The 72,089-nt window shown below is 31.9% G+C and overlaps 2 protein-coding genes across 3 annotated transcripts in view; both read right to left on the bottom strand.

Annotated features, from left to right (window-relative positions):
• Nucleotides 1–138, bottom strand: part of LOC127706552 (protein HtrL-like) — a 1,880-nt gene extending 1,742 nt beyond the window's left edge. Inside the window, exon 1 of the mRNA XM_052211206.1 lies at nucleotides 1–138. This exon is cut by the window's left edge and continues 1,742 nt beyond it. Within this exon, the coding sequence (XP_052067166.1) occupies nucleotides 1–138 (138 nt within the window).
• A 20,192-nt stretch (nucleotides 139–20,330) lies between these two features.
• On the bottom strand, nucleotides 20,331–67,075 carry LOC127705674 (uncharacterized). 2 transcript variants are annotated; one of them, XM_052210016.1, is made up of 6 exons: nucleotides 67,022–67,075; nucleotides 46,658–46,827; nucleotides 34,216–34,293; nucleotides 30,094–30,312; nucleotides 24,238–24,672; nucleotides 20,331–22,305 (listed from the first exon to the last, which is right to left on the bottom strand). In XM_052210016.1, exons 2-6 carry the CDS (start codon nucleotides 46,698–46,700, stop codon nucleotides 21,296–21,298), a joined length of 1,785 nt encoding a protein of 594 aa, XP_052065976.1. In that variant the 5' UTR covers nucleotides 46,701–46,827; nucleotides 67,022–67,075; the 3' UTR covers nucleotides 20,331–21,295. The 2 variants fall into 2 exon arrangements, with proteins under 2 accessions (XP_052065976.1, XP_052065975.1); XM_052210015.1 differs by lacking the exon at nucleotides 67,022–67,075 and adding an exon at nucleotides 47,145–47,227.
• Nucleotides 67,076–72,089: the final 5,014 nt, after the last annotated feature.

Genomic DNA, 72,089 nt, shown 5'->3' with positions numbered 1-72,089 from the left:
CAACTTCAAGATATGCGAAAAGTTCTGAATATATGTAACAAAAGATCTTTTCCAATTCAGCCAGTTGCCTCTGCCAATGTCATAAATAGCTGTTACCAATGTTGCAGAATTATCATGATATCCCGCACCTAAAATCATAGGTAAATAGATGAAAAATGTAATACCTAAAAAGAAAGAAGAATGATGAAAAATTGTTGATATATTTTACTATTATTTAATGTATCGTTGTAAAAACGGGATTTTTATTTTGAAAGAAATATTCAATTTTGCTTCGTATTCAACTCACAGATTCGCTAAGATGAGACAGACTAAAAATAATGATTTTCCAAAAGAGAGAAAAATGTCTGTATATACTTAGTTAAATGCATTTTCATTTAAAAAAGAGTTCCAATAAAACGGAATGGAATCACAACTATAACTGTTGCATGACATATACTCAAACTATCAGGTGAATATAGAGATCATTGCATGTAAGTATGTATTTAAACGTGTTAAATGTAGAGTAATTACAAATAGGTATGTAATGAAGGATGCGTAACACATGGTTTAAAATGTATTAACAAAAATAAAAAAATTCCAAGGTAAATTTAAAAAGTGGAAAGTCCATAAATCCAGACAAAAGCAAACGCTTGACTATATTATCAAACAGCGCGACTGGAAAGCAACTGTCGGCATGCGACATCGAGTGTGTGATACATAGCATGCGATGCCAGGTTTGTTTTAAAAATATTCAGCGTAGAATATACGTTATTTACATTAGGATAGTGGTATAATTTCCAAATATTTACAAATTATTAGATAAGGATATAAAAAATTACAGGAGACCGTACGTCCTTCGAAAATCCCAATGCTTTTTATAGAGTATTTTACGATAGGAGTTAATTCATAAAAGATTTTATACAATCACAATTTATAAGCGAAAAAAAAACACGGCCTAAACTATACTAAAACAATACACGATAAACAAATATTGAAGACAGCAACCAAAGTCAATCACTGAATTACAACTACATGTATCTTGATTTAGACAGTCATAAAGAATGTTGTGGTGTTCAACTAAGTATAAACCCTCAACCATTCTCTACTCGATGACAATGGTAAAGCAGCATAAAACAAGAACACATTTGAAAAATCAGTTTGAAAGAACTTGATTCATCAAATTTGTGTAACAGACTCGAAAACAAATTTGAATAAACAATTGTTATGATGGGATCGTATTGCATATTTTTCAAACACAGATGTGAAATGTATTTTTTTCTTTAGTTTTAAGTGTTGTTATTTCTGCATTTTTAATTTTTTAATGTCTGTGTTGTTTATACCGGTAATTAAATATATAAATATAACAGTCTTGTTTATTCTTTGTCATGAAGAACATGTTTCTATTTGGTCAAGTTTCAAGGTTAGAACATTTACTTTACCGATGGTTTATTGATTTGATGATGTCGTAGGGTTAGTTAAGAGTACATTGTACCAATCCGCTATTTGGTAATGCCTCATCTCTTGATAAAACTCATCAACGTTTTTCATATAAGTTACACGGCGGGTGTCGCATTCGGAGAAGGACCTGCATACCCTTCAGGAGCACATGAAATCTCCCCCGGTTTTTGATGGGGTGCGTGTTGCTCAATCTTTAGTTTTCTACGTTGTGTTTTGTGAACTGTTATTTGTCTTTTCGTCGTTTTTCGTTTTTGCGATGGCATTGTCAGTTTGTGTTCGACTTATGACTTTGAATATCCCTTCGATATCTTCCGTCTCACTCTCTGTGCTTTTAAACATTTTAAAGCAAGTCTTTAATAAGTTAATGATTTCTTATAATAAATTGAACAAAGTCCTGACTGTTCTTCTAGTAATGCTTCATAGTTAGCACTTAAGGTATCTTAACACTTCTACAAATAAAATCAATAAGCGTGTTTTTGAGTCATTTTCATTGGTTCGATGTATATACTGGCGGCTATTTGGCACCAAAATTATCACAGCCAAGTAGATTTATACGTTAAAAAGAAATTAAAACAATTTGAAGTGAAAGCGAATCGCTTTTATAAAAGTCTTGCACCATTAAAATGTAAAATAACAAAAATACCGAACTCAAAGGAAAATTAAAAACGAAAAGTTCCTTATCAATTGGAAAAATCAAAAACTCAAACACATTAAACGAATGGAAAACAACTGTCATATTCCTGAACTGGAACAGGCATTTCCTTATGTAACTCATTTTCAACTACATGTATATATATTCCCATTCAGTTGTGTCAACGCACTAACGTTGATTTTAGCCTTTTGAATTTGAAAAAAAATTATTGTCCAAAGAAACACCAGACCAATATCATTATTGAAATCTGCATGTATGGAATCAAAGTGTTAATGACATAACACCAAAGATAAATAATTGGTCGTTGAACACTTCAAACCTTAAGATGATTAATTAAGAACAGCATTCTCATGTTACATACATGTCTTTTTTATAACTTGCCTTTAATAGAAACATCTCCAAAAGTTAATTCTGTACACAAACAAAACAATATCGACTGTATCACTACACCCATATTCTATTTAATCTATATCTAGACACCAACTCTAAGTTGACTACAGATAAAAAGATAAAAGAAATTCTAACACCATTGTCATGCTTTATCTGGTGTAATACTTATTTAGTAGATGTGATCAACGCGACCCTACTGATCTCAGTAGAGAATAAATGAAATACAGAAACAAACATAAGCAAGATTCCTATCAATGCAGATAGTATACTATTTTGAATACATACGTTGTGCATGACATCCAGGGATTTTATAAGTGTACTTCATTTATCACTGATGAGTCTTTCGTAGACGAAACGCGCTTTCGGTGTACATAATCTAAATCCTTGTATCTATAATGAGTTTATTTGCATGGTGTATAATGGAAATACAACACAACAAAACATGCTAATACACTGAACAACTGGATGTCACCTACCAGTGAGTTTAAGTCTGATTTATGTTATGTTTTGTTCTTGTACATGCTATTTACACAATGTTTTTTTTTCATTTAACGTGTCATGTTATATCAATCTATTTCAATATACTCAGACATACCAGCAAGACTGTATGGCCCTTCCGGAACATCTGATGTCACCACCGTTTTTTTGGGGGGGCTTGTTTTGCTCAATCTTTTGTTTCTTCTGTAGTAGTTTGTAAACTGCAAATTTTGTATTGTCTTCTTGGTCTCCTTTTCCATTCTGTAATTATTTATAAACATAAACATAACATTTATAGATTGTCTTTCGTCATTTATTGGGTGCATAACAATCATAAACAGATCTTTTATCATGCATACTTTCAAACAATCCTTACATTAAATAAATATTACAGAAGATACTTGTGATCTGTCATAGGGATGTTTAGCTAGCTATAAAACTAGGTTTAATCCACCATTTTCTTCGAAAAATGCCTGTGCCAAGTCAGGAATATGGCAGTTATTTCCCGTTGATTGATGTCGTTTGATTTTGTCATTTCCATTGACTTCTCATTTTTTTAATTTGCCTTCGAGTTTAGTAATTTTGCTATACTTTTGTATTGATAAGAACAAACAAAAAATGTATGAGCTCCTTTATAAGTAGAAGTAATTTTATGTATTAAACATTTTATTAATTCCATTAAAATTGATAAAATTTTTTTTAATTAAATCAGGTCTTGGTATCGATGTAGAACCCTTTATGAAGATTTCTTTTGAAAAATTAATAATTTGTATAAAATTAAAATAAAAGAGACTATTTTGACTGTTGCTCAGATCAAAAGTAACTGTTTTTGACATGTTTTCGCAGTCTTATATCTTAATGTGTAATATCAATTTTTGTTAAGGCATCTTTCAGTCGCATTTCATGATTTTTTTAAATTTTATTTCACTTGAGTAAAAATTGTAAATGAATTCTGAAAAAAATACATATATGTCGACAAATGCATTTAAATGAAGACGGAAATCAATTTCAATTTTGAGCTACTACGTTTTTTTGAAAAACCATTTTGTTAATTTCCCATGAGTAATGTTTCATGGGTTAATTCATTTTCATTCAAGACGCCATCCGAAGTAATCTTTTCTCCTAAATTGATTTCAATCAGCACAGAAACAAATAAGAACCTTCAGTGACGTGAACAAGATTTTACAGTTAGCTACATACATAGTCATTTTTTAATTTTAACAGGCAAAAAATATTTGTAACAAAAAAAGAAATTAGAGGTCATATAAATATTAGACCCAAACATAACTTTGCCATCTGTTAAATCATTGGATATTGAGTCTTAATTTGTCGAAGGATACATTATCGATCATCGACCTTTATCTTTTTAACTCTCCTTTCTCTCACAGTTATATTCTTTTTTGATTGTGCAATTAGAATTAAGTTATTGAATTTCGAATCTCAAAACATTTCTAACGAATTTATAAAAACAAGTTTAAAAATGGTAAAATGGTAATCTAAAATGATTTTCTTAAACACTTATACTCGTCCGTTGAGATAGATTTAATTTTAGCTTCATATAAAGATATTTCGGTGTTATTTTCACATGATCTCCTGTTTTTCAGTTGTGTGCAGATGCAGTAAAAGTCATTTGTTTGAATTAAGTGTTAAACAACTATTTTACGATCGTAAACATACAATCGAGTCGAGTACACCAAAGTTTACAGGAAGAGGTCACCATGCATCTTTTTTTCTGTAGACAAATGCTACATTGCTACATTGCTACATTCTTTTCATCTTTGATAAATAAATAATGCTTTTTAAGTAGGACTTCAGGTTTTTAAATCTTCTGTTAATAAGCGCCTTTTTAAGTCATTTTCATCGGTTCATTGCCTATGCTGACGGGCGGTGTATCTCTGATATTAGCACAGCCCAGTAGCATAACACTTATTTAGAAAATTCAAAATCTACAAATAGCGAAATTCATTTTGAAGCTCATCGCTGTTATAAAACTCTGATTCATTACCCTTGTTTTCATCAGTTTTATTCCCCTGTAAGATTTGCCAGCTCGACAACTTTTTTTTAAAAGTTATTGGATTTCGAAATAATTTTTGCCCCAAGTAGCACCAGAGCAATATGTTTTTTTTTTTTTTTTTTTTTTAATGTACATGTAGAGACAAATAAAACAATATTTAATGAATCACTAGACCCAAAGTTCAATTTAAACAACTTTCAGACTATAAATCTTAGTTTACTACAGATACAGTCCCTCAAGCAAAGATTACCTTGGACGGATTTGGCTATTTTATTTTAGGTCCTTTTTGCAATTGATCATATAGCCACGATGCCCCCTGAACACCAAAAACATTTTATAGTTCAAAACTTTTGCATACTAAAAAAATACGGCAATTTTGTTTTCTACATGTAATAGACTGAAGAAAACATCAAAAACATTGTGCCATGCATTTTCAAATCATATAGTTCTTGACACCTTTTAATCCGTTGTATACATGTATACGAAGGTTGATGTCATCTTCATATTTTTAGATGGTTTATATCCTTGTGTATGATGTTCTGCAAACATGTAAGCTCATCAAAGTTACAAGGTCGTCAGCTGCACGTTTCGTCTACACAATACTTATCAGCGATGCTCGAATCCAAAAAGTTTAAACACCAAATAAGGTACGAAATTGAAGAGCATTGTGGACACACAATTCAAAGGGTTCTAAATGTTTAAGTTGAAGTTCTTCATGTAACGTTTTACTGCAACAATCACGGGTTGGTTGACATTAATAATATATAAGTGTAACAGAAGACCATGGATGTGTTCCAATTGTCGTCACCCCAATTCATAATTTTGAAAATATCGGCAATCGTCATTACTTGACTTTATTTTATGTTACAGTATTTGTTGGTAATTATATATACAGGGACAAGCAATATCATTTTTCATGTATGTTTTAATTTTTTATGATAAATAAAAGACAAAGTCAACTACGATTTAACAACACAAAGCTATAAAATTGTGTGAATGGCTTGATTGAGTAATTGACCTTAAGACCTAGGACTAAGAATGCATGTGGGTTTTATATGTCTATGCTTCTCATATTGTTCATATTTAACATTTCCAACGAGTTGTCAAGAAGGTACGCTGGACAGATAATTGATTTAAACTATTGTCAATCACTGTACAGACCTTGATGCATTTCTGTAGCTTTTTATATATAAGTTGTATTTATTTTTTGATTCTGCCGTAAATTGACTGTGTTGCATATGATAAAAACAATTTTCCTAAGTTTAAGTTTTTCAAAGTTTGTACAGGGATGATACGAAAAACGAACACAAATAGATAAATAGCTAGATCAAGTTTCAGTTTATGTCAGTAGTCGGTGCTCTGGGACGGACTTATAACATACCTTTTCTAAATAGTTCTTAAAAATAAAGAAATTGTTAAGAAACTGTGATTCAAATTCCTTCAAAGAAAGTTAACCTTAGATGAACTTAGCTTTTCTTTTTTCCGCCCTTTTTAGACGTAAAGCTATTAACGTGTTTACCCTTTTAATGCATTCCTGGCTTTCAAATAAAATTGAGAATGGAAACGGGGAATGCGTCAAAGAGACAACAACCTGACCAAAGAGCAGAAAACAATCAGAGGCCACCAATGGGTCTCCAACACAGCGAAAAAATCCTGCAACCGGAGACGGGCTTAAGCTGGCCCATAAGCAATAATGTATACTAGTTCAGTGAAAATGAACGTCACGCTAAACTCCGAAACCTATAAATGAACCAGACGTTTAAAAAACATACAAGACTAACAAAGGTCAGATGTTCCTGACATGGGACAGGCGAACAATGCGGCGGGGTTAAACATGTTTTGTGATATCTCAACCCTCCCCCAACACCTCTAGCCTATATTGAATAAACAAACGTTAATATTTGATCTTCCCTGTTGAACTTCAATCGAGAAAAGCCCCCTGGACAACGACATTTATAAAGTGTGATTTCAATCTCTGCATCAAGAAAAATAAGCATTAAAAAAAATACATTTTGTCTGTCCAAAATAACATTTTTTCACGGAAAGTAGAAGTAGTTTATAAAATAAAGCAATAGGGAACTCCAATAAGTATTTAGATCAGAAATATGCGAAGAGTTTCATATTGAAATTTTTGGTTATAAAACTCTACTACATTTGATTTCAATCTGATGTTAAGACATACAGCTCATAAGAGATGTCGGGTATATAACGTGGCATTTATCTTTTTGTTGTGTATATAAAATGCAGTAAGAAAATAAAACCTGTATATATTAAGTCTTCAATTAAGCGGACAGTAAACTACAGATGTTCAAATATCGTAAGTCGATAAGGAAAAGACAAATTTTGGTTCAAATCAGAATCCGAGGAAATCGCATGAACTCCAAAAGGTGCTAAACTAGGTGCGTCGACGCGGTAAGTGTCTCCAGTTATGGATGCAGCACCCGCCATGCGAATTCACATTCAGTTAAAATGTCACAATCGGTAAAATTACAGATCATAAGACTATACTGGTATCGTAAGACCATAAACATCTTTTTTAGATTGATGGTCAATTAATGGTTTTACGCTTCTAAATGATTATGTTTATGAATGAAACAATATAATCTGACAGAGGAGTTAATTTCTTCAACGAAAACAAGCAATACTCGGGAGAAACAAAAGATGTAATTTGAAAATTGATATCGTACATTGAACTTGATGACTTAATCACGCATACAAGTTTGACTAGTGACACACATGCACAACATTGAAAAAGATCCTTAATTGGTATAAACAAGTTCAATGTCTTTTATAACATTCACTCCCATTTAAATGAGTTTTTGAAAGAGTTTTCATTCATTTGGGCGATACTTCCCACAATGTAAGGGCCATTTAAATGTTTTATGAAAAGGGTTTTGAAGATCCCGGTACAAGGGTTTCTACAGCGTTTAAAAACGAATATTTGGCAAAGAATAAGCCCGTTAAAAAGAGGAAAATTTTCGTAAAAAGTCGTGTCCCATGCGCAATTTCACTATAAAGGCAGGATCATTTCGAATGTTGGTAGCTCCATGAAATATCATAAGTTACAGTTAACCGTTTATGATGAAAGCCTATTAAATAAGATATAGTGTTTTATAGTGTTTTAACATGAAATTATTTTATTTTATCATACTCATCATTCCGTGTTTTCAATCTCCTTATTTTAGAACCATTTTTCTTAAACATGTCGATCTGTCCTTCGATCTCTATATGTTGAACAATTTTATCTAAACTTGTTTGTTATTTTTTGTCATGACTACCAGATATTGGAACCATTTGTAAGTTATGGAACATTGAGTTTTACAATAAACTATTTAAGAATCAATTCTTTATGTGTTATTTTAAGACACCGAGCACCACTGTCAATGGGCATGTCTAAATAGTAAAATTAATTTCGTCAAGACATAATAAATTTTCAAAAGCAAAATATCCAGCTTTCATCTTTTTGTAAACATCGAAAACAACAGTTCAAAATATTTGACAGGAACATAATAAAATATTAGCCCGATTGAACAATGATTTAGATACCACATTTACGAAAACCCAACGAAGAGAAAATTCTCCCTATAGTGTGATATTATAACTCATCAAAGATACCAGTGTCATTTATGTCCTAAATGCTGTTCTTTCGTCTGCATATGAATTTAGCTTTTTAGTCGCAATTGCTTCTTTTTTTCCTCATGTTATCCTTGTGTTATTTTCAGTATTTTCAGTATTTTGGCATTATCCTTATGTTATTTTCAGTATTTTGACATTATCCTTATGTTATTTTCAGTATTTTGACATTATCCTTATGTTATTTTCAGTATTTTGACATTATCCTTATGTTATTTTCAGTATTTTGACATTATCCTTATGTTATTTTCAGTATTTTGACATTATCCTTATGTTATTTTCAGTATTTTGACATTATCCTTATGTTATTTTCAGTATTTTGACATTAACCTTAATATGTTATTTTCAGTATTGTGACATTTGCCTTTTCCCGAAATTACCGATGATCTTAAATTTGGATTATCAGATTTTTGTAGTTTTGTCATTTAGGTTTAAAAACGCAAGATAATAATTGGTGTCTTATTATTTTGAAAATTTGATTTATATAAATAATAGCGATATGGTCATAAGTCAATGAGACAACTACAAAAAGACAGATGTCAATACATTGTGTCAATCTCTAAATTTAGTTTGGTGGCATCAATGAATTAAAATAACATTCCATCTTTAGAATAATAGTACATGCATTATTCTAAATATAGAAATCGATGTTGCGCAACGATTCACCTCGTAAATGACTTTTGAATCCAGATTTATGTTTTAATGAAATAAAAAGGACGTTATTTCTTGTATCATCTTTTTTCTTCTGATCAATTCGCTTTGATAAATTTTTCAAAGACTAAGCATGCGTTTTCCTCTGTATTAATTGTCTTCTATTTATGGATCCTGTATTAAATTACATCTCGTTCTCTTTGATAGCTTGAACATTTTGTATGATTTATAACCAGAACTGCACTTAAAACAGCATAATAGTATTTTCATGTAAGCAATAATTGCCTGAAGAATAGAGTCATATGATTACATAAGGATACACATGGTTTAAATAAATCCAAGTGATAGTCAACTAGGTGTTTCTAAATCAGTTTTCTACGTTTTCATGAACATTAAGCTATTTGTCTGATTATCAAATAATTTGATCAAAGCAGCCCTGATACGGATAACTTATCATCAACAGTACTGATGACTTCACCATATTGATATCAATACAGATTTTCGGCTCCGGGCAAATACAGAAGCAAATCCGTATTGGCCTTTTTGCTAATCCATGATATGCACTTCTGGTTGCAAATATCTTACGCCTTACAAAAGTTTGGACATATTTTTATCAGTTAAGTATTTCCCACTAACATTTGTTGTATCACAAGTGCGTGATTCATATTACTTTCAGTCATTCCATTTCTTTGAGTCAAGTTTCACGCGAGTCAATATTTATTTTTTTCAAAAATAAAAATACTGAAAAAGACCAAACCGATTCGCATGAATTGTAAACATAGAGTTTCTACTGTCTTGATGTACACGTAAACGTAAGATTAAACTCTGATCGACGACCAAACAATATAGCAGTCTTTTATATTCAAAATTTTAAAATTTTAAATCTATGAGCATGTTTTAGGAGAAAATATAAAAAAAAACGGATAAACTGCGGGTTCATTCAATTTTTCAGAGTACATGCAATCTGTAGGAATGTTGTGTCGTATTTCGCCCTGAGGACATGCTGAACAGCAGTATTCAACAAACAGCTTTTGAAACCTTTCTGTAGTAGGAACAATATGACTATGGTTTCCAAATTATATGCCGTATTTTATTTCCTACTGCAACTTAGTGGTCATCCTGTTGGTTGCCTCATTTTGTACTTGTTTTGTTGTGTGTTTTACCTATACATTCAAGACATAATATGGTTCAGATAGGGAAAATATTTAGTGTGTGCGCGTGCGTCAATCTGGTTTAACCCCATCTTATTTGTTTCTGACTTTAATAAAATTATTAGCACCATCATGTGTTTTTATTTTGTTTGAATAGGTTTTTTTCCTGTCGCTTATTGTTAAATGGTTTGGCTGATGTATTGTACAACACTTTGTTAACCTCTTCATATTGTGTTTTCGTAAATTGATGTCTGTTGAAACCTACAATATTCGAGTTGGTTTAAATTGAATATCCGTGACATTATTTTTCTACATTTAATGATCAATAGATTTTTATGCATCTGCATCTTAAGTATTTAGTATGACAAATGAAGCATCATTTACAACAATTGATTTCCGTTTTAAACAACAAATAAACTTTACTGAAGGAATATTAGCTGTAATTCGATGATAAATATCCCATAAAATTAATACTTTAATTAGGGTTAGACTTTTAAATTGCTAATGGTTAACATGCAGACAGTACAATATGCGTCATTCGTTATAAACATGCAGCATGTTATGTCAATATTTACTTCCCTTTGCATGAGTTTATTAGCTTTGTTTTTCGTGTAGGGTTGTACTCCAGCTAAACAGACGGAATGGAAAATTGTCGTTTCCTCCAACATGTTCAAAAGCTTAAAGGAACAAAGTATTGAATTGATACAGGAAGAAACTGCTTATGATTATACTCTGTGTGAAAGTGGCGCAAGTTTTGTGTTCTAATTTGGGAGATAATTCATCAAACAAATCGATTTATAATGAACAATTTCATTTTATGGCCAAAGTTATTGTTGAAATTCACGGTCGTCGTTTTTCCATCTGTTAACGAAATAAAATCAAAAATTTTTACAGACATTGAAAAATAATGTGAGTTGCATTGTTTATTTCAATAGCAATATGTTACTTGTCTATAAATTGTTCAGTGAAAATAATTACTGTGTACAATTTCACATTGTTTCTTAGGCCTGACGTCAAACGAGGTATAGAGTCTTCATGTTCATGGTACTTTTTGATCAATTAAAAATGATACATGTATTTGTATACTACCAAATTGTATTTATTTCATGTTTTGGAAACCTAAGATCATAGTACAAATTAGCATGTGTTATTGGTGCTCTGTAAGAGTTGTTCGTAGAAAGAACCTTTAAGAAACCCACAAGACATAAAGTAGACATTTTCATGGTAATTTGCTTTGAGGAATTTGCCAATGCATGTAATGCACGAAACAAACACAAAATGTTCACATAAAATTTATGAAATTAATTCGAGTTCACAAAAACAATACTGCAAACGTATTACACGTATTTGTTAATATTTTATTATAGTACATATGAACTCGTCCAATTCATAACAAATGACTTTCTATTTTCTAAGCAACATCAAGTTCAAAAATATATATTTCAAACAAAATAAAAGTGTAAAAATTACTTTTATCGAGAAATCAGGTGGGAATGGACAATGTAAAAGTATACAGACATTAAATCAACAAATAGTTTCAATAAAAAACTTCTGTTGTAAGATTAATATTTGTTTATTTACAAAACAACCAAAAAATATTTCTGTGTTTTGTCTAGATAATATTTTTTGTATAATATTGTTTTATCACTCTAAACTTAAACCATGCAAGTCAATAAAGTAATAAAAATATTCACACATATCTTGAAAGTCGATATATTTTTATAATAGTCGTAATAGTAAGTGCGTTTTCACCTTATTTCACTTAACGTACACGAGGGGCAAGATCAACATCTGTTTTCCATTATAAGTCCCTTTACTCTAAACAGTTATAGAATATTTCAATTGATTCCGTAAAACGTATCTATCACTATTCAAATGCAATTACCATAAAATTCTAGCATGTATCTAGAAACAATGTTATTCGAAAAAAACATCAAGATAAGACCTTGCAGACCTGGACTTTTTATATGCTTTATAGTTTATATTTTAGTGATACACATGACAACATAACAAACTGATATAACGTAGTATTATTGTTCAGGTGATTATGATTTTGGCACGATGTTGGCTGCTGTATCCAAATTCTTGACATTTTTACCTATTATGCCTGTTTGTTTTGCTCGCTCATTGTTGTCAATATAATAGAATTCTATATGACTGTCATACAAGTGAGAGGTTTAGATAGCTATAAAACCAGGAGCAATCCACAATGTTCTTCATGATGAAATGCGTGTACCAAGTCAGGAATATGACAGTTGTTTTCCATTCGTTTGATGTGGTTGAGCTTTTGATTTTGCTATTTGATAAAGGACTTTCCGGTTTGAATTTTCCTTGGAGTTCGGTTGTTTTGTTATTTTACTTTTCATAATATAACAGAACAGAATTCTAAGGTTAAATGTTTAACGTTGTAATTTTCGCAATATCATTATACTGAATTAAGCGAAAATAGGAAAAACATTAGGTTTGATATAAAAGTGCAAATTTATATTTTTTCAAAGAAAATGATCATTATATTTCTTGCCTATTATGCCATAAAAAATCAACTTAACACCTAATATTGTGTTATGTCTTACCGTTTATGGTTTGAATTCTATTTTTTTTTCTGCATATGTATGTAAAAGTTAAGATAATTAATCAGCTAGTTTATTCAAATGATTTTTAGTTTAAAGCAACTATATGCACAGGCTTTTTTTCTGTTTTACACAGTTTTGATTTAGAAGAAAAACCGACATGGTTAGAAAATAAAGTTCAATCTTTATATTCTTTTCATGGTTAGAAAATACATAAAATAACACCATTACAAACTCAATCTCAATTCTATAATTGTGATGAAATAAACGTCACAAAAAATACGTCACGTTTTGTGGCGTTAAGACATTCGTGTGACGCACAGTATATAATTCTATTGTGGTGTCCTGGTGTACTGTCGTAAATTTATGGAAGGTGTCCGTTGTTATTCTGTGGTTTACATGCTGTAATGTACTATTATATTATTTATTTGTGTATTTCTCTGTCCTGGGTGTTCTTGCGTTTATTTGTACTGTATTCCTGTCTCGAAATGTTGTCATTTTAGCGGTATTTTTAACATTGCCATATAAGAGGGAGGTTTGGCTAGCCATTAAACCAGGTTCAACCCACCATTGTTGTTTCTTAAAATGTCCTGTACCAAGTCAGGAATATGGAAGTTGTTATCAATTAGTCCGTTTCTATGTATGTTGGTGTTTGTTTTTGTAGCAGTTCAGTGTGTCTGTTGTTCCGTTGTTTTCCTCTTATAGTTGATGTGTTACCCTCGGTTTTGGTTTGTGACCCGGATTTTTTTTTTCGCTTAATCGATTTATGACTATTGAACAGCGGTATACCACTGTTTCCTTTATTTATGGCATGCACCCTCTTCTTTTTGACATTGCGATCTAGTGAAGCATGGTATGCAAATGAATTTTGTTTACACTGTACATTTTGTCGTAGTTAAATATTAATAATCACACGGTAAAAATCACTTTCTTACCGTTCCACTGCTGTTCATTTACTGTATATAGTAGACGGCACATTACAAGTCACTATCACTTAGAATCTCAAATGCACTTAAAATGACTACTCTCCATTAAAAAGACAAATTATACAAGCTAGATAAATGTATAGTGTTATCATTAATTACAGTAGTAGAACATCCCTAAGTATGCGTTTGCTAACAGGAGTTCAGCAAATATCTCAAACATCAAAATGTTAATACTACACAATTATGTGTATGTAACATTACAGGACAATGACATTGTTTTTACCAGTTGTTGAACAAATGAAGTTATAAGTGGAATGTTTTGGATAGTAACAATACCGGATGAAAACAAGACGCAGACGATACCAAGGGGATATTCCAACCTCATTAGCCGAAGAGACACTGACAAAGCCATTACAAAAAATGCAAATAAGTCCTTAAAAACCTTAGACTGAGCAACATGAACTCCTGACAAATGTATAAAGATAAAGTGTTATATTAAATTCTTAACATTAGACGCAAGATATGAAAGGATGTTTTTATCAAAGATTTTCGATTTAGAGAAACGGGATACGTTAAGGTTGTGGATTTACATATGTACAATTCAGAAAATCGTGATGTCTTTTCAATGTAAACCTTATATGCAAAGTAAATCTAAGATCATATACCATAATGCGTACATTATTTCATCTACCATCAAGATATCAATATCAATAATTGACTGTTCTATTTTACATATGCTTGGAAATGTCTGCAAAAGGAAATTTTCTAGTTGTTGTTTGCAAATATAACAAATAATTGATCTGAGTGGTATACACTCATTTTATTTCTATCTTTGAAAAATAATTCATAGTATAGCCATGTAATGATTACAATCAGAACTCTAATCTCTATCCAGTAATATGTAAGTATTAAAGAAGACGGATACATATAAGATTTATATTGCTTGATTTGTAAATCTGTGTTCAATGTTCTATTATCATTGTAGTTTTCGTTCTGTATTCTTTAATCAAAAATGCGTAGACTAAAAGAAGATTATGTTAGATATTAGTACATACTACACGAATCACAAATACTATGTGTGTACTAAACAAAACAACATCGAAAGGATAAAGAAGATTGGACCTTTAGCTCCATATATGTGATATAATAAATCTATTTGATGAACTTAAACTGGCTAAGACAAGGTTTGAATGAATTGAAGATAAAAAAAAACTGAATAGAAAATAGAAGATAGTAACAGTGAGTTGTTATTTGAAACAGACAAATAAAAACAAAGTGATTTCACTCTTACATATGTGTTTAGTGAAATGTTTTTTTTAATCTGTCAAACGTTTAAAAACGCGCATATTTATCGATAATTTTAGCATGTTATTATACTTTTGTTTTATATTCGAAAAGTCATAAGAATCGTTCAACACTTCTATCAATAATTCAGGACAAAAAATTCGACACAAAATACTGATATTTTACCGAAACCTATCCACTGGAAAAATATTAAATAAAAATATATCATCGCTTGGTAAATTACATTCATCATTGTCGTCTATTCCACATGGTTTACTTTATTCTCAAGTTGTAAATGTGAGCGACTCATTTTGAAGACTGTTTAATGAGTTGGGTATCTAAAAATTGCAATTTTACAAAACTAAACTAACTACAAGAGTCTGTATACACTATTATAAAGTAAACACGAAGTCAAAAACTTAAAAGCGTATCGCTATTTAGTTATTACACTTTGGAATTGCTTCATTACTAAACTATTTTGTCAAATTAAACACGAGACCACATTTAAACATTAAATTTGCTTACTTCAGTTTTGAGAATTTATACAATTTTTTCAAAAACTTTGGTTGGTTTTTTCCTAACTTTTGTGTGACACAACTTTACCATTTGAAGAAATAATAAATGTTGTTACAACAAATATATATACCCTACGTCGATACATCATTTACAACCTTTGATGTCCTATGTGTTAAGAGTGGAGTCTTTGCGCCATCACATTTGATCGTTTAAGACAGCCTTTACAGTATAAAATACAGTGATCGAGTATTTGTAACAAACTTTCAATCACTTCATTTGAACTTTGGTGGATAGTTGTCTCATTGGCGATCATACGAAATCTGCATATTTTTATATAAATACTTATTATGTTACATTTCTCGTTTTTAATATATATATCTTAAAAAATATCTGATTTTACAACGAAATAAAATCGAAATATTTCTTATGTGAAAGTTGTGCTGTGAAAATGAATTCTTCCAATTAAAACCGATTTAATGTACGGGTTGTTTCAGTATATTTGTAATTTTGTATATTTTGAGTATTGGCAGGTTTTCTTAGATTTGTAGTTTGGAATGCTCAAATAGTCTCAATCTGTCTAGATCTATAGCAATATAGTATAACTAAGTTTTGTTTAACCGACTCACCTACTTATTTATTATAATATAAAATAACTGCACCAGGAATGTTTCCCCTGTGTCTGATAACAGTTACCAGATACAAATGCTAGATAGCACTGGGTTTTAACTTTCTAGGGGCAACACTACAGGTGCCATTATTGTTACAGGAACAGAAAACCCTTATGGAGCAACTGATTTCACCAACGGATTTTCTTGGTTGTATGTTGCCCGGCACTTGTAAATCCATTTTCAACTGAATCGGTAATTTTAATCTGAACAGCTCTTAAAAAAGTAAACAATAAATAATTAAGTCATGTAATTAATCAGTCAATTTTCAAACCTACGCACTTTAGTAAATGTAGTACTGTTTGGACAATTTGCTTTCGTTCAATTAAGGCATATTCGAGCTATGTTCAGACTGTTCCGTATTCATTATTTACCTGTATAAAACAACAACGCACTGAAATGTCTGACAAGCCACTATATAATACTGATTTGACTGCAAGGAACATAAATGTTTTTAGTTTAATTCTTTTCGTGTGATTTAAAGATAAAAATTACCGTTTAAGAATAAAATTCATTTACTGGTGCAGTCTTTTGTTTTTTGTTTAATGTTGTATGGGTTGTTGTATGTTTATTTTATTTTTTCCGGCCATGATGTTTTTTTCGACTAAGGATTTTGACTGCCGCTTTAGCATCGTCTGCTATATCCCTCCTGAAAAATAGAGGCCAAAGATACCAAAGTGACATTCAAGCTCATAAGTCGAAAATAAACTGACAATGCCATGGCTAAAAAAAGAAAAAGACAAACAGTCAAACAACAGTACACAAAATACATAGAAAACTAAAGACTGAGCAAAACGAACCCCACATAAAACTGGGTGTGATCTCATGTGCTCCAGAAGGGTAATCAGATCCTTCTTTACGTGTGGCTACTACCTAGTTGCTCATGTAAGTGCAAACCCGGTGATAAGTGTAATTCGGTCGGTAACTTCGGGGGAAAGGGAGGGGATTGTAGTTACGACAATTGGAACATATCCGTCGTCATCTGTGAAACGGATATTCCATAACGGTCAACCAACTTGGAACTCTTGGTTTAATAGATTCCTTGTGATCAGCAACCCTCTATCAAGGACATCATGATAGGAAATACACGCCCTGGAATACCCTATCAGCTTGGAGATATATACTCCGTATGAAGGCGCTGCTGGAATGTTGCTACATAGAAATGGAACGTTCACAATTAGAAAGCTGGAATCATCTCTTTTGTCGTAAAGTTTTGTTTTCAACCGACCCTCATAATCAATTTCTAGATGTAAGTCAAGATATGAGGCAGATTTTACTGTATCTTTTGTTTCCTTTATTTCAAATTCGATGGGATATAAAGGAACAAGTCGGCAAAAAAGAGCACAGTTGGTGCCCATGGAAATGCCAATTGTTTGTTGAAAAACACGTAACCTCAACATAACAAATATGTTGTCAATCAAGAAATCAAGCATCTTGATAATGTCAGTTTCAAAGAATGTTTTGTTTGAATCAGAATGATTTTTTACAAAGTAAGATTTATCCATCCCTAATACAAGATACTTATTATGTTGGCCATTATTTTTTATGAAACTAAACAAGACCAACGCTTTCAATCTGTCTTATAATTTTGAATAGGTAATACTTGTTGTTTGGGGCTTTATCTGCGGGATCAACAACATATTTGTCTTGGGGGTAGAGCAGTTGTTTTGAAACATTTGGGTCTTTAAAGAATGATATAGCATGAGTATTTATAGACCCATTCAGTTTTTTTTTTAATTCTGATCTGTATCAACAACCTCACAGTCATAATCCATTGGAAAATAGTATCTACGTGTTTTTCTTGCGTTAAACCCATTGCCTGACATAACCCTAGACTGATTCTATCAGTATTTTGAAGTTGTGTTTCCAATTGATGGAGATAGACTCACGATATTTCTGGCATTTGCATAACACATTTCGCGGAGAAGTAGTATTGACAATGTTTAGGTCACCAGTAATAACGTGGCCAGCCGGATTATATGAGAAGGGGGAATTAGCACAGGTACAGTCAGGAGGTTTTGACTTGAAGTCAAGATTCTTTAGATCCTGAAAAAACGTATTTTTAATTGAAAATGTAAGTTGAAATTGGTTTGGGGTAGGTATAAGAAATGGTACAGACTGGTCTTTTAAATAGGGAGATATTTTTTGGAGTGAACTGATTTATGTTAAAGGATGTTGCCGAAGTTGATGGCATCGATATCATTGATGGCAAAGGAAAGTTTTAGAAAGAATATTTTCTCCTTTTTATCATTTTCAATGCGAACTAGTTTGAACAGTTTGTGACTAGCAATATCTGAGATGATAGCTGAAAATTTGTATTGGTTTGAATTGGGGTTTGTAACAATGGTTTTCAAACATAAGTTGTAGAAATAATGAAGTATTGATAGGGATAACGCATAAAGTTTCGTCCAAATGAAATGAATACCCAACAACTGAAGCTAAAACTGACAATAAATTGAAAAATACTCTAACGTCAATGTCCCGTAAATGTCTCAATATTAGTTTGTCTTTCGGCAACAATATCCCTGTATATTCTACCTAAAAATATCGTGCATATAGTGACTGACTGTTTTATAGTACTTTAGTCATCTACATTTTCTAGAATACACTAAACCTCTCGTGTTTTGAAACAATTTATCAATACACAACTTTCCCATTAAACCTACGTACTTCAGATGACAGTATAGATCTAATGAAGACAAATGAAATTTTGCAAAAACCATTTATATAGCTATATCTTGCTGAAAAAACCTTATTGATGTAAAACTTGAATAAGAGTGCCTTAGGGGAAACCATGATGAATCGACACAACACACAATTCAACATTTGTTCAAAACAATTATCGAATTCAAAACAGATTTTCTGATGTTCAATATTTTGAAATATGAAAGGTTATAAGAAGATTGTCATATATGTTATGAAATACTATCCTTACAAGGAGACACGGGACAAATGGATAAATAGGACCTTCAAATTGTTCAGCAAAATACAAGTTTATCAACGCAATATGTTATACTATCACTACTTTTTACATATTCTACAAATGCAGATCAGGAACGGAACATCGAAAGTCCAAAAACATGAAAACACAGGATATAATTTCATGCGTTCGAAGTGATTTTCTGGATTTACTTCCATTAAGAACGCTCAAAGCCGAATGTTTGAAGGCCAAGGGTGTATAAGAAACAGCTGAAGAGCTATATGACCAAATAGCAAATATTCGTCTAAGGTCAACTTTGCCTGAGGGAGTTGAAACCTTAGTTTCTTTATAAATTTAAAATCAAATAGGTGAATATAGTAAAGTGTTTACATTTGTATATGTATAATCTATCGATAAAAAGGATTTAACAAATAAATTTTAGGGTACAAACTTTTGGAAAAATAATGATAAAGCCTTTGTTTTTTTTCTTTAAGAACTAGGTCTGTTTTTTTCTTATGGCACACAATCTTTTCCGTTAACCCTTCAGAGACCTTGGGTTTTTAGCATGACAACAATCGCACTGCAGGTATCAATATATTTAATGTATTGTATAGTAGTAAGGTCTTTTTGAAGAAATGTATAAATGTGATCAGTCGGCAAACTCATTCAAACATTGAATAGAATTCCAAGTATGTTATGATTAGTTTATGATTGAGTTAACACATGAATTGATTTCGTAAAAACAAGCTGTATTTTTCATTAATCCAATATAATTGTCTTAAGAATTTATCTCAAATGAATATAAATGAATAGCTACAAAATTATTTTGGATTCCTAAATATTAACTCTCGCAACGTCACTAAAAGGAATCAAATGATGAGTATTTTCTTTTAATTTTAATGGCGATCACCAATAGAAATCAGGCTAACATCTACTTATTTCATTTATTATATGGTGATATACATCTTCGTTTATATCTATCTACATATGAAGAAATAACTTGGGCCTTTCATCACTTGGTCTGTAACGAGTTTGATACGTAAATTATCATGACGTCTTTATTCATACTATCTATATGCTATAAATTTGTCATTTACATATCAAAGGTTATTGCGTTACCTCGGCTTCCTTTGTTTTACTGAAAAAATAAAACTGACTCCTCTTGAAAACCCTAATCCGTAGGCAAAACGGTACCTTTTTTCAAATGAGTCATCACTGAAACAGTTGCCAATGTCTTTTCAATTTCGTAAGGCATGTTTATTCTGAATATTTATTATTGCAATCGAAAAGCAACATTTCTCAATCCAAGATACTAAGTAACTCGTATGAACGATACTGAATAAAACAGAAATACCAATTCGAGTGTAGAGATATTTCTTATTTACATCACCGTTCAAAAATAAAAACAATTCTACAGGTTTACACGGCAGATTCTTACTTAAACCTCTAAAATGTTTGAGGTTCCCTTCTAAACAACGATTTGTCATTCATTGTCGTAGTTTTATTTTGATTTCAATTGAAATGCTTTAATTCATCTGCACCGAACATTTAAATGTTTTTGCGATATATTGTTTCTCTGCACCTTTTATTTTCACAATGACAAACAACTGTAATAAATCATGTATTTATAGCAAAAAAGTAATTTCAGATTATTTAGAAAATAGGTATGTCTACATAATAATTAGGGATAACACGGATATAAAAACACTAGAAAAAATGATGGTGCAAACATAAAAAAAGTAAACTAACAAAAATACCGAACTCCAAGAAAAATTCAAAACTAAATGTTCCTTATCAAATGGCAAAATCAAAAGCTCAAACACATCAAACGAATGGGAAAAACTGTCATGTAAGAAAGGAATTTTGTTATTGTTGACAAAACCAAAAAGTCGAACAAATAATTTAATAGTACTGAAACATAAAGTTCTTCTTTCATGCTAAATGTCACGTTATCTGGTTGGCGAGCTTATGGAAGAAGTATTTTGTGTCAATTTACTGCAATAATAGTTTTATGATACAAACGGTCTTATTTTAGTGTTGCGTATCTGCCGTCGCCTACGTAAGATTTCTAGCAACAAAAACGTTGATATAACAGCAATGACTGCAAATATGGCTGTGCATAAGGATACTATCACAGCTATTAAATATGTGTTTAGAACACTATCATCGTCCGGTATCTCCTCGTACATAAACGGGAATATCAAACGGTTGTTAATTTGTTGAACTGCAGTAGTCTCGTTTTGAGTTGAAGTGTTTGACGTTAAATAGGACAATGATCCAAGTTTTGGCACAGATTGAGCAGATTGGTTTATCAGTGTGTTATTTTGTGACTGTATAATCGTGGAATAAGAAACGGTTACGTTTTCAATATAAGCACCAGAAACGTTGTTTATAGAATGTGTTGAAGATAAATTGTCATTTGGCACAGAAGTTTTCTCAACTAAGGTGTTTGTCGAAACGCTAGTTTCCTCGTTAAAATTAGGTGTTTGCGAAAAAACGAATATGTCGCAATTTGTCTTGTCTAAACTTGTTGACTGGTAATATCTACCATGGCTCAAATTCACATAGTAAAAAATAATGTGTACAGAACTATTTTCTGATAGTAAGAAATAGATGCCATCCGAAATAACACTGATTTCAAAACTGGCAGTCGTTTTATTTTGATCTACATCTGATGTATTGAATGTTTGAACGGTTTTCCCTTCCATATTATATAGACTGATACTGTGGATGCCATTTTCGGTTACAAGGTAACCACAAACGTTGTTGGTGCAATTGAAAATCGTCACATATAGACAATTATTAAATTGTTCTGCTGGGAAAACACTTAAGATATTCGTTGCTGTACGATTCGTGTCTGTTGTTAGGTTCAAAGTGCTGAAAACTGACACATGTGTCGAAGAAGTCATGTGAACGTCACGTGCATGAGAAACATTTATCATTTTACGTTCAAAAGCTTTTAAGTTAATTGTCTTCAGTCCATCCGGCAAATGCAGCTTTAATAGGCCATCTTCATACCCTATAAGTAGAAAACAGAGTTTGTTACCTTTCGAAGTGTCATATTCAAATGCATTAACGTTTGCCATTTACTAAATTATCCAACTGCATATAGATTTCTATTTTGATGCCATATTTTTGTCTTTCAATTGCTTTTAAATTATACCGTGACAGAAAAACATTTTAATTTCATGGAAATGTAGCTATCGAGTTTTTAATGCATGTGTACCAAACAATGTTTTTGTATGTAGTAAGAAGTATTAAAGAGTTATTTCAGTTGCAATCTTAAATTGTTTGGATGTCATTGTATTACTTTCTAGCGAGATTTGACATAATTGGAAGTTTCTGATTCTATTGAAAATAGAGTTTTAAATTAAGTGACATCGACATTATATGAGGCTCGTTGTATCCTTCCTTTTGACGGGTAGTTACTTTCTATCGTTTTATTTAAATGCTACTGGTGAAATTAAAAAGGGTCTTTTGCGTATTGTTTGTTTAAAAAAGGAAAGACAATTTCACAAAATTTACTGGAATACTTTGAATGTAGTGTCCATAGGAAATACTTCTATTAAATCTCGATTATTGCCTTGAGAAAAATATTTGTATTGGCAACACACATTTTGGTCCGTCATTTGCAAATATATGAATTGAATATTAACCCCGTTTTTATCGAATCGCCATTTAGGAGTTTTTTAATGGTCAACAACATGAAAAAGGTGGTAGTGCATTGTTTAATGATAGACTTACATCTGCAAACAAAATAACAGAAAACAGCAGAAGAAATACTTCATTCAAATCCTATATATCGTGGAAAACAAACTATGACCAACTCAAACATAACGAATAGACAAAACCACATAACACTACACAGAAAAACTCAAAATTGAGTAACACAAACTCAATCAAAAACCGGGGATGAACGCAGGTTCTCTAATAGGGTAAGCATTCTCTGCTAGACTTGTGCCATCCGTCGTGTTGGTCATTATAAATAAAAAATCAAGTGATATGTCGCATTCGTTGATGTACGAATCTACAAAAAGAGGATTAAATTTGGCTACGACAATTTGACAATATTTGTGACATAAATATACAAAATCATGATGGCGTCCACAAAATCTCAGACCAGATGGATTCAACTTCATTATGAAATCTTGGTTTACAAGCTTTATGAAGCAACAAACGTCTAGCAAACACATCAGGATGGAAAACAAGAGCTCAGAATCAATTGGGGGATATATAATCTATATGCAGGTACTTCTGGAATGTAGCTACATAGAAATGGAATGTTAACAATAAGAAATTGTAATCATCTGTTTTGTCGTATTGTTAAGTTCTAAAGCCACCCTCATTGCCAATTTTCAGTTGTAAGTCATATCACAAAGCAGACTTGAAGGTACCTGTTGCATCTTTTTTTTCAAACACATTGTGATAGATACGACCAAACGTTGAATTGTTGGTGAGAGGATACAGTTTATACACCGGAATGCGATTTAAAAGTAACCCATGCTAGCTAATTTTCTTTCTTTTGTAAGAGCCTATGTTTGAAAACCGCCTTCTACGAAAAATAGTGCTAGTTAACAAGAAAAGAACACATTTGGTTTGAATAGGAATTCTGAATATCTGAAATTCAGTATAGCTCATGAACTGGTTGTTTTTTCGGCATACCGAGTTTGATAACTTACATTGGTTAATTTTCCATTGTAGAAACAAGTTTCATCGTAATCTTTAACAAGAAATGAAAGAAAGGTTTGTTTGTTGTGGAAAACATCGGATACTCAGAGTATATTATATCAATAATGGGAAACTTATTTAGTGCAATTGTCCATGGCAAAAACTTAGTTATTCTGAAGACTGAAATTTATTATTTCAACAAATAAGCCCATCGCCACGGTGCAATATGTTGTGTTGTGTTGTATTGTTTATTTTCGGGTCGTGTGGTCTATAAATGACTCACCTAAAACTTCCAAGAAGGCACTTTCTACATTAGGTATATGCATCATAAATTCCTTTCCATTCTTCTCCATAGGAGGAATCATTTCCCAAACAATATCGTCATTTTGATCACAGACAATGTTTCTGGTTATATCTACGTTACTATAAATAATTCCGATTCTGCCCGATGCATTTATCTGATAAACATCGGACGAATTTGGATCAAAAGTTATAGTATTTCCGACATCAAGTCTATGAGCTTCAATCACTGTGTTATTTATGCTACTGATAGTCACGCTAGTATTAGCCTCAGTACCATAAACTGTCACAAAATAATCTTTGTCACTGTAAACTATATAATTCCTTCCTAACGAATTTGAATCAAGTAGATGTAGTACATCACCGTACTCGCACCGAATCTTTGCCGATACTGTGTCATTGACATTCCATGTAAAAACTGAAATAAAAAGTAATGTAAATGTAAAGGAATACAGAAATAATGTGAATGTGAAGAAATTAAATAAATAATGTAAGTGTGAAGGAATAACAGAATTAATGTAAATGTGATGGAATTACAGAATTAATGTAAATATGAAGGAATTACAGAATTAATGTAAATGTGAAGGAATTGCAGAAATAATGTAAATGTGAAGGAATTACAGAAATAATGTAAATGTGAAGGAATTACAGAAATAATGTAAATGTGAAGGAATTGCAGAAATAATGTAAATGTGAAGGAATTACAGAATTAATGTAAATGTGAAGGAATTGCAGAAATAATGTAAATGTGAAGGAATTACAGAAATAATGTAAATGTGAAGGAATTGCAGAAATAATGTAAATGTGAAGGAATTACAGAAATAATGTAAATGAGAAGGAATTACAGAAATATCTTTACGTAAAGCTGTTGATAAGTAGCTTCACTCTGTCTGGTTCAAAGCTTTCAGTAATTACAAGTACAAGTTATACCTTCAAAGGACACAATTCACATTGAGTAACCATCCATACTAGATCAACATACAAGTTTAAAAGGTTTAAACCACCATTTTCTTGGGAAAATGCCTGTACTAAGTCAGGAATATAACAATTGTTTCCCATTCGATCTGTTGATAAACGTTCGATTTTGTCAGTTTTTATGGACTTCCCCTTTTTGAATTTACCTTTGAGTTTAATATTGCTTTTAATACTATTTTAAATACAAAACCATAAGTTCTTTAACTTATAATAACATTAAGAAATAACAAGATAACCCATGAAGGAGTTTCTGACCCGAAACAGACACAACATGCACCTTACAGCGGGGTTTCACCAATATTTTTGGATCTCAAGTTATCGCTTTTACGAAATTGAATGTACAAAAGCAACGAATTGAAATCGCGGTTATTTTGTGATTTGATGAGTTTAATGAAAATATGTGATACCGTTAACTTAAACGTTTTATATCCGATATTATCTTTTAGCCACAGATTGGCAAAAGTCCTTTCAATTCAGCCCACGGAACGGAAAGTGCTATGTTATTTTTTAAAAGCGTTGTTTTATTGTCTCATTAAAAGCTATACCCATCCAATAAACGTTCACAAAAAGATGACGATTTGGGGAATTTGGTATACTCTGAGTATTAACTCATTTTTAATGTCTATAGATATAAGTAGATGTGGTATGAGTGCCGATAAGACAACTCTCCATCCAAGTCAACATTTATAAAAGTAAACCAATATAGGTCAAAGTACGGTCTTCAACCCGGAGCCTTCGCTCACACCGAACAGCAAGCTATAAAGGGCCCCAACTTATTACTAATGTTAAACCATTCAAACGGGAAAACCAACGGTCTAATCTATATAAAAAACGAGAAACGAGAAACACTTATGAACCACATCAACAAACGACAACTACTGAACATCAGATTCCTGACTTAGGACAGGTGCAAACAATTGCAGCGGGTTTAAACGTTTTAATGGTACCAAACCTTCACCCTTCTCTGAAACAATAGTGTTACATCACAACATAGAAAGACACACTATAAAATATCAATTGAAATGGCTTAACTCAATCAAAAGACATATTAACACCAGTGAACATACACTGAACAAATAAATTTGATCTATGATACAATGTAAATACAAAATAAATAAACTAAGGGAAGAATAATTAAAGTAACATGTTATACCGCTGTGAAATGTTAAACAATTTAAGAAAAACAATATGCTTGAACCAAAATATCAGCCATTTGCAATTACTTTAAACACAGGTAAATGAAAATAATTTTGTTGTTAGGTATACGTGTACAGTTCAAATGGAGAAAGGAAATATTTTTACAAGATAAATAATTTTGATGTTCATAGTACGAAGAAGTGAAATTTTTTACAACTGCTCCTACCAGAAAATAGAGTACTACCTTTCGAATTGTTCTAGCTATTTTTCAAGTGATTTCAGAAGCAGAAAACGCAGTTTAATGAAATCAGTGCATGTGTCCGCTGTAATTGAACTTTTTTTTATTCAAAGGACGATGTGTTTTGTTTTGAATGAAAACAACGTCCATTGATTATAAATAAATGTCAATTTACCGGAATAAAAAAGTCATTTATCTGAATCTCTGTGGGAATTAGTTTGTATCCTTTCTGGTTTTGGCTTTCGACTGCAAATACGTGTCTTCTAGATCGTATAATTATGTTGAAGACAATACCGTATAATTTTCCAACCTTCACGTATTCAAACATGATTTAATTATAATTGATACAGCAGTCTAACCAGTCATTTTAATGGATAATTTATACCCCACAAAAAAAGATTTTCATTTAATTGGGTTCTGATAGATTAATTGATGTTGGTCTTTCGACCACTGACTATTAAGGTTCATTTGGGAAACGATCTAATTATTTCGTAGTAACAGGCTATTAAATATCTAATGAATTATTAGCATGATTAGAGAAAAAGCTTGTTCGTGCAAAGAAATAACTTATTCGTTAATTTATTGTTATCTATTTGTTTTTTTGTTTTCTTCTTTTTTTGGCCTTTGGAGTATACGGGACATGATTAAAAATTAAGGAAGTTGAACACAAATTTCATTTTCATGTGCATTGATAAGTATAGATTATTATATGGCATTTTCCATATCAGATCCTTTATCGGACCTAGGTCATGATATCAGCCCAAGAGCCAACAGGCTCGAGGGATGATATCATGAACGAGGGCCGATGAAGATTTTGATATGAAAAATGATATGTAATGATCTTTTTATCATATACCTCGGCAGAAGAAATACATACAAGAACTAATTTTTAAACTTTGAAAAAATGCATGTTATTTTATCGTTTGTTTTGCATTACTCAAAATATATTTTCCTGTTTCCTAATATTTGTTTTTTTTTTTTCTATCCTAATTTGTTAAGTTTTTTCACTCAAAACGTACCATTGAGGTGTATTTTCCGGAATTTTTCGAGTGACGTCGAATTGCCATCGAAATTTAATGCTATAATCATACTAAAAAAATTATAAGGTATTTGCTCTAAGTATATGATAATGAAATTGAGAATGGAAATGGGAAATATATCAAAGAGACAACAACCCGACCATAGAGCAGACAACAGCCGAATGCCACCAATGGGTCTTCAATGCAGCGAGAAACTCTCGCACCCGGAGGCGTCCTTCAGCTAGTATAGATTATTACATGTCATTTTTCATATCAGACCCTTTATCGGCCTTAGGTCATGATATCAGCCCAAGAGCAGTAACCTCAATTTATAAATACATAGCATATAACAATGTTTATCACATATTTGTTACGATAAAATTGGGTTTTGCATATGTAATAACCGCAAAATTGTCCTACTCATTGCTGCCCGAAGCAAAAAAGTGGTTATTGGTTATTGTGCCCCGATTCCAAATGACGTGACGTCATTGCGTCCTTAACGACAATGGCAAACAATTACGGTGTTTGTATTGAAAATAATTATAATTCTGCTACCATGTCCACTTGTAACAATGTCCAACCAACTATTATCTATTTAGCCCCAGTTATGCCAAATTCTCGCTTTTGTGTACAACCATAATCAAAAATAAGGGGAAATGTTACGAAAAATGTGTTTGCAGTAAATGATAAAAATTAATATAAAATGTTATAAATCTTTTTTAGATTTTACCTGTTATTGTTAATTAAATAGTTTTTTCTCTTATCTGCAGAACTTACATATGTGATAAATAGATTATAACATGTCTTTTCCATATTGGCCCTGGTATCATCCCTCGACCCATATCGACACTCGGCTAAAGCCTCGGGCTGATATGGGAGTCTCGGGATGATACCAGGGCCAATATGGAAAAGGGCATGTTATAATCTATAAATATTAGAATAATACCTCTTAGCTTACTAATACTAAGATATTTTGAGCTTTTTTATTGGATAGACCGAGCGACGGCTTAACCGCAGGGCTTTAATTATACCTACAGTTTAGCACAACATTATGATAATTTCATGGTTGCACAAAAAGTTTAAATTGCTCCCCTCAAGGAATTTACAATCAAGCTGTATATACAAAGTGTATGTTTGAGGCATCATAAATCCTAAACTCAAGCAAAATCAATAAACACTATGTTCTAAAGATGGAGAAAGATTTAAGAGAAAAATTACCTTTCACTTTTTTACATTAGCATTCATGTGCCGGGGAAACGCGACATTTCCCGTTAGAAAATTCATAAATGACTGATTGTTACTGAATTTTTTTATTCAGGAAAAATGAACAACATCCGGTTAATAATAGCTAGGATAATTCATAATACATTGTTGGTTAACCATTGCCCCGTGAAATCAGCATTATATGGCATAATGTCAATTCTTTCATCTATCGCTTCTCTATTGAATAATCATGTAGAAATGATTTAAATGAGACATTAAAAGTTCTAAATTTAATCACTCGAAGACGTTGATGTAGATGTGTCTGTAAATGGTAATTTCTGTGCAAAACAAATGTTAAATATTAAAAATAAAGCATTTGTAATCGATTTTGTTTTTTCTTTATTTCAATCTAATGGGTCAGCTTTAAACTTAAAATGTTGGATCTCAAATGCCAAGTAGAATATGGTAAAGAAAAGTGAAACAAGCACACTATGCTACTTAGTTCACAAAAAAAGTACGAGGTGCTGAATTTAATCTTAAATTCATTAAGGGGTATAATTAAACATAACCTAGTATATGTTTCGAAAAAAAAAACATAGACTTAAAACAACTGAAGGTTTGGTAAATTTGTCTGTAAAAAGACAAAACGCCATCGAGATTTTTTGATACAACTTGATTTTGAATATACGAATATTTTATCTTATCAATTTCCTCCTGGAAATTACATAGGGACAAAACACGATTTTAGCAATTATAAGGGGAGCCGAGACTCCCTTTACCCCTCTACAATGTGCTATTGCATGATGACAATACATTAGGTTTGGAGTTTTTTTTCAAGCGTATAATGGCGTGAGGAGCAGGTATTGAATCATGGTTCGTTCAAAGCACCGGAATTCACCCGGGTTTAAGGGATGGGTTTTCTTTCTAAATCGTATGTTTTTTGTTTAGTGTGTTATTAACTATTGTTGTTCGCCTTTTTTCTTTTGATCATAATATACTCCCTTTTTTGAAAGACTATCTTTTTCTTAAGTTTCTTGATATGCAAACTAAGGACATTTTATTTTTATTGGTTCGTTTTTTTAAACATCTCAGTGAACATACAAAAAAGAATCAGTTTTCTAAAATTTCCCTTTATCTCTAATGACAGAGCATGTGCAATACAATTTACAAAGCTTCATAGCAACTGTTGCGTAAATAAAATCTTTAAACGTACGACTTTCTACTTTTAAGATGATTAAAGATCATAGCTAACATTATTTCTACAAACCTTTTGAAGCATTGAAACCTAGATACTGTTTCAAAGGCATAACAAATGGTGTTTTGTCTAAGATATTATCGTAGGATTCGTTGTAATTAGTTGTCATGGTAGCGTATAAAGCTGTTCTCGAGAAAGACATCATGTTGAATTCAATTACCATATCACAATCTTCACTGCCATCTGAGTACATAGGAAATATAAACTTGTCATTCAAATTGTTGCTCTGGCCTGTTAATAGAAAAATGAAAATATGTCAGATTCCAATGGAGGGCTTTTCCAATCTGAGTTAGAATTTGATAACATTTGTGTAAAATCTTTCTGACATTTTATTGTTTTAAACATTTTTATTTTTCTATTCATAATTGAATGATTAAGACATTGACAACAGTCACTGTTATTTTCTAAAAAAAGTGACAATGGCTGGTGTAACCACGCCAATAGAAATACAATTCAAAAAGATAACTTTTTAGACTTCGTAAGAGTCATCGGCACATCAACTAAAGGAGAGGAAAATTAACTATAATGAAAGAATAGAGTGTAACTTTCAAATTTTAAATATCTGGGGTGTATAAATATCGTGATACAATTTTTTTAACATGGTGTTGAGGTAAAATTGATATATCTCGGGTATTATTACAACTTTAAATCAAGGGATGTTTTATTGTGCTCAATGAAATTTAGTCATATCACTTAAATACAAGTCCTCTATAACAGGGAGTTCCTATGTCCTTCATGAAACATCGTTGATTTGAAAAAAAAACTTTATTAAATTCGTTTATTTCTTTTAAAGTTCAATCAATTTTTCCATTTTTCTTTCAGAAACGAAACCGTACATACATGTAGCTCAAAAGATAAATTGCCACCGAACATACATCACACGACAATTTCATTAAATGCGAAAATTATGTTTAATTCGATTATGTGCATAATTATACCACTATATATACTTCTATCAATGGTAACACATTTATCAGCAAAGGAGCAAAGCTTATCCGAGGCTTCGAGTACCAAAGACATTTGAATACTACAAAATTAACTATTCCAAGTAAATGCTTTTATCATAAGCCATATTTTTATGACTGATACTAAAAGAAGAAGTCATTTGAAGACATTCGCATATTGACTGTCTAATTGTATAGATCTAGATTTATAAGTCTTTTGTGTAATTGAAGAAGCTGGTGCTAAGCTAGAATACAATTGGTGTTTAGTTGCAGCTATAAAGAAATCTTTATTGAGCATATACATCGTTAATGTTTTCCAGCAAGATAAAAAACGCAAAATCCAATTATCGCGTCTTAAATATGCAGTTTAGTACTTATGTCCTTGTCGATTCTTGCAAACAAAAAATGCAATCTCAAAGTATTTGTTTCACTTTTTTAACTGAATAACTTTTTTTGGGAAGATTTTTTTTCTTAAGTTATATTCATATTAATATGATAATCGTTATTGTTATTTTAGTTAGCGTAATTTATTCGTTTGCTGAAAAAAAGCATTCGAAGATTTTTATTTACTTTCTATGGTGTGTTTTACGAGAGTGCAAGAGAGTGCACGAGAAGCTGCACGCTGTACGTACGATACAAGTTCTATTTTATTTTTATAAAAATCATAATATTGTATAATATATTATGATAATATTGACAAATACAAAAATAAGAAGATGCGGTAAGATTGCCAATGAGACAACTCTCCACAAGAGACCAAATGACACAGAAATTAACAACTATAGGTCACCGTACGGCCTTCAACAATGGTTAAAACCCATACCGCATAGTCCGTTATAAAAGGCCCCGAAATGACAAATGTAAAACGATTCAAACGAGAAAACTAACGGCCTGATTTATGTACAAAATAATGAACGAAAAACAACTGTAATATACAGCAACAAACGACAACCACTGAATTGCAGGCTCCTGACTTGGGACAGGCACATGAAGAATGAATAAATTTAAAGACTATAATGTAGTATGTGGTTTCAACATTATTACATCAATGACCAAAATATAACAGTATACATTGTTTTAAGTGAATTCCAGAAGTGAAATTTAATATATACGAATGTCCCATTCATTATGTCGTTGTTAATCCAATTTAATATCTTGTAACATGATGATCCGTACTTCTGCTCAATTATAAATAAATCAAATTACTTGATTTCTAGTTCTCTTGTTACATCGTCAATAAGGTATTTATAAATTAATCAAAATGTGTTCTTCAACTATCAATCAAAACTATACATTCTTTCTCTATCTTATAATTTAAAAGTCAAATATGGTTCTATTGATTGGTTACCACGGAAACGTGTGTTGATTATTGTAAATATATATAGAAATGGTTAACTTAATGAAGCAATCAATAAAACCAAAATATATTTACATGCCAAGTGACTTTTTTCTCAAATAAAATTACGGCTTAAAATGATCAAAGCTGACTTCTCGGCTAACAATCTCGTTATAGAAGTGGTATTACAGATAATCCGCCTTATTAGTCCATGAACAGGAAATTAAAGTACTGTAGCATACAATTTGACTAATAACAGCACAGATACATGTATTTAACTGCTGCTCATTGCCCTTACATCATTCATTGCGTAAGTGTAAATAGTGATGTATTACGATGTGTTTACTGCAAAATAAATTGATTATGTTTTTCTCCATCACTACTCTATGTTGTATTTGGTCTCTTATGGTAATTACGTTGTTACTGATTAGATCCTAGTGTTTCATTACTGTATTGTTCGTGGGAGGAGGTACGTCTCCATCTCACATTACCCTATGGATGTTTAACCTTTTGCACTGGTCTTTCGGGGGTTTCTCGATATTGTATTTTATAATAGATGTGTGACATTTTGTGCTGATCTTTCGGAGTATTACATACTAAAGCATGTTTAACCTTTTGTTCTGGTTTATTCCACACCTTTTATTGTTTAATGGATGTTTAATATTTTGATTTCTTTGTTACGGAAGGCAAGAGACACGGATACCCTTTGTCTGCCGACAAAAGCAATTCGTCATGTAGGATCAAAGTTAATATTTGAAGGGCATACTGCTATTGGGCACTCAAGATCCGTCTAAAAATTAAGTCACTGATTTAGATGGAGTAGAAAATATAAGTGTTATTAAATGAACGAATTGAGAAGAGAATCAACAATAGACGGACGGACGGACGGACACAATGAGCATTAGACCCCCGCTGCGCGTTAAGAGAGTTTAATTACACCAATCGTCGGTTGCTAAGATTAATCCTACTTAATTGATCGTCTTTCAATAATTTTGAAATGAATTTCACGTGGTTGCTTGTTATAACTAATAAGTATACTTCAAACTAAACACGTAATTACACATGAATTTAGAAACTCCTTAAGACAAAAACAGAAAAAGAAGTAATGTTTTCATTGATAAATCAATACTTTAGTACTGGTTTAAATGATAGCGTACTTAATAGTACCATGTTTATGTTTAATTCATACTTCACTAATGAAATCAACTCAATAATATTCTCGGTTCTAAAATGTGTCATGCTACTCATTTGAATCGGTAGATCTAGTACACGTAGGTGATCATAGTTTTGGTTCGACCTCATACAAAACCTAAACAGATGATATTCTTTGTTCTGTCAGACTTTTTTTGTTGCTGAAAAGTTTTTGTTTACAAGAAAACTGCTGAACTATGCGCACTTATATGATATTTATATTTAAGTCATGTCTTCGAAAGATATACGAATATTCATGGCTTATTTGACCGTGACAAAATATGGTGACCAAAGTTATCAGTATGTGAGATGTATCAGGGCAACCTTCTTGTTCGCCCATATGCAAATCCACCAAGTACTACAATGACATGAGTTTTATTTTGCACGACACAAATGGCAGACAACACCAGTAAAAATGGATTATTGGTGATTCTACCGGGGCAGCTGAGTTAGAAATTCAAACTCCATGTTTTATTGAGATTTGTGTTTCTCAATCATTAGTTTTCTAACTATTGTTTTTTATTTTTGTCAGCTGATTTTTTTTTAGATTTTAATCGGCATATTGTATTAAAGACAGGGTTTGCGCTAGTCAAATTGATTATATAGTGCATGTGCTTACAATCGTGTTAGGTTCTTTACAAATAGAATAAAATGTACACATACCTTTTGTGAAATTTGCAAGCAAGACCAGTGCAATAAAGCTTAGTCCCATAGACAGTACCAAACGCTCATTCGAATTTACTGAAATAAATATAAATAATTAGTAATCATACTATAAAAGTCTTAATTAGATGTCTTTCTGCTTTGTACCGATCTGATGAGTTAAGCCCTTTTCAAATGTTTTTTTTATAGTTTTTTCTTATGTTATACTGTTACACCACTGTCCCAGGTTAGGGGCGGGTTATCGCCTTCAAACTAGTTTAACCCCGCCACATTCTGTATGAGCCTGCACAAAGTCAGGAGTCTGTAATTCAGTGCTTGTCGTTTGAAAAAAACTGAAATTGGGTATGGCATAATCAAAATATATTAGCAAGATTGATTCCGTTTGAATTGTTTTGCTATATTCCGGATATACACCATTTAGGCGAAGCAAAATACAAAAAACAAAAACAGAAGCAGAAGCATAAAAAAAACGTCTAGCGTTCAACAGTTTAACAAGTTTCTATACAATATATCAAGCACTAAATCACCCTGAGCCATGTGGAGGGGTTGAACTAATTTTTGAGATATCAACCCTTCATTGAATTCCTATCATTTGAATTAAAACCTTTCCTTTAACTAAATGGAATATGTCAATTCTTGGTTTGTTTTATATGATATCTTTTAAACGCAAAAGCACAGTTTGTCTTACTACAAAACATTCTTGTTGTTTTTAGGTTTGTTTGGTCCTCTTCAATCTATTATTCTGACTTTTGATTATGTAAACTGAATATAACAGGAAGTTTCATACATGACAAAAGTATTTTTTTCAATAGTTCGTTGTAGCTTTCCTCGTCCTGTTTTAGAAATTAACAAAACAGGTACGCCTAGTGCAAGTAAAGTGCTTTTATTCATTTAGCAAATATAGATAGAGTAATCGTATTTAAATAATTGTACTTGATCACATTTTAAACAAGATGATACGGTAAACTGGAAATTAATATATACTTATTTTGTGTTATTGCATTTTATTTGCACTATATTTGGATTTGAATCACTCTTGATTTGCGTGTCAGGTGTAATAAAGCGCTAAGAAGTAGGTTAAATAAGTTCGCTTGCAGAGAGATTTAAGCTATTGCTTTGTGATAAAAGCATCACTGGTTCTTAAAGATGACAAATAGTAATAATAGCGTTTTTCCTTTGATTGGGGCTTTCTCAACTAAGTTGAGATTTTGAATCAAAAATCTTTACACCATATTCTTCTATTTCGTAAATGTAATAATGGTCAAAGGCTGAAAATATCAAGTGTATTGCAGACATGTAATAATACATAAAACAAAAACATTTTGTTTCGTCTTGTGTTGTTGACTAACTGCCTGTACATTCATTACCTCTGACAAAAAAAGCTGCATGAAAATTAATGCCCACTTATTCAATGCTATACTGAACAACAAAAAAATTAATGTGCCAAAGTCATAAGATAAAAGATCACAATAAAACATACATGTACAATTGGGGTCAGTTCTTATAAATAATCAGGCGTTGTGGTAAGATTGCCAATGAGACAAATATCCGCCAGAGACATACCTGTCAACTGACCCGGATCCTGCGGGTGTGACCCGAGATTTTAACAATTCTGAGGGGTCACCCGGAACACCCGCCGGGTGACCAAATAACCCGGGAATTCGGAAAATAACCCGTTTTCACCCGGATTCCTTAGCCTTCAGACTGATTAGATATAAAGTGATTTTAATGAAGTACCGGCAAATTCGTAATTCTTCCTGGATAAGAAGTTCATCTAGCTGTGTAAACTCAGCTCAACTGACCAATTTCAGTGCATGGCTTCACTTGACAGCTTTAGTGTCAAACACACTGTTAATTAACACCAATAACCTTAGCTTTAGGTCGTAAATAATTTGTGTATTTCAAAGTTGTTTTAAAAATAACTTGGGTTACTTCCCCTTTTTTGTCAATTCACAATATACTCCTTAAACTTATGTTTTTTTTTTTTGTAAAAAGATTAAATCTAAAATGAATTGAATGCACAAACATATCAGAATAATACTTTTACTTATTGTTCTACCTTAGAACAATTAAAAAATAAAAATTTTGAAAATTACTTTTTTCATCTATACCTCCTTTAATTGTTTAACTTTATTTTATTATTCTCTAATATCAACTTCTAAGTGTTTTGCTGTTTAAAAGCTGCACAAATGTATGTAAAGGAAAGAATACGAACAGGAATTAAGGCAATATAACACAAATCGGCCTCCAGGTGCAATGAAATAATAATATGTACAATTTTAAATTACTTAACCATGTGGACATGTTTTGGAAACTTTTATATAAATTATAAGAAAAATGTCCCCTAAATACTGAAATTCAGCTCGAAAAAGTTCGTACGCGTTATGACCTGAGATTTCATTCTTTTATGCAGGTCATCACCTGCATTTTCATTGTCATAGGTTGACAGGTATGCCAGAGACCGAAGAATGATGACGTAACCTATCTCCAGAACTATCAGAATAAACTGTCATAAAACTATTCTTCACTTTTCTAGAACAAGGTAGTTTATATCCTATAACGGTTCAATGATAGAAATCTCATAATCAGTTCTAAGAGTGTCAGAAGAACCGTTCTATGGTTTCAGAGCTCCTCATAACGTTGACAAATAATGTTTTCATTTTGAAGCTATATTAGAGCCTTGGCCATATTTTTACATGTCATTTTTTATCAGTTCAATTTTAAAACATCCCACAGAATACTGGAAGTAAAAGTTTCAAAAATTTAAAGCATTTTAATTTACGGACTTTTTTGGTTATTGAATTTAGATCATTGGAATTCCTAATTAGATAGTAAACTTCAATTATTTTGAAACTCGAATATCATATACACATATGACAGGTCTAACGGGTCAACGGAAGGACGTTTTGAAACAGAGTCAAAAACATATCGAACATGAATCGATTTATTGTCCTTCGAATAGGGTCTTCTGTTTGCCGGAGTGAAATTTATAAATAAAAAATACGTTCAGTCAAAATAGGGACGTTAGCCGATCTAATGCATCGTGTAGAGATATCCAACATACATGTATCCTTCTTTCTCATGTTTATCCCGGTCAAAGTACTTTGTAGTACCTACCAATTTGGCCTTAAATTCCGAACATTCTTTGGTTTGCCCAAAAAGTAGATTTTTTATACCATTTTAGATAAAGTTTCTACTTCTTTTGAATTTACCCTTTTAAAGTTATTTTACAATGAAATGACAATTAATGTAGGAAAAGAAGAAATATTTAATGAAATCTTTAACTCATGATAAGAATAGAAAAAAAAAGAAATTAATTTACGATTTTGACAAATATTGCCTGAAAATTAAAATAACAGTTCGCAAAAATGGATGCGCTTTTTAATTTAAATTCATCAGGAATTCTCAAAACCAAACACTTGAAAGTCAAGAATGTATACATGTTTGACAAAAAAAAATAGTATGTCGTATTTCATTCACATTGAAGATAATCTATCACAATGTAAACATTGTTGAAGAAATATCCCTGCCTGTTTTTCCGATTTTCATGTTTGCCGTCTTAGAGATGAGGACTTGGAATATGAAACAGCGGAAGTTTTAAATTCTATACGCATTAGACATTTTCTTATGAAACTTAAACGCGATGCTAATCTTGGTGTAAGAAAGCTTTCTTCACATTTTGGTTATAGCATTGTATTAATTGTTTGGAATTATGAGAGGGTGTTCTTTGAAAAAAATCGCTAATTTTTATATAATATATTTCAGAATTTAGAATATCAAGGCTCCCAACTTCGTACTTTATTTGACCTTTTAACTTTTTTGATTCGAGCGTCACTGATGCGTTTGTGGAGCAGCAGGGTCTGCTTACCCTTCCGGAGAACCTGAAATCAATCCGGTTTTCGGCGGGGTTCGTGGTGCTCAGGTTTTAGTTTTCTATGTTGTGTTTTGTATACTGCTGTTTGTCTAAATATATATGGTCATTTTTCTTTTGCCATGGCAATTGTCAGTTTGTTTTCGACTCATGAGTTTGAGTATCCCTTTGGTATCTTTCATCTTTTTTATAAGACTTCAGTGGTTTTTTCTTTGTCAATTGATTGTACATTTAGGTTGATTTATTCTTAAGGTTTCAGATGGATAGTCTAAGTTATTCATCGTAAAAACCGTATCTTTTGCACAAATATATTTTTTTAATATTCATCAAAAAGATACGAATTGAATAATATTCCTATATAAAGCAAGCTGATAAACCCCAAAGGGGATAATGGAGACTTACATCTGCGGGAAAATATAATTCCATTGATGTAGGGAATTTAAATCATACAAGATTCAATTTAAAGTAGGATATCTGATGGTCTCTCTTATAAATTGTGAAACTTCATTGTCATCTTATAAATAAAGTAGCAGTAGTAGGAATAAATGATTTCATTCGCGCCAAAGTTAGATCAATATCAATTTGAACAACTTCAAAATCATGATGAAGACTTTCATCAATAATTTACATACTTTTATTCAAATGAGTGGAAGCTATTAACGGCGAGAATTTTATCTCATTTTCCCACGCTCACGCGGTAAGCAACGATGTAGCGCATAATCCATGTATTTTAGTTCTAGAAAAGATCTGGTTTTCTCTTTCGATTTAGTTTTTTTAACAATATACACTGTAAACCAAGGGGATCTGGGATTTTCTCTTCTTTGCATGTTTCTTTGACAGAGGGTAAAATCCTCCAATAGGTCAGAGTTCAATATGACTGTGAAAACTTCTAAGGCAACTTTTTTTCAACTTTTACATCGATTTTTTTACGTTTCTTGTTTTCTTTTGGCAAAATATATTCATTATTATATTTTCATGATCAACGTCAATAAATAATGTGGTAACAACCCAACGACAAAAATACCAGGAGATAATTTGAAGTCAGCATCAAACGACAAGTGTCTACCTATGATAGATATAAGAAGATGTGGTATGAGTGCCTTTGTATGATGCATGTTTTCAGTTCCCACGAGTTTTGAAATTTTCTAAAGGTTATCAAGTATCTGCCATCGATACTAAAACATTCATAAATGACACAAAACACAAAACTAAGACAACTTTTGACACAGGTAAAGCATTGGGACAGACAGTGTTATCCTTGTATCCTCTACTTTCAACCGAACAAACAGCAAAAACTGCAAAAATGAAATATACAGAACAGATAAAAATAAATGTTAATATAAACTGCTCATTGTTGAAGGCCGACTGGTGAACTATAGCTGTTAACTACTATGCCATTTGGTTTCTGGTGGAGAGTTGTCTCACTGGCAATTATACCACATCTTCTTATTTTTAAATTCAAGGAGTATATAAAAAATATATTTCAATGTTGTAGAGATATTGTTTCAAACGAAACCTGTAGTCCTGGTCGTTTTTAATTCCCATTAGTTTGACTTTTTCCCTTAAGCTTTGATAAAGCATTTTGATTTAATTCGGGAAATGATGCTGATAAAACATTTGAAAACTAAGGAAATATAACTCCGAAAAACATTATATAATATGATCAGAAATTAATTAAACGAATAAGAGAACTAGGACTTTACCATATTAATAAAAATCAATGCAGATTAAGAACGTGATGTAGAACAACGCCATGTTTGACAGATTTCCCAGTTTAGAATCCTTTTATTGTAGTTTTAGAATACGTGTGTCTATATGCTGCTGTCAAGTCGGAAGCACTTGAATGGCTTTTATGGGCGTACTTGACTCCAACACTTCATAGACAATAATTCTTTATGACAACTTTTCCTGATGGAATGCCACGTCAATACCGATATTTCTTCTGTCAATTATTAAATGATTACTCATGAATAATAAATATCAATTTAAGAAATGGGCACAATCAGACAGTTTCTTGTGAAACTCCGGGTAATATATCAAACCCCAACTTGCTAAATTCAATTACTGTCGGTAATGTTGATTCCAAATTGATCTAAATTTCATTGCATAGCAATTCTAAAGGGACAGATGATTTCTAAGAGAAAGTTAAAAATAATCAAATATTGAACCTTATGCTTTTAATAAATGTAATTTCATGATTTGCTAATCTCCGTTTTCATTGTTTGTTGGGAAATAAAACAATTAGAAGAGATAATTGAACAATGACGTCATAATCATTCAATTCGAGATCAAAACTAACAGGAGAATTATCTAACTTTATTATATCTATTTTATAGCTGATTTTTGCATTGGAACTAAAATAGAAAAAAAAATTGAATAATCTCAAATACTATATATTTTACTGAAAGATATACTATACTCATTTTACTTGACCGGGCGCGATGAAATCGGCTAAGTAATACGCTGGATTAATAAGACAAAACTCTTTCTCTGAGTTTTTACGTCATTTACGCGTTTAATAGGCAAACATGATGCCTGCATCATGGAACTAACGAGATCATTGTGTTTGCTTTAAATTGTACAAGCATCTCTGTATTCTTAAAAATATTAACATCGGTCCGGGTGGATTTACATGTAACAAAAACTTCTTAACTAGATTTTATTATAATTACTCTAAGATCGGTTCTTTTTGTCTTTCTTGTCTTTTTCCTTTTTTTTGTTTTTTTTTTTGTTTTTTTTTTTTTTTTGTTTTGTATGAAATAAGTATATGACATATGATTGCTAACAATAATACACTAGTCGAATTGACGCGAATTTAATCAATCATACGGCATTCAACAATTAGGGAGCTACCATTTGATTTTAATTGGGGAGGGGGGGGGGAGGGGGGCTAGAATGAAAAAAATTGTCCTGCATTTTTTTTAGTTGCAATCTCTGTCCTGCCTTTTTATTTTCCACTCTATTCAGTCCTGCCTTTCTTTTTTTTTTTATTAGTTTATCCTGACTTTTTTACATAAATTGTCATCCTGCCTTTTTTTTTTTTTTGCCAAGTTGCTCATCCTGCCTTCTTTTTTTTTTTTTTTGCCAAGTTGCTCATCCTGTCTTTTTTTACTCAAAACTCCTGTCCTGCCTTTTTTCAAATTTCATCCTAGCCCCAACCCCCATCATAAAAATCAAATGGTAGCTCCCTTGGCAAAACCATTGCTGTATTGTATGCTATACACGGCCCTTATATGTAAAAAAAAATTAAAAAAACAATTAAAACGATTAAACCAACAGACTGATTTACAACAAACCAAATTTGAAAAAAAAACAAATATTACAGATAGTAACCAATGACAACTACTGAATAACATGCTCCTGGACAGGCAGGCACACACAGAATGTAAAAACATGATTTGAGCGCTCAACTCTCCCCTCGCGTGATAGTGTTGCAACAGCACATCATTTGAAAATTTGTAAAATGCTAGTGCTTAGTATGAATCTGATGAGTCAAGCCCTTTCCGATTGAAAATTGAATTTAGTATTGTGTGTTTATAGATAATGGTGTTACACCACGGTCCTAGGTTAAGGGAAGGGTGTGCACTCACAAACATGGTTACCCGCCACATTATGTATGTGCCAAGCCAGGTCGAGCTTTAATTCATTGGTTATTGTTAGTTGCTGTTTGTCGTAATTATTTTTGGTTATTGTTGTAGTAAAAATCAGACTGTTTTTTTTACTCTTTCAGATTGTTTCATATATTTGTCGTTCCGGGCCTTTTATAAAATATCATGCGGTATGAGTTTTGATCATTATTGAAGGTCGTGCGGCGACCAGTACTTGTTCCCATCTATGTCCCAGTTGGTCTTTGAGATAGTTGTCTCATTTGCAATAATACTACATCTCCTCATTCTTTTAACGAACAAAAATTTAAAATACTTCATGACCATCTTTTTTGTTTTAATTTAACAGTGTGTTATATTTGTTATGTATCCTTCTTTCTATTTTTACATATACTTGTGGTATGATGTTTTATCAAATATTCAATAAAATGGAAAGTCAAAGGGACAAATCAAATTAGCAATTATCTTTTTATCAATGAACAAACCAGTGGTGAGATGTTTCGTTTAAAACGAACATCTTATTAAGATTTGACTAAATAGAACAGATTATACTATTCCATTACAGTTCCACATCAGTGTGAATGTCTGAAAACATACTGCTTAAGAATATATATTTTGTGGCGTACCCGATTTTAAATAAATGGAAAAAATAGATGTTTTGTGGAAATGAACAAACGATTGGTTGATTGTTGTTGGGCTTCATTTCAAACGAAATTCTTTCTAATTTAAATTTGACTAAATAATACTATTCCGTCGTGGTCGAACTGCAGTGCGAATGTCTGAAAATAGGTCAATAAGTCGTTTAATATCTACTTTATAACTTTATCTAGAGTTTAAAAATAAATGGTAAAGATAATGCTTATATTATTATAAAGAATTAGGTTATTTAAAGGTATACCTTGCCATAAACCTTCTCAGTTTGCACTGACACAAAATTGCAGATTTTCACCGAATTATTCTATGCTTTCGGCAAAATATTGATTAAATATTAAACTGTAGCCATATATCTTATTTTCATTAACGTTTAGGAATAATATTTTCCGAATCAGTTTATCTTTGATTCCTCCATGTTGCTATGTATTTGGTACAAAATCGATAGGATATACTTACAAGTCATTAAAGAATTATTCATTTGTCTACTTATCTAATTTTTCTCAGAAAAAATGATAATTGTAATTCCAAAATGTTAACAGTGTCAACCAGGAAGACTAAATATTCTGCCTTGAACGAATTCATAATTAATGTAACTATTAGAGCCAACAAATTATAATTAGACAATGGTTAACTCAACCCTGGATAATTTGACTATTATTTTAAGGTTCCTTTTAGGTCATATATAGCTCTCTACTTGTTTCGGTACTTTTACATCATTGGTTTTCGAATGTTTTGGGTTTAATCGTTCATGATGAAGGTAAATCAAGAGAAGCGATACGGATTTATGAAATTTATAAAGTGTTATTTTTATCTGTTTTTAACCATATAAAAAAAGCCATGAAAAAATACCAAATATCTTTTGTTGACACACATGCCTGTACTTGTTAAAAGTGCCAGCAACAGTCACCTTTGTATGAAGACCGCCTCTTTTGAAAAAGGGTCCGATGAACTTAAAGATTGTTATTCTTTTCCCAATATATAGATAAGAAGATGTGACCTGATTGTCAATGAGACACCTACCCACCAGAGACCAAATGAAGAGGATATAAAAAAAACTGTACGTCATCGAACGGCCTTCAGCAATGAGCAATCCAACACCGCATAGTAAGCTATAAAATGCCCCGTCATGACAAACGAGAAAACAATTCAAAGGAGAAATCCACAGTCTGATTTATGTTAAAACAATATTCAAAAGCAAATATGACAGACATCAACCAATGACAACCATTGAATTACAGGCCCCTAACTTGAGCCAGGCACGTAAAGAATGAGGAGGATTTAAATTTTTGCGAGCGCTCAATGTTAACCTCCTCATGGGACAATGGTGTTGCATCTCATCATAAGAATACACGGTAAAGATTAGTTAGAAAGGGTGTGACCCTTCAGAAAGGTATGCAGTTTAAAACCAACTAACAAAAGAATAAACAACAAAATTACCGACAAAATTAAATTGAGCATGGAAATGGGGAGTATGTCAAAGAGGCAACAACCCGACCAAAGAGCAAACAACAGCCTAAGGCCACCAATGGGTCTTCAACGCAGCGAGATAATTCCGCACCCGGAGGTGGTCCTCAGCTGTAAAAACATCAATCAGTACACAAACCGGATTTAATGTAAAGAGGTCTAAACAATCCTAGAAAAGAATGGCATTGTGCAATGGCAAAATAAATATCGACATGATATAGAACCATTAGCGTTCAACTGTATATCAATGCAAATTCAATCACGAATGGTATTTACTCATGGTTTGCGTTTCTAAATCAAGTTAAGTAATTGGATAATGCATTTAGCCACGCATTACATACACATACACTCGTAAAAGGTGTGCTATATATATATATCTTAACAGAACTGGGTTTAGCGGTTCTTGTTCCACTAGTGGCACCCGTTGTGTTGGTCATGGCAAATACAAATTAGGTAATAAGTCGCTGGCTCCCGCCCCATATGGAATTTACTAACCCTATATATATCGTTTTAAGCCACTAGCACACTATGTAACTAATTCTTTCCCATGGGAAGCAAGTCTAACAAATAAATTATACTGACGTGTCCTGATTTCAACATCAATTACTTATTCTGATTTTCGTTATTGTTCACAGTTACTAATCAAATTGTATGATGAGCCGGGAAATTTTACTCCAGTATAATATACATTCATATAACGTTACAAGAACATTTTAAACACCAAAAGGAAAATAACTACAATAATATTAAGAGTGTTCAACCTTTCCCCATGAAATGGTTAAATTAACGGCAATACCATATCTCCTTATTTTATAATGTGCACACTTTGTTTTCCTTATTACTGTGCAATTTAAAAGTAAAGAGCTTAACAGGGCAGTTTTGGAGAGAAAAAAATATTTTAATGTTAAAACGTCATTTAAAAGTAAAACTCTACATCTATACTATTTTTAAGGAAAATAAATCTACCTTTTCCAAATGTATCATAGTTTCGTCAAAATCGTTCATTATATTAATATCAAGAGTCCCCTTTTCCAACGTCTCTAGTATGGATACATACTCCTCGAAGATACCATAGTCAAATCTAGTACGCCAGACGCGCGCGTTTCCTCTATACAAGATAAGCCAGTCAACACTGAGGTTGTGAGTTCGAACCCCGCTCGTTCGGGTGCACTCGACTCCAATCTTAATTGACTAGGATTGTCAGTTTTCCTATCGAAGGTCGGTGGTTTTCTCCAGGTACTCCGGCTTCCTCCACCAATAAAAACTGGCCGCCACGAAATAGCCCAAAAGCGGTGCTTAAAAGTGGCGTTAAAACACCAAAAATCAAATCAAATCTATACAAGATAAATTACGAACTAAATAAAAGCATTTAAATCTAAAAATCAAAATAGTTGTTTCTTGCTTTCTTTATAAAATAATGTGAAAAGCTCTAACGGAGTAAATTGTAAAATATATGGTTGTTATGGCGTTTGATGCACTTACAATTCAGGAAATGGCCAAAACCGTAACTATTTAAAAAAATGTACAAATATGGTTTGTGCTACAAATATTTTAGTTTTAAACTTCTTACAGTACACTAAAACACAGAAGCCATAAAAAATGATAGACAGAAGAAAAAAATTGTTTTTAAAATATTTAAAGGATATCAGTTGAAACATGAAATACTAAGATTTGGTCTGAATTTACGGTGTGAGTTTTTCTTTTAACCTAATATGCATTTGATTCTAAACAGCAATCGCTCTAAAGGCATGTAACTTACAGTTTTAGGATAAAGGAAAGTGAAAGTTTCTGAATCAAAGAAACTTGAACCAGTAAGAATAATGACCCCTGTTATATAACAAAAAAAGTGTTCCCTTTCAGTAAAGATGTTCGCCGAAAAAAAACTTTTAAAAGTAAGCAACAATATCTCAATCATATTATTATAAACTTTTGGTGTATTTGATGGATAATATGGGATAATAGAGCACATTGACATCCAAAGTGAGCCACATATGATAGTCAAGAACGTTCATTAGTCATGAGCATATCAAAGTAAGCGGGATGCATTATATAAAAAAAACATCTTAAAATCGACTTTTATTAATTTAAGTGTTAGCAATGAATTCTAAGACTGAATTTTCCAATTACTCACTTATATCGTCAAATAAAAACCAATAAGTAGAAATAATACGTCTCTCATGTCTAAGGTAACGGAGAGGTTTGAAATATATTTGATTCCGAAACATATAAAGCGGGCTACCAAAAAACGACAGTATTGATCTGAAATTTAATTTGGTAAAAGCTATGTCATTTGTCGGCATAGGTTTTTAAGACAATACATAAAATAAAACTTTATAAATTACATGCGTCCGAAGCGCATTTTTGGATGTAACTTCACCAGGAATGTTCAAACCTAAATATATGAAAGCCAGGGATGTCAAAAGAACATAGGAATCTGATGTTCAGTAGTTGTCGTTTGTTGATGTGGTTGAGCTATAATGAAATTTTGACTTGGATGGAGAGTTGTCTCATTGGCACTCATACCAAATCTTTTTATATCTATATAGCCACGTTAAATCGATTAATGGGCTGTAGTTATTTCAGATATTGAAATTTGAATTTCGAATGTAAAAAAGATAAGCTTTTAAACTTTGAATCGGACCTTGAATGATCTTTTTCTTGATCAAATCAGTCTAAATATAATTTGGTTATCGTTTTTACCATTCGTAATCATCATCATCATCATCATCATCATCGTGTGCTATTATGATCAAAATATGCAGCCGTCCACTAATGTTTCCAGATGATATTTTGCCTGAACAAGGAATAAATATATCAAAGTTTAATAAGTATGTTACATGCAACTTACCAGTTTTGATGTAATGTATTGACAAAGTAATCCAAATCGACATCTTAAGCCATCTGGTCCTATGAAATTTACATTTCACATTTCACTTAGTAATGATGGTGTAATTCCTTATTTTCGTCTCCATTTAAATCTGTGTAATTGTATTCCAATTTAAATTATTCATTTCACATCTGAAAATAAGTAATAAAAGAATAACTATAAGTCAGGACACTTTTACGGAATAATAAATAAAAAATGAATAAAACGACACTTATTATTCTTCTAATGATGATTAAGTTTAAAGCGATTATTATAAGATTGTCAATGATAAGTAATTAATTTACAGTTATATTAACTTGATGATTTTGACAAGTTGACTGATCAATTACTATTTTTACTCGACAGCGTATTCTATCCTCAACGAAAAATTCCAACAGTTTTTTTATTAACCTTTGACAAACGGAAACAATTAATAAATTCACTATTAAAAGAGAAATTATATCTATACAAAAGAAGTTCCTTTAGTCACTGTTTTTCCTACTGATTGCAGTTCGTTCTTAAACGATGAACTATATTGGATTTTTATGTCGATGTCAGCCAACGTAGTATCGGTATCTAATGTCAACAAAATATATACCAACTATATATACTGAACCAATACGGGCATAGGTTTCCATTATTGTATACCTGAAGTATAGAATACCATTATTGATACAATCAAGACGCTGAGAATTTAATATGCAAGATCCTATTAAGGTTTAGATTTCTATACGGGTATTTTAATAATACGTATCCGAGATCAATACGAGTTCTCCTCAGAGAATAATGGTAAAAGCGTGCAGCCTTTTTTAAACCGTTATTGGATTTGTTAAGAAATCCTGTAACCATGGATTTTATGTTATGAAATATAAAACATTCGGATGTTATTGAGATTATTAATTTCTTGTAATATACAACTTATTAAATGAGGGTATGGGATTTTCATCTAAGAGGATTTCTGACGCAGATGGTGATTAATTTTTGTTTTCGATTACAAGTATTAATTTATTAATATTCTTGTATTAAGATTAAACATACAATTTGGTGGAATGTAAAATTTACTTATGCGAGGCTTAGAAAAAGAAAGAAACGCAAAACTCGCTAAGCTCGCTAAGCATTTTATCCTGTTCCGGGCTGTGTAAAAATATTAACACAAGTAGATTTTCTTCCTTCATGCAACGCTTAAATTTATTCAGAAGCAACTATATCGAAATTGAGAGTTCTCGACACTATATTGATGTGAACGGTCGTGAATAAAATATTTTTAATTTCAACAACAAGGCTCTACATTAAGAAAAATTATCAAAAATCCATATTTAATATAATAGAAATTTGTAAAGCGGAGTTTTATAACACAATCTATTTATTTCCAAATTTTAGAAAATATATAAAAAGAAGGCAGAAGATTTCGAGAGGACATGCAAAACTCATAAGGTAAAGAGAAACTAATAAAACATGTAAATAACATGACGAAAAGACAAACAAGTCCACAAAAATAACATGACGACAAGACAAACAAGTCCACAAAAATAACATGACGACAAGACAAACAAGTCCACAAAAATAACATGACGACAAGACAAACAAGTCCACAAAAATAACATGACGACAAGACAAACAAGTCCACAAAAATAACATGACGACAAGACAAACAAGTCCACAAAAATAACATGACGACAAGACAAACAAGTCCACAAAAACAACATGACGACAAGACAAACAAGTCCACAAAAACAACAAAATTGAAGACTAAGCAAAACGAACTCCACCAAAAACCAGGGGTGGTCTCATCTGCTCCAAGATGGTTAGAAGATCCTAGCTGCTCCACATGTGACACCCTTCGTGTAACTGTTGAATAGTTATATCCGATGATCACGCAATAGCGATTTGTAATTGACTCTTATTTAACACTAATGCATCACCAAGTTCGTAAACCACCGGTCATGTTTTTCTAACCTTAAAAAATCTTGACCGAATGTAAAATTAGAAATTGAAACACGTTTTTTTTTTTTTTCAAAACAAAGATTAGACAAGACAATCATTATAAAGCTATGTTTTGTTATGAACAAATGGCATTGCTTATACAACGTCAATTGGGTCTCTGGTCTCTTTATACAGCAATCACATCTCTTTATGTTTATATGAGTTGCGTTTTTATGGTGCGTAGAATATATTTATTTAGCATAAGTGTATGCTACTACGGCAATCACCATCAAAAGTAAATATATATATATATATATATATGATTTATTATTTAAAGATTCGTTAAATGATATTTAAATAAAGTGAAAGCATTTGATAACGATATAAGCTGAATGAGTACATTTGTACCAAGAACAATTTAAGTATAATGCTTGTGTTTATATCAGTATTCATGTTTGTTTACTTCGACTGTATTTATTTGTTAAAAACAAATCGTTATTACTTTTTTTTGAAAATTGTGAGGGATCTGTTCACAGAAACGGCTTGTGAAAAAAACCCTTAATCGAATCTTAATGTTTAATGGAAAAGTATAAACATTTCTGCCAGTAAGTAACATAATAATAATACTCTCAGATACTACTAAAAAGTCATTTTCTTGCTAGACAATTCCATTAGAACTTAACTATTTCCCACCTAGAACATCAAGCTTATATGTCAATTATTTCAGTTCCTGTGTGCATTAAACAATCATGATGCGATGTTTTAGCTTGATGTTAGAAAAATTCATTAGAAAAAAAAGTCCATCGATTTGAAGCGAATTTGAATATCTTCCAGGCTGAGCTTAGTCATATTCCATTGAGACAATGAAAGTAAGATTTTTGAAATCCTTATTCTTCCTTTGAAGTAAATTATATTTTAGGAAATGGTATTGTAATTTATTTTTGATTGACATATTTGAATTCATACATGTCATAAGGATCGTAAATGTAGGATATTATGACAAAAATATAAATAAATAAGACAAACAGCAACCAACGACAAGTTCTTTTTTAAAATTTCGTTTGAACATATAGGTAATCGAATTTACAGAAATATTCCATTGAATTACATGCTCCTGACTTAGGACAGGATTAAGTAGTATATATTTAACACATACGAATAAAAACAATTGCGTTGAAAATGTAAGTGAACCAGCGATACAACAACCGATCCGATCTCTAGAGGACAATATCGAAAACAAAATTATTAATGTTATAGAAAAATATCATAGGATGACGGGTTGAACACTGAAAGACAAGTGTTCATAGCTGGAATTCAAAATTCAAAGATTTCAACTATTTTAGGCTTTTTTTAGCCTATGCATAGTATTGTTAGTTTTGAATTGACTTTGTCTATAATTACGTAATCTACATTTCTGATAATCTGTCTTTTTTATGTGCTTTGATATCACTCTAGGGTAGAATTTTCAGTATATTAACTTAAGTACCTATAAAGATTACTAATTGCATGTATTTCTTTCTTTCTTTCTCTCTCTCTCTCTCTCTCTCTCTCTCTCTCTCTCTCTCTCTCTCTCAGTGTTGTGCCTCAAGATCACTGGCAATTCCCAAACATCTACTTTACTTAATATACATGTGCGCTTAAAGGTCATGCATACTTTATTTCCCGATCAAACCGGAAGTTCAAGTGACTTTTCAACTGAAGGACAACATTTATTTACAAGACCGTACATGAAGTAACCATCATAAGCTGTTACTTGCAATATAATCGACATTCTCGTTTCATCAATTTGTTCTTATTGTTTGTTGCCTTTCTTTTCATTCTGAGCTGCAAGATAAAATTCGCGCTTACAAATGAAAGATACAAGATGATATATGATATTTTTTCGATATGGTGTGCTCATAAAAATTGCTTAAGTAAATTATATTGGGTTGGGGTTACAATAACAACACAACAAATCATGGTTTGTTTATTTTATATGATGAAGTTGTTTTCGCTTTATATGTTGACGCGTACGGGTTCAGATGTGCCAGATGATTTAATGAGGATTGCAAAGCCAAGAAATTATTACGTCGCAATAAAACAACATGACTTTGATATGAATTTGATTAGTTTGAAATAAAAACTCAGAAAACGCTCCCAAACATATAAAAATCCAATGAAAAACCGTTAAAATATAATCAAAAATAGCTTTTTCGTTTTTTTCAGTCCTACTAAATGTCAGAGTTACAAAAGTATGCGTAATCTGTTTTAAATATTGTATTTCATGCACATTTAGATAAACAAAAATGAATAGTGTTCTCCTCCCAAACCCAACAGTAAATAGTAAAATAAAAAAAGAAATCTTAAACAACCAAGATTATATATCTGAATTTTGGTTAATATCTGAAAAAGTTTGGGAAATGTACAATGAAATTAAATAAAGTTCAAACTACATGTTAAAAGTCACCATATACTGGCAAGTTCGGCAACCTCGTATTGATCATTTAAAAAAGCTGGTAATTGACGGACATACGTTTGTGTAGTTCATATAAAGGTAAGGAGATGTAGTATGATTGTCAATAAGACAATTACATATGTATCCATAAAGATATAATGGTAGAGATGTGAACAATAAAAGACCACCTTACGGCCTTTAACAATGTGCAAAACCAATTACTGCATAGTTAACCGAAAAAGTCCCGGGATTACAAACTGTGCCACTATTTAAAAGAGAAAAATGGTCGGATTTTTACTACAACAGTTACAGTAACTAAAAATAATTATGAAAGACAACGACCAATGACAATAATTGGCTCATGAGGTGAGACAGGTATGTACAAATGTGGCTAGATATTCAGTCCATTCCAATTTACTTTGATATTAGATGATAATCGATTAAGGATGTTCACTACTCTGTTTCAAAATAACAAGGTTTTTAAAAGACTGATATAAATTGAAAGTATATAAACAATGGAACTAAAAAAGCAGATAGGATGAAGGGTCCGCGACCTTGTTTTCGAGATATAAGCCATAATGATTGAAAAATTGGCGGGAAATGATTCTCTCTAGATTTTTTTATACATTTGATATTGGCACCGTTTTTCTTTCAAAATCTATGATAAAATAACAAGGATTTTATAAGATTTTCAAATATGGCTATATGAAATAAAACTATGAAAAGAGAAGTAAGGGTTAGCGGTCAAAAAATTTATTGGCACTACATGGATAAAACCAGAGGATTCCGAATATTTGACAAAAAAATCAAAAGTAAGAGGAGCGAACATCCTTAAATCAATACTAATCATGTTATATTTTGTTCTATTTATTTTTATTTTACTTTTATATTATGTTTGAAAATTATATTGTAAATATTCGGCTCATTTTGGGCGCCGTGATTGGCAAATAAAGTATTTGTTTGTTTGTAATAATATATCTAGTAAAATCAAGTCAAAACTAGTTATCATATTAACAGACTTATAATTATCATGAACCTTATTCAACAATAAAAATTTAATCCTATACTGTACAAGTATGATTATATACTGTACAAGTATAATTCAATACTGTACAAGTATGAACATATACTGTGCAAGTAAAAATATATACTGTATAGTATTATCCTATACTGTACAAGTATGATCATATATTGTACAAGTGTACTTCTATAATGTACAAGTATGATCCTTTACTGTACAAGAATGATCTTATCTGTACATGAACGATCATATACTGTACCAGTATGATCCTATACTGTATAAGTATAATCATATACTGTACAGGTATGATCCAATACTATACCAGTATGATTATATACTGTACCATTATGAATCTATACTGGACCAGTATGATCATAATTACACTGTACAAATATGATCTTATAACGTACAGGTATGATCCTATACTGTACAAGTATGATCATATACTGTACAAGCATGATCCTATATTGTACAAGTATGATCATATATTGTACAAATATGATCCTATACTGTACAAAATTCCAGCTAGATGTATAAATCTTTTAAAGTATTTATACATCCTGCAAAGCAAAACTGCAGCCCGTGTCAAGAGTTGTACGATTCTTTCAAAAATATTTGTAAACGTCCACTATAAGTGCGTGTCACTCTGCACAAGGTAAACGGGCCTAACTCAAAAGTAAGTCTAGGCAGGCCAAATATTTTTCATCGATAAAGTCAATAATACTTTCGAATTCGTGACCTTTGGCCTTAATGGTTAACTATGGTTACAGTGTAGGTGTTGTCGCTGATCTGTTTTCTGATTGGACGAAAATGTCATTGACGATGTCGGAGCATACTTTTATTAATATTTTGTTATTACCCATGGAAATACCCAAAAGTAGAAGGTTTTCAGTTCATTGTCTTTACGATTTTAATACCAGATTCAGTAAATCTACAATTCACCTCAGAAGCTTTGTTAGCTCAAATGCTATAAACATATCTTTCATGGACTCTTTTCAAGAGAAATTTCAGTTTCCACATTAATCATCACCTTTTCAATTTTGTGCACATGCAATTATGAATATTTATGGGTACTTAAGGAAATTAAGCGTTTCAAAAGAGGGTGTCTCAAAACATACATAGCAAATTCAATTACCTGTCAAAAATGTGTTAATATTATTGATAATCTCCCTTTGGCTTCCTTACATTATACACACCGAAAGTACTTGCTTCTCTAACTTTTAATTTACGCTTCAGATGTATAGTTATCATTGGCATTTCTTTCCTGTTCTAAAATCGCTTTCTGTTCAATTTGTGATGTTTTACATTGTTCTTATATCTTTTTTTTTCTTAATCTTACAGGCACTTGTCTCTGAGAAAATACTCCACATATCGTTGTAGATTTATGGTATATATGTATATTTGTTAAAGAAAAGTCGTAATATTACTATGCTCAATTTTAAGAATTGTCAGACCATTGACGTCAACTTTAGTAAATTTAAATATGATAAAAGAATTGCTCCCATCTTAAGGCGTCGAATATCTTTTTTAAAGATAGTACTTGTTTTTCTTTTTCAGTGGGAATTGTAAAATGGCATCGTTGAGTTGCTGTCTGAATGGCGAATTCCCCACAACTCTTTTTGCTCAGATGAGCTTGTTCACATATCCATTTCAGTTTGTATCAGGTCAGCTGACGATAAACTAAAATTAGATTTTCATTTATCATCCCAGAAAAGCCGATTTGTATCTGTTTGATGGCTGAATCATTTCAGAAAAAAAAATAATACTACAAAAAGAAGAAGATAGAAATATAACTTTATTGATGTCTTTCCATTCTTTCAAATGTTTATTGATTGACATTTTTTATCTTTTCATAAAAATATCCGATAAATTACATAGACGGAAATGCACTAACTGTGACTATCGTTTTTAATTGCAGCAATTTCTGTCATCACACACAGGAATTGACTTGGTTTCATGTTAACATATTGACAGATGAAAAAGGCAAATCCATCCATTCAGATAGAACGGAAGTATAGAATAAAAGAGAACTTTACCGCCTGTATGCCTCCTCCGTCCCTAATTAATCTCTGCATGGAGACAAAATTGATACACCGAGCTTCTACAGAAAATGTCAATTGATTCATAAAAATGAGAAATAAGTACGCATTAAATAATTTTTATTCTAGTAAAAGTGCAATTTACATGGGAATTCTAAGGCTTTCATATAAAGCATGATTGTGTAATTACCAATTAGACCAGTACACTTTGATTTTTAATGCGGATATAGAAGAGGCTTTGAATGTAATGCCTTATAGAAAATATTTCCTTGCGCGTGGTTTATTTATTAATTACGTAATATTGTTATAAATAAAGGGCTTATTCTTTTTTATTTTCCTTGTATTGTTACAAATGCTACCACGATGTTCATTTATTCCACCTGAATCGCCTCGATGGATTCCACGCAAGTGTGGGAGGTCGTTAATCCCCTTTCGCTTCAAAGACTTTAAAACTCACTGGTATTTTCCATATCTCCACATAGCATGCTTCATTTAAAGTATCTTTGTAGATGCATGGATCATCTCTTAGCTAAATTATGGCATCCCCCAATCCACATTATAATTTCATTTCCCATTCTACAATTAAATATTCATAACGTTTACAGCCTGTACTTTGCGTTTTCAGTCTGTCAAAAAAATATAAAAAATTACAGCTTAATCTATTTCGTTAGGTAATGGACGTATTACTTGTTCCAGGTTTGTATCAATGTCAGAATCGTCAGTAAACATGGAAACTAAAGAACAAACGGACACTGGAAATTTCAACAATGGAACTGCTCCTTCTAGTTGTTGATCTTGTTCATCGTATGAATATGCACTATTTGTATTTTAAGGCATTCACGAGTCTTGACGTTAAAAACAATCTTTATATTGGATTTGACATACATGTGTAACTGACTATAATTGATATCGTTTTTGTTCTCTAGCCCACTATCAACATACATGTACCAATACGTACTGTAGCATTTTAACCTTTCAAGTCTTATGAAAATTTGAATCAGAAACCTTGTTGAATGCGAGTTTTCTGACACTGAGAATACACATGTAACGCAGCAACGTCCATCTTGTATTTAGTGGACAATTCTTTGTACATCTATATATATTTCACTCAAATACTGGAACACGAATTTCGTTTGAATTTGTGAGAAAAAAGGACAGTAAATGTACATTTTTGGGGGGAATAAAAACATCATTGTTGTGATAATTTTCTATAAAGCTTTTTTATCTTTAACTCTGATATAACGTTGAATTTCTCAACACTAACTGATTCATGTTGTTAGGGACATACCTCATGCGTCATCTGATTAACATTTTTAGACTCAAACCGCTTTGAAGGGAACACGGAATTTGCGTTATGCAGGTGTTTTGACGTTCGTTAACAGTGGGTGGAGAGGGTGGAGAGGGTGGAGAGGATGGAATTGCGGAAAAAAGATTCCACTACACTCCACTCGTTTTATGTCAAACAGCATCATGCAAAATGTGAAGCAGGACAGGACACAAATTACAATTTTACGAGATTTGGACTTTTCTCATAACCTTATCATCACACTGCTTCATGAGATAATTCAAAATAAGATAAAAAGGCTTTATTTTGAAATATTCCAGGTTAGTAGTACATTTTTTGTATTACTACTGACACATGTTTAAGATTAGGTAGAACACGAAGTAACGCCAGTATCTTGTGACTTTTTTAAATGTTTTTTACTTTGATTTGTTAGCAATGAATGCCGTCTTTCGCAAAGACACAAAATGTTCTATAGACAGCGATTAAACGACTCATCAGTTTTTCTTTTAAATTGAATTGAAACAAATAGAAAAATAAACAATGAATGTTTACATTTTTATGACAAAGAGCTTATATTGATCCACAAACTCAGATATTCCGCAACAAAACATTTATAGATAATATCAACAATAAACAGCATCTCGAGGTCAGCTTGCGGTGGTCATTTGTGGATAAGGGTTCAATCATTTACCATTTAAGATCTAAATAAACTTATTCTGTACGGTGACTTCTTATTGCTTCCATCCACGTCATTTGAACTCTGGTGGATGGTTGTCTCTTTGGCAATCATACCACATCTCCTTATTTTTATACAAAACTGATTATGTAGAACAGGACATGCTTACCCTTTTGGGGTACCTGAAATCACCAAAGTTTGTGTTAGGGCTCGAATTTCTCAGCCATTAGTTTTCCATATCATGTTTTGTAGACTGTTGTTGGTCTTTTCGATGCTTTTTTTATATGTTCCCATTGTGTTGTTGGGTTTTCTTCGACTTGTGACTATTTTTGCATTGTCCCTTTTGTATTTTTTGCCTCTTTTTTCTTATGAATTATAAAAATGATAAATAAACTTCAGAAAGACTATCCTATACTTCCAATTAACAGACAAAACATAAAAGAACAAAAATATTAGGCAACACAAAATGCTGACGCTGTTCCTACATTCGCATAGGTTAAATGCAAGTGCCGGGGATAATTTTGTGAATACTTAAACCATACATTGTACCCTTCAATACTGATTAATGCAACAACCAAAATTGAAGAAAAATGCATCTATAAATTTCAGTTAAAAAAAAACCAAATATTTTGAAGAATGATATTGGCATCAATAAAACAAACTCAGAACTAGTAGATCAACACAACAAAATCTAAGTATTTAATTTACCGTACTGTAGTAGAGAATATTTACAGTTACTGATCTTCAGATGAAAGTACTTTATAAAGAAATATGTCTACAAATGCAAGAACAAATATTGTACGAAACAAGCTCTTTAACACTTTTATATCATCCACTGTCAACTAATTTATAACCAATACATTAACAACCCCAAGCTCTTTACAGAAAAATATACTGTCGTTTGCAATACACATGGTACATGAGCACGAAATTCCAATACAACATTTAAACAAAAGACTTTTTAAGTCAAGTTGTCAATATTTAAATTGTTTATTCTTATTCAAGATATGCGTGCGTCAACAGTCTATTCAGAATCTACATAAATGTTTCAAGTTGTTTAAACGCTTTAAAGTACTGTAACATTCATTAAAACTATTATAATATTATGAAAATTCAGTTGTATATAATAGTCGTGCAGTATTGATCGCATATTACTAATATGTTTATCTATTATAACAATTCAACTACAATTTCACCTACGTATTTATGGATTTTATATCTTTTAATTGATACAATTTAAATGCGCATGTAGTCAATCAATGCTATTTTAGATGTTAATGGTGAACCAGAAATAAATTGAGTGTCACTATGTTCATAAACAACGGAAGTATGAAAGTTTTAAGTTCTATTTAGGTCTTTTAGGAAAAGATTCGGTCAAATTCAAATAATGGATGTCGATGATAGGATATTATTCCGGGCTTCGACTGATTATTAAAAACAAGTAATAGCTTTTCTAAAAAGCTAACTGTCTCTTTGCTGATGAAATTTGAAAATGTTTTTCCAGTAGAATAGCATTGTATATGTAATTACAAAAAATAAACGGCAAATACTAATTTTGAGATTTTCCTTTTTCTATTTTGTGGGGAATCACATGCACTTGTCTTTGATTTTTTCCATATATACCTTAATATAACATTAAGGTACATATGATATAACATTTTCAGAGACAAATGTCTGTGGGGGAATGTATAGAACACCAAAAAAAGGGGAGATACTTACTTAATCATCTGCGTTTGTGTCTGTTTTTTTTTCAAAAAGATATGTTATGCATTTACTTTTCCAAGATCAGTTGTTTATTCATTTGTGTTAGATAAGTATGGCCACTTCCGTCTGTATCTGTTGTATTCATAGTAGGTCTCGAAAAGTGTAAAGAGTGTGAGACGTATTAAAATTTAAACATTAAAGAATACAAAATCACTTTCAAAAGATTTCTCACATCTTTTCAAAATGATTTTTTTAAACTTATATTGTACAATCTTTTATCTGCCTTTTGTCATTCAAAACTTATTAGAACGAGAAGTGTTGAGATTTAGAAAAAAATTTAGCTTAAGCATTGACCAAATAAGGTATATGTACTGGTCCCTGGTCACGATAGTCCCGATAAATCAACTCATCAACGTTTTAAGGCTATAGGAGTAAGTTGGACAAGGTCAAAATATTACTAGTATATCGAGCTTAAAATTCAAATTTTGATTGATGGCTGTGATAACAATGAAACATTTTGAAAACAATAACTATAGATTAGATATCATTCTTTGACGACACAGTTAGCATTAATTTCAATTTCCCAGCAAACACAAAGAAAGCAGGCTGCGAATTCCATTCGTTGCAACATTATGCTTATAATACATGTTATAATAAATAAAATATCTAACTAAAATCGTTAGTTTGTCGAATACAGCGCTTTATACCATTCAATCCTAAATTTCGTTGAAATCCATAAGATTTGAAAAATTTCATCAAAGTCTGTTTTTGGTTCCTTTTTCGGGTATACACTCCAACGTACCTTTCGAAGCGTTCGACAAAATTCGTTCTATTTCACTTTATTATACTTCATGTCAAAATGCGGGATTCTGATTGGTTAATACTAGGGAGACAATTTACTCTATCCCATGGCAAATACTCTATAACTTTCACGGAGACGCTTGATCATTTGTGCGCTTTTTTGAGGATGACTGTTATGTACAAAACGTCATAGTTTATTACTTTGAATCTGAAATTTAATAGACAGTAATAACAGAACATTCAGTATAATAAAGTAAATAGCACATAGCTGAGAGGGTGATAGAGCAGATTGTTACCCCTCGAAAAGGCATTGTCAACCTTGGCTTCGCCGCGGTTAACAATGTTTCCTCGGGGTAACAATCTGCTCTACCACCCTCTCAGCTATGTGTTATTTATATATTGTCGTATGATGGACTTGATCGATATTTGGAAAAAAATAAGACCTTTAGCGTACTTACACTTCAAAGCTAAACATGCTGAATTAAAATAATTCTTTTGTGGGAGAGCGTTTATATATTGACATGTAGATGTCTTTCTGTTTTATTATCATAGTGATTGTATGTGTATACATGGTTTTAAATTCCTCTAGAAAACATCCATTTTCAAATAATCCAATGCCAACAGTATTTCGTCTTTTAAATGTATATCTATTTTCTTTCTCTTTAGCGTATATACATGTAGCCTGTTTAGTATAAATAGTCAATAAATCTAAAAAAAACAAGTATAAGACGTTTTTTTTATGACTCTGTTCATTGTTTTCGATTATATATATTTATTCATTTTTTGCCATAATTTTTTTAACATTTATTCACAATTTTTCTAAATCTAGCTAGACTTGGGAGGGTTAAAAGCTAAAAAATATTGTAATGACATAATATGTCCATTGTAGAAGACTTTATAACTTGTAAGAGGCATGGCGCGGCTGTTTGAACTTTGGAAGTAAGGAGTTTTGTGTGTCGATTGATAGACTATTTTCATATTACCGACTTTTGACTCCGGATTATATAATTTATCGACTGGTTACCTTGGACATCATGGTACCAAGTCAGACAAGAGCAAGCTAAAGAAGTAAAACCAAGCTTTCAATCGGTACAATTTTTGGGGGAAATTACCTGGTTAATATTTTTTTTAAACTACAAAATCATCGGAAAACAGTAAACTTTCCCCTCAAATTACACCGATTATATGTTTGATTTTACTTATTTTGGTTGCTCTTACTTGACCGAGTACCATGATGTCCAAGGTAACCAGTCGACAAATTATATAATCCGGAGTCAAAAGTTGGTAACATGAAAATAGTCTATTGGGTTGCCTGTCTTAATTATTTATGTATACTTCACATCTCCTTTTATATCATATTTAGAAATTAAAATATATTAACATGCACAAATAAATACTTTTATAATCTGAGAGTCGTTTTTTCTTCTTCTTATTATCCCTTCGTCTAATGTTCTTCATATTCTGCTATCATGCCAAGAATAGCTAGGCATCGTCTAGCCAAGCGAAAACCCTCTTCTATATTATTCCCGTATTAATCTATATTAATCGAAATTAATTGATTTGGTTATATACGTTATTCAATTAAATTGTTACCTTCGGATTATCTTACTAAGTATCAATATGTATACCCGAGGAAAACAGCAAGTGCGGTGTGTCCCTAGGTTTTCGTGTACGTGTCAAGTATAATGACTCTGAACATTCATAACAACGAGAGACTGGATAAAATGTGGAATGATCACGTGTGCGTTTTTATACATTACAAATTGCAGGAGTTTCGGCTATTTATAGAATAATGTTCCTGTGTACCGATATGCATGATTGATCACGATTCAACTTTAATAACTAAAATAAAGAGTTCAAACCCGAAACTCTGCAGGATTTAAGAACATTTACTAGGTTTCAAATTGCCTCAACCAATCAACAGACTTTTACTATGAAAGAGTCAGTAATATCTTCCAATCAGGTAGTAAGATAGCATTCAGCCCGGAGACTGTCCATCGTTCAACTTATAAGACCGTCTCCAAGGAGACGGTTACAAACCGACTACAACAAAATCGTCGATGTGGTTAACGATCTGATTGAATATAGCGTCTTGCAACTTTGAATGCACTTCGGTACTAGCATGCACATATTACGGTTATTATGATTATTATAACTTGCTGTTACAAAATTGTTTAAGTTATTTTGAATTATATATATTTATCCCTCATGCAAAGCTCTGATTCCTTTTCCGGCTTTAGCTACATGTATACTTTTTTGTCCTATTTATTTTGGGTAATTTTTTTTAGTTTTGGATCTTCTAAGATTTTGGCATCTATCAGCATTGAAAAGAAATCTATTAAAGCGGGATTTTCTCGCTATATTGAAGACCCATTGGTGGCCTTCGGCTGTTTTCTGCTCTTTGGTCGTGTTGTTGTCTCTTTGACATATTCCTCATTTCCATTCTCAATTTTATCTATTGTCGAAATACTCATCTGGGGCAGTAAAATTTATACCACTAATGTTATTTGAACAAAATGATTTTTATTTGTGTTGGTGAAGAAGAATAATGAATAATCATATCAAACGTTACAATGTACATGTATGATGGTAATACTCAAAATATACCTATAAAAATAATGGTCTGGAATACCACTATGATCGTATATAATCTCAATCTATTTAGGAATTTCGCATATTTTTTGAAAATGTTTGTCGTAAATAATCATTTATCTTATTTTTTAGCTCTAGTAATAAGTTTTCGAGGGGATCTGATTTGACAGTTTGTAAGACTTAAGTTTTTACCGAACCAACGACTCCCTTCTGAACAAGTAAGGAGTTGACGATAGAATAATGTAAGGTTTTTTCATTTGTTTTTTTTTTTTTTTGCTTGGGGAGAGGTAGTGGAATCTTGGAGCAACATGCATTTCTCTGCATTTTAAAGACAATTGAATAACATTTGACGTTCTTTGGTGTGAGTTTGGAATGTCTTCTTGTTTAGTGATTTCGGTTGATAAATACACAAAGCAACATTATGGCGGTTTAGAACTACGTGTACATGTATCTATAGAAGAGAGGCGGACGATACAAAATGGATATTTAAACTCATAATTTGAAGACAAACGCCATGGTTTACAAAAGACAAACAGCCTACAAAACACAACATGGAAAAAATTAAACTGAGCAACACGAACCCCACCAAAAACTAAACTGAGCAACAAAAACCCCACCAAAAACTAAACTGAGCAACACAAACCCCACCAAAAACTAAACTGAGCAATACGAACCCCACCACCAAAAACTAAACTGAGCAACACAAACCCCACCACCAAAAACTAAACTGAGCAATACGAACCCCACCACCAAAAACTAAACTGAGCAACACAAACCCCACCACCAAAAACTAAACTGAGCAATACAAACCCCACCACCAAAAACTAAACTGAGCAACACAAACCCCACCACCAAAAACTAAACTGAGCAACACAAACTCCACCACCAAAAACTAAACTGAGCAACACAAACCCCACCACCAAAAACTAAACTGAGAAACATAAACCCCACCAAAAACTAAACTGAGCAACACAAACCCCACCACCAAAAACTAAACTGAGCAACACAAACCCCACCACCAAAAACTAAACTGAGCAACACAAACCCCACCACCAAAAACTAAACTGAGCAACACAAACCCCACCACCAAAAACTAAACTGAGCAACACAAACCCCACCACCAAAAACTAAACTGAGAAACACAAACCCCACCAAAAACTAAACTGAGCAACACAAACCCCACCACCAAAAACTAAACTGAGCAACACAAACCCCACCACCAAAAACTTAACTGAGCAACACAAACCCCACCACCAAAAACTAAACTGAGCAACACAAACCCCACCACCAAAAACTTAACTGAGCAACACAAACCCCACCACCAAAAACCAGGGTGTTTTGCATGTGTATAATTATTTTGAAATGTTCAAAATTAATTTCAAATAATTTTACTTATATCTAGGCGTTTTACTTACATCGAAAACTTTTGAGAAAGACTCTACTGAATTAAATAGACAGTGTTTGGGTTTTCATTTTCAGATGAACAATGACTTAACATTTATACCAAAGCTTCGATATTCAAAGTAAACCCTCCAATTGTTTCAGACAGTGTCCATTCAGGTTTTATTTACTAAAACTAAGTCTTACTAAATCATAACGTTCATTTACGTCAAGGAAGGATATATAAACAACTGCAGTTTTCTATATCAACATGACAAAAATCATTATTATCAACATTTCGTGCGACCTTATAGTTAAGCAAATAAAACTATTGAGAGGAAAATACGTAATCTTAAGACTTTAGGCCTTCTATAAACACAGTAATAGCAATTAATGTATTGATATATTCAGTTAATGTGGTGATTACTGTCAATACAATAGCAATTACTATATTTTTGTAATACCATTATCACAATGTATTTACAAATCACTTCGGAATATATTGACCCATCACGACCAGTTCCGATCTACTTTTGCATTGCATAAAATGTTACATAGAACATTCATTAATCATGTGTCGTACGAATGTCCGGGGATTAGAATCGACATTATTTTTTTTGTTTCAGATGAAAGAATAATTATAGCGATTCTGTTCTCACAATGATAATCGTATCTATGTGTTTTGCCTGGCTACTGCACCGGACACTTTGAGACCCATTGTATTACTCATGTCTGACCTTCAGATGTACAACCGAGTTATCCGGATCTTTTTTTTTTTCGTTATGCATTTGATGGAAGAAGACCCTTTGGTGGCCTTCGGCTGTTTTCTGCTGATTGGTCGGGTTGGTTTTTTTTTTGACACATTCCCCGTTTCCATTCTCAATTTTACATGTAGATATCAATCGATCGAGTTTCCGTGTGATTGGCTTTTCGCGGAATTTAAGTTTGAAGTTTTTCAGTATGCCTGAAAATTAATGGGTTAACATGGTACCATGCGTTCCGAACAGAAAAAACGTTAAATTAATAATCATCTATTAGGGTCTTTTATGAATATGTTTTATTATGGTCACTGAATTACAGTAATAAAGTTACAGTAGTTGTCGTCTGTTTATGTAGTTCATACGTGTTTCTCGTTTCTCGTTTTTATATAGATTAGACCGTTGGTTTTTCCGTTTGAATGGTTTTACACTAGTAATTTTTTGGGGCCCTTTATAGCTTGCTATTCGGTGTGAGCCAATGCTCCATGTTGAAGGCCGTACCTTGACCTATAATGGTTTACTTTTATAAATTGTAACTTGGATGGAGAGTTGTCTCATTGGCACTCATACCACATCTTCCTATATCTATTAGAAACCCTAAATGCCATCTTTGTGTTCATGTTTTCTTTACAAAACCTGGATATTTTTTTATCTGGAGGTTGCACTGCAGTACTAAAAGATACATGTATTGACGACGAAAAACTAAATTTTAAGTAAAAGAAATTAAGCGTCATTACATGTAATGCTCGAAACTTGTATATACTTCAAAAAAAAAGGTACAATCGTGAATAAAACAGAACATACTTGCGAAATTAAAGTTAATCGAAATGGTTGCATTTAATTTTTACTCGAATAAAGAATGGTCTGAAATAAAAAAAAAAAAAAAAAAAAAGAAAAAGAAGAACCGGACCGGACCGATTCATGCAAAAAAAAAAACCAGCATCCGTACCTACAGTTTATATGGTTATTTTTTAAAATGGGATGCCTAACTTTACGCAATTATTGTCAAAATAATAATGTTTCATTATTCCAAATGTTAGAGAAAGAACTTTATTGGTATTTGATCCACAACTTTTGATGGAAGAAGTCTTTAAATCGTTTTTTTTTTTGCTCATTTTTTCTTTCTTTTATACATATTTTACTATGATTGTTTTTACTGCTAAAGACTGTTCAGGTATTTTTTGAGAGTTTATCTTGATGTCTTTTTTTTCTTGTAGAAGACAGCATTTCTTTCAGAACAAACATCTTTCCCTATTATCCGAAGTAATTCTTGTAACATATTAGTGCGGTCACTAATTATATCTTTAATGAATGTTCGACAAAAATACATATGAGATATAAGGCATTAAAGGTCGATAAAACAGCAACCTAACACCACAGCAAAGTAGATGAGATATTCTGTTCAAACTTGCATTACATCTTTTGTCGTCCTTCCTTACATTCTCTCTATTTGGCTGTACAAGTACATGGTTATCTTTGATTATCAAATACTGTATTTTATTAACTTCTCACGCAAGTACATGGTTATCTTTGATTATCAAATACTGTAATTTATTAACTTCTCATGCGAATACATGGTTATCTTTGCTTATCAACTACTGTATTTTATTAATTTCTGACGCGAGTACATGGTTCTGTATCTTTGATTATCAAATACTGATTTTATTAACTTCTGATGCGAGTACATGGCTATCTTTGATTATCAACTACTGTATTTTATTAACTTCTCACGCGAGTACATGGTTATCTTTGCTTATCAACTACTGTATTTTATTAATTTCTGACGCGAGTACATGGTTCTGTATCTTTGATTATCAAATACTGATTTTATTAACTTCTGATGCGAGTACATGGTTATCTTTGATTATCAACTACTGTATTTTATTAACTTCTCACGCAAGTGCAAGAAAATAAAAATTTCTGTTTGATTCACTCGTAGTGGTAAATATTTCGTGCCTAATAAAGTCGAAGTCCATTGGCACATAATATAAAAAGTCATTTTATTAGGAGAGTCGGTAGTTTGAATGTCACTGAAAAACGCGATCTTGATGGAAAAGCTCAGATATAATGACCAGCAGCAGGCGGACTCCTACTAAAAGGTGTTAAAAAGGTCTTTATATTGAGCTTAATACCCACTTCACATACACATAGTTTTCTTACGAGTCCTTACGGGTCACCAACTCGTGATCAATCGCAAGCCTCCGTAAATAGCTTGCTCGTAACTCGTAACTCGCAAACACTTTCCGGGATCCGTGAAAGGAGAGGAACATTTTTTATATGTCAAAAATCTTGTTACGATTGTCCACAGATTGATTTTTCCGTAAATAACTCTTTACAATCCGTAAGTATCGTAAATCGCTCGCAGCAAAACGTAATCGTCCGTAAACTGTTCTCAAAAATCCGTAAAATGACTCGTAACAATTTTTTTTAACGATTTTCTATGGATACTTTCCGATTTGTTTACGGATTGTTTACGTATTACATGTAGTTGTGCTATCGTGTTGCTTACCATTTCATTCGGTCGTGTAATGATGGCATTACAGATTGTTAAGAGTTATGTTATTGCGAGCACTTTACGTGTAGTTACGAGTACTTTACGTGTAGTTACGAGTACTTTACGTGTAGTTACGAGTACTTTATGTGTAGTTACGAGTGTTTTACGTTTAGTTACGAGTACTTTACGAATTTATATTTACGTATTGTTATGTGATGTTTACAATTTTGGGAAAGGTATAAAAGCTGCAAAATCGTAAATACTTGTAACTAACTCGTTACTATTCGAAATAACAACTTAACACAGAGATCGTAACTAACACATAAAAGCTTCGATGGATAGTTACATTCCGTAACATACTCGTAACAATCCTATAAAGTTCGTAAATTGCCCGTAAGTTCTTCGTTCTTATCCATGACAACTCGTATCAAATCGTGGAATTTTACCTTAAATACATCGTAATAACTTCTTTTAATAAACCATTTAGAGCTCGTAACAACTCTTAAATCGGTCGTAAAAGTGACCAAATTGTAAGAATTCGTGAATATGTGCGATCCGTAAGGACTCGTAAAAAATCCGTGTATGTGATGGGAGCATAACGTACGTGCTTCCTTCAACACGTAGCACCACTTTAAATGTTTATACTGATAGGACAGAACACTTACATGTACATGTATAGGTGATCAAACTGAATTCTCAAAATAGAATAAAACAAAAACCGTTACCAAGTAAAACTCACTGCATGAATTCTTATACCAAAGAATGTCAGATATGAGCGATTTCAGTTTGGGATACGGTACAGACGATTTTTCATTATTTATTGATACATGTAGTTATATTCATTTCACACCTGAGTCACTTTAAAAAAAAAGTCATTCAGTCTTTAATTACTAAAACTCTAAGTATCATAGCTTCATGTGAGTAGTCTGAGATTCTATTGACATTATTTTAATAATTTGTAGAATGTAATCGAATTCTCAATGATTGTGCTTGCATATTACTCAAAACTGCAAATTGTCACTGCAAAATGTGAATATTTACCGATTAAATCAGTATTAAAAAAATCTTCGACCAAAATAAAAATTTTATGGCAAGTACAGAGATTGAATGTCATAAATCTTATTGTCGAATTTCTTTTGATTTACATGGTGAATTTTTTTAAGAAGATAGATCTTATCGGAACCAATTTCTTATATCTTATTTATACATTTCATATCAAGAAAATTTAAACAATCTTACCTCAAAGCTTATGTGAATTAAAACAATGTATCCTACACAAAGAGATGCTTACCACACTTTATCTCTTTATAATATAAGGGATTTTACATTAATCATTAGCTTATAACTACGATAAATGACAGTATTGGTAAATTATAACAAGGGAACCTAATTGGTTGACCAAAAAAGTTTCAATTAAATCGGCCAATGAAAATTATTACTACACGAATTAATTTATAGATTGTGTATTACTAATTATGTATATTAATGATATTTCAGCGAACAAAACACAATACAATAATTAAAAACGACTACACATCACATCAAAGGTAAAAGAAAAATTAAATATAATAGCACAGAACAGACGCAAAATGCAGAAATATAAACATAAGTATTATAAGTGTTGTTTGCTAAACGTTCAGTGGCAAATATTTCATGAATATTCAAAACGAGAACAAATTAAGTCATACACTAATGAAAAGATAGGTTTTGAAAAAGGGGTCTGTATGGATGAAGGGTGGAAAAGAGGTGTGGTAATTGTTTCATTCACAGAGTCATATCCTCGTCAACTGTGTATTACTTAATTTTTTTTTAATATAATCAAAATGCAAATCCAGCGCTATATGAATTTGTATTCGAAAGGTAAAAATATGCTTACCGGTTTAGAAATAATCTATACTATAATTGTACTTTATTTGTATGTACTTTTTGTAATTCAATTTTTAGTTCTGTTTTGTCTATTTATATTTTTTTCCAAAATTTTAAACTCTATTTTATTTACAGTGGTATTTTAGACATGATATATTAGTTCACTACCGATTGCTTCAGGATCTTATTAATTATTCAGCTGTTTTGGCATGTTCATGTCAAATTGTAGATATTACTTATTCAACCTGAATATATGTAATAAAGAATGTTTACATCGAGGTGTTGAACGAAACAACATTAATTTATTATGTTTTCTATATATCCATGTTTTTCTAAAAAAAAATAATATTGGTGTTGAAAAAGAGAGGCGAAAAATACCAAAGGGACATTCAAACTCAAGTTGAAAATAAACTGACAATGGCATGAAAAAAGACAAAAAACAGTATACAAAACAAAACATAGAAAAATAAAGACTGAGCAACATCAACACCACCAAAAACCGATAAGCAGATCCTGCTGCACATGTGGCACACATCGTGTTGCTCATTTAAGTACAAACCCGGTGATAAGTCTAATTTGGATGGTCACTTTCGGTAAAAAGGAGGATGGGATTGTGGTTACGACGATTGTAACATATCCGTCGTCACCCGTGAAACAAATATTCCATAACGGTCAACCAGCTCGTGATGGCGTCCGAAAATGTTTTGAAAGTGGGGTTTGTATAAACAAATGTAATACACATATACCCGTCTAAGAACATATCTGTGTTTATTGTGGTCTATCTTTGTAATATTGTTCCCTTTGATGTTTTTCCCTAGTTTTCCTGTAGTGGTGTTTTCTGTAAAATGTTTTTAATTAGCGTGGTAATGTTTTCAAACACTTAGTTCGAGAGTTAAACTCTAAACAGCTTTCAAGGGTCCAGTTTTGGAATTTTGTTATAAGTATTGTTGTTAACTTGAATCCCCAAGATTTATGTAGATCATTGACATACGGGAGGCATTTGTTTGTTTAATTCCATAAAAACCCTTGGTGTGGGTGTGGATATACATTTGTACATATTTTGTTGTTGAGCTTACTTATATAGAAGTTACATTGTAGGGAATAGTTAGTCTCACCTTTATACGGAGAGTTTAAAAAGACCTAAACCCCTAACGGGAAGGATTGTGCCTGATATTCATATGATGAAGACATAATCTTTCAATCAGTTTAATTGAAGTCTGGAGCTGGCATGTCAGTTAACTGCTAGTAGTCTGTTGTTATTTATGTATTATTGTCATTTTGTTTATTTTCTTTGGTTACATCTTCTGACATCAGACTCGGACTTCTCTTGAACTGAATTTTAATGTGCGTATTGTTATGCGTTTACTTTTCTACATTGGCTAGAGGTATAGGGGGAGGGTTGAGATCTAATAAACATGTTTAACCCCGCCGCATTTTTGCGCCTGTCCCAAGTCAGGAGCCTCTAGCCTTTGTTAGTCTTGTATTATTTTTAATTTTAGTTTCTTGTGTACAATTTGGAGTTTAGTATGGCGTTCATTATCACTGAACTAGTATATATATTTGTTTAGGGGCCAGCTGAAAGACGCCTCCGGGTGCGGGAATTTCTCGCTGCATTGAAGACCTGTTGGTGACCTTCTGCTGTTGTCTGTTCTATGGTCGGGTTGTTGTCTCTTTGACACATTCCCCATTTCCATTCTCAATTTTATTATAAACTCTGGACATATATGGTGAACTCGTACAACAACAAGTGGGGACATAAAAGCAGGGTCAAGATAAGTTACATGTAGCTTCTTCAGGAAGTTAGCTAATAAAAGTAGAATGTTATTGGTTAAAAATGGCAGCTCGAGAAAACAAAATGTCTGCATAAAAATAAGAGTTTGATCACTTCCTGTTTCTTCTTAGTAATCATTTAATGTTATAAAATATAATTTCAGTAATATCTGTTAGTTAATCCATGTATGCTATATATCAGTAAACCTTTATGTGATATAATTACGTGTAAAAATCTCTTTCATAATCATTTCTGTTGACGGGAAAATGGAAACGACAAAAATATACAAGCAAATGACTAGCAATGCTCTTTAGTCAGGCTATTTAAATAAAGTATTCATGACTGAGGGTCTGGATAGGGTTTACAGAACATAGCATAATGTGCAGAATAAAGGACTTTAAAAAAAAAGAATAGAGTAAAATAGAACCAAAAAACAAAGAATAGATAAAGTATAAAGAATATAGAATTACAGTCAAAATGTATAAAGAATAGAGAAAATGGCCTAGAAAATTAAAGAATACAGTATTGATGAAGTATGTTGAATAGAGGCCGAAACAAGCTACGTACAAACCCCTCAGACAGATTTAAGCCCCCTCTCCCGCTTTACTCTGTACTTATCCAGCTTAGCCGTACATATGATACATTTTAGCACTGGCATCACGACCTGGTGTGAGAAGTCCAGGAATGATCATTATTTGAAACCACAGTCAACCTTAATAATCTACACAGTATTACTGAGATATTTTTCTTGGCTTTGATTTCCATGATACTTCATTTTATCATTATTTTCATAATAAAAAAGGGAGATTATGTATTTTATTGAATTATTTAGTGGATATGGAATTCGCCTTTTACATTCTGGCTAGTATTTTCAAAAGCGTACACCAAAACGTTTTGACTAGATGAAAACGTCAGTTGATAAACAATAAATATCCGACCAATGGCGTCTTTGAGTAATGAAATTACCCATGATCCTTTATATTCGTAATGACGAATTGTCAATGTACATCCTTGAAATGCCCTTCTTAAGTTAACTTTCATAATTCCGCAATGATTAAGGATAAATTCTTGGTCATTTTGATATTAATCATTTTAAATCGGAATAAAAAACCTGGTTATCTGTGTTTAACATTGTTAACAAAGTTCTTGTCTCTTAATCAGTATTATATACACATTTTCTGTCACTTTTAATGCTTATGGCGACTCACAGTTTTCAATTAAATGTAAATGAACAATACAATGTACTAATATGATTTAAAATACAGAACAAAATAACACAATTAGCTCAATTTTGGGATGATATTAAGATATCAAGATCTCCATTACAGCACCTCCATACGGGAATATGATTTAGAAACAATATTCGACTATGTACTTGTAACATCTAACAACTGTATTCAATTTGAAATTTATATATTTTTAGCAAAAAACATCCCTTACCCATTTATGCAGATTCCAGTTGCTGATGAAAAGCTTTCAGACATCTCTCTAAATTGATTTGTAACTGTTTTTATTGAATAAACAATTCCTGAGGCAAGAGCTTTATGATCATTTTACGAGAATGTTTCCGTAAATCTAATGTAACTTATATTTCTTCGTATTTAATTGGTTTGTTTTGATATTTTGGATTTTTTTATAACAATTTTATCCATTCGTCATTCTCCAGTAGAAACTGCAAAATTTGTTACTATAATTCACCATGCAATGTGTAACGGGAAAAAAAGAAACGTAGAAAGGAGGCTGAAGATACGAAAGGGAGAATAAAAACTCATAAGTCGAAAAAAGACAGACAAAATCATGGCAAAACGAATAAAGTCAAAAGGACAAACATCAGTCTTCAAAAGACTACGTAATGTATTCATTAAATGAGATATAGGGAATACGTCAGCGAGAGAACAATTCAACGACATAAAATACAAAAAAAAAAACCCCAAAAAACAACGGGTCTCAATTGCCTCATATATAAACAAAGTAGTGAATACATTTTTGCGCCTGTCCCAAGTCAGGATACTCTGGCCTTTGTTAGACTTGTATGGTTTTTTTTTTTTATTTTAGTTCATTTTCACTGAACTAGTGCACATTTTTGTTTGGGGACCAGCTGAAGCCCGCCTCCGGGTGTGGAATTTTCTCGCTTTGTTGAAGACCCATTGTTGGCCTTGGGCTGTTTTCTGTTGTTTGGTCGGGTTGTTGTCTCTTTGCCACATTCCCCTTTTCCATTCTCAATTTTACATGTAATATAAAATATCAAAGATCAAAAATCAACACCAAATTTTCTAAATCACAAAACTTTAATTTATAAGTAAAGACAGGTTCTTGACTTGTTTATGTTCAACCATTTTTGTCGTTGTAATGAGACTGGAAGTTATATATAATTATATCAGGAACCATGGTTCAAATACCACAACTGAAGGTAACAACAGTCAAACAACTGAAAGAAAAGTCGGATGAAGTTCTACCGGAAAGAAATATGGCGAGCAACAAAGTTCCTTAAACAAGAAACTAGAATTAATTCTTTTTTTTTTAAAAGAACAATATTATGTAAAATTTGATCGATCGAGATTTAATGAGAAAGATTACGAGCTTCAAGTGATCCCGCAACATGTGCACGTACTTGTCCAAATTCATGAACCTTATCTAGTAGTTTTCTTTCGTTATATTATTAATGTTCTT

The sequence above is a fragment of the Mytilus californianus genome, unplaced genomic scaffold (genome assembly GCF_021869535.1).
Source record: "Mytilus californianus isolate M0D057914Y unplaced genomic scaffold, xbMytCali1.0.p SCAF_6, whole genome shotgun sequence".
Taxonomy (NCBI): domain Eukaryota; kingdom Metazoa; phylum Mollusca; class Bivalvia; order Mytilida; family Mytilidae; genus Mytilus; species Mytilus californianus.
Note: the sequence above shows the minus strand (reverse complement) of the source record. Positions and strands in the feature narration are given on the sequence as shown.

Coding starts and splice junctions, on each gene's coding strand:
- LOC127705674 (XM_052210016.1), bottom strand. CDS start 46,700: ATGTCGATTTGGATTACTTTGTCAATACATTACATCAAAACTG. Junction 34,294..46,657: donor AATACATTACATCAAAACTG/GTAAGTTGCATG, acceptor TATTTATTTCAG/TAAATTCGAATGAGCGTTTG. Junction 22,306..24,237: donor TGCCTTCTTGGAAGTTTTAG/GTGAGTCATTTA, acceptor TTCTACTTATAG/GGTATGAAGATGGCCTATTA.